The sequence below is a fragment of the Lynx canadensis genome, chromosome F2, assembly GCF_007474595.2.
Source record: "Lynx canadensis isolate LIC74 chromosome F2, mLynCan4.pri.v2, whole genome shotgun sequence".
In the NCBI taxonomy this organism is placed as follows: domain Eukaryota; kingdom Metazoa; phylum Chordata; class Mammalia; order Carnivora; family Felidae; genus Lynx; species Lynx canadensis.
The window spans coordinates 16480749-16552837 of NC_044320.2; the positions used below are offsets into that span (position 1 = coordinate 16480749).

At 44.6% G+C, this 72089-nt stretch overlaps 1 protein-coding gene across 1 annotated transcript; it reads left to right on the forward strand.

Annotated features, from left to right (window-relative positions):
- Positions 1–15677: 15677 nt before the first annotated feature.
- Positions 15678–49759, forward strand: FBXO32 (F-box protein 32). The gene is made up of 9 exons (XM_030303795.2): positions 15678–15861; positions 21754–21866; positions 22729–22778; positions 23978–24070; positions 36365–36458; positions 37322–37506; positions 43504–43686; positions 45147–45290; positions 45733–49759. Exons 1-9 carry the CDS (start codon positions 15746–15748, stop codon positions 45820–45822), a joined length of 1068 nt encoding a protein of 355 aa, XP_030159655.1. The 5' UTR covers positions 15678–15745; the 3' UTR covers positions 45823–49759.
- The last annotated feature ends 22330 nt before the right edge of the window (positions 49760–72089 follow it).

Here is a 72089-nt window from a genome sequence, read left to right on the forward strand (position 1 = left end):
TCTCACAACTGAGAATGAAGATAACTATACTTGCCTCTCATGGTCATCATGGGATAACATATGGAGCCTAACACCTTGCCTGATACACGGCAGGCACTCAGTCTAAAGACAACTATCTCCTTCACTAGTCTGTGAACTCCCAGGCCAGGGATGTAATTTTACTCATCTTTGAGTCAACAGCAGCCAGTATGTGCTCAATAAATGTTATTTTATGGATTGTCAATCTATTGTTTGGCCCTTGTTCCTTCCCTTTGGTTCTGGAAGATAGATAAGAAAAATATGGTAGCACTTGGCATTAAACTTCAACCAAACCCAGAAGCTTATAGTGCTGTTCTTTATGTTGTATCTTGTATTTTTTTATAGGTCACAAAAAGAAACTGATTTTATCATACATCATCTACGTGCTTTCTTTAGAAGAGTCCTGCTAAGGAGGGGTGCCATTTAAACATGTGACCCCAGGGGCGCCTGAGTGGCTCAGTGGGTTGAACGTCAGACTTCAGCTCAGGTCATGATCTCACGGTTTGTGAGTTCAAGGCCCACATGAGGCTAGCTGCTGTCAGTGCAGAGACCACTTTGGATCCTCTGTCCCCCTTTCTCTGCCTCTCCCCTCCTTGCACTCTCTCCAAACTAAATAAACATTTTAAAGAATAAATAAAAAACAAACACGTGATCCTGAATTCCTGGTTAGCTCAGCCAGTTGAGTGTCTGACTCTTGATTTCAGCTCAGGTCATGATCCCAGGGTCATGGGATCGAGCGCCACATCAGGCTCCACACTTAGTGGATTCCCTCTCTCTCCCTCTGCCCCTCTCCCCCCACTCCCTAACGTCAAAAAAATCAATCAATCAATCAATAAACAAAGAAACATGTGATCTTGCACCAATATTTGGACACTCAACTCTGTAACAGCACTCTGGACCCACTGGTCTCCCCAGGTTTAGGGGCTCCTAATGCTGCTTCAGCCTTTAAAACCTTTAAAACTCTTATGGTTTGGCTTCCTCCCTCTCTAACTTTTTTTTTCCTTCCCCTCCCCCATGGTCTTCTGTTAAGTTTCTCGGGACCCACATAATAGTGAAAACATAAGAGACTCTTAAAAACTGAGAACAATCTGAGGGTTGATGGGGGGTGGGAAGGAGGGGAGGGTTGGTGATGGGTACTGATGAGGGCATCTGCTGGGATGAGCACTGGGTGTTGTATGGAAACAAATGTGACAATAAATTTCATATTAAAAAAATAAATAAGGGGCGCCTGGGTGGCGCAGTCGGTTAAGCGTCCGACTTCAGCCAGGTCACGATCTCGCGATCCGTGAGTTCGAGCCCCGCGTCAGGCTCTGGGCTGATGGCTCAGAGCCTGGAGCCTGTTTCCGATTCTGTGTCTCCCTCTCTCTCTGCCCCTCCCCCGTTCATACTCTGTCTCTCTCTGTCCCAAAAATAAATAAACGTTGAAAAAAAAAATTTAAAAAAAAATAAAAAATAAAAAAAATAAATAAATAAAATAAATAAAAATAAAAAATCAAAATAAATAAAACCTTTAAAACTGTTGAAAGCACAAGAACATGGAGAGCTCCACCCACCAGGACAGGCACGCTGGCTCAAACATGTCTCCAGTGCTATAGGATCAAACACCATGGAAGATGCTCACCTCACCTCCCAAAGGCTCTCTGCCCTCCATATGGCAGAGGAGGGTCTTCAAATTCAGGCTCTAACTTGCCTTCCAGATTCATTTCCTGTCTCGTTTCATGCAACCTCTGCTCCAGCAACACTGAGTCAGCACCGTTTCCCAAACACCCTGGGCTCTCTTATTCCCACATGGCTTTGCCCTCTGCCTGAATGTCTTCCTCCTTGTCCTTTCTCCAGTGAAGTGAGGCTTGTCCTTCAGCTGTACCTCTCCTGTGGAACCTTCCATGACCTCCCCATAACAGAATAAGTGCCTATCTCCCCTATGCACCAGATATACTACACGTTACATTTTAGTGCAATGAGTCTGTCTCCCCAGTAGATGCTCATAATCTCTAGCATTCATTAAGCATCTATTATGTGCCTGTGGCTCCATGAACATCTCATTTAATTCTCACACCAGCTCTTCATTAGGTCCTAAACTGTAAATGCCATGATTACAGAGACTACCTGAGTATGTGTTTTGGGTGCTGGTTTTGGGGAATGGTTTTGTTTGTTTGTTGGGTTTTTTCTTTTTTTTTTTTAGTTTATTTATTTATTTTTGGAGAGAGAGCAAGAGCAAAGGAAGTACAAAGAGAGGGGGGGAGAGAGAGAGAATCCCAAGTAGGCTCCACACTCTCAGCACAGAGCCTAACACAGGGCTCAAACCCATGAACTGTAAGATCATGACCTGAGCCGAAATCAAGAGTCAGATGCTTAACCGACTGAGCCACACAGGCACCCCTGTTGTTTTTTTTTCCCCTTTTTTGCTTTGTTTTTGTCCTTATTTTTCTTTTGCTTTGTGTATTTGGACAGTTTATTTTATGCATTTTTCCTTTCAGTCTTATACTTCTGATACATAGCACTGTCACATTTCAAGTGTTCAACAAATACTTACTGAATGAATGAAAGTTGGCTTTTTTTAAATTTTTTTAACTTATGGAGGCACTCAAAAGCAGAGACTGGAATGAGTTTACCCATGGCTCTCTCACTGTGCTCAGCCTGTGTCTGGTGGGCGAGGGCCACACCCCATTCATCTTTATTTTACCAATGGCAAGACTTTATGTGGCATCCAGTAAGTACAAAATAAAAGCTTAGAGAAGGAATAAATGAATGTTTGGGGAATGCATATCCCAAAGGATTATAACCTGATGACAGGCAACTGAAAAAAAGGTAGAGTCACAGCTAAATTCTACCACATGTCTGTAGAAATCAACTTTCTCATTTAAAGTATAAAAATGATGTTACTTGCCATAAGTAATGCTAGGAGGAAAGTCTATTTGCCCAACTTTCTAAGGTAAATGAAACTTTTAAAATAGCCCTGCTCTTATTTTGCATTACTTCTGGCATGCCTTCTTCCTGGAAGTCTCCATGTAAATCAAACATTTGTAGATCGAATTGATTTAAATATTGTAGGAACCCTTGATTTTTCAAGAAACACTACTGCATAGCCTTTGGGAAAATCAAGACTGCTCCAGTAAAATGATAATTTTATGCTTCAATAAAATGAAGTCATCCCCCAATTTGTATCACACAGGGGCCCAGCAGGTTATAAAACTGTTCAAATGGTTTAACTTAAGAGGTTTTAATAAAGGGATCTGTTACAGAGGTGTGGATAGAGTTAAGGGAGCCCTCAAGAGGTGAGGGCAGCAGGAAGCTGTTACTACCTCTGGGTCTTAGGGGCAAGAGGAAGAATGTGATTTTGCAGAGCCCAATGAGAGTTGAAATCAGGGCAGAGCAGCTGCCTGGCAGGAACTAAAATTGTGGAAGGGCTAAGCATATGATGCTAAAGCAAAAAGGGAGAGAGGAAGAAATCAATCTCTCTCTCTCTCTCTCTCTCTCTCTCTCTCTCTCTCTCTCATCCTTTGCCAGTAACTTTCATTGACCAAACCCAACCAGAAACCAGAGCACGAGGAAGCCCAGGTGAGATGGTCTGGATGGACTGGAGGGAAGAGAAGGGGAGGGATGCCGGGGAAAACCTGAATGGTTCCCCCCTTTTGCATTTACTCAGCATCCATCTTGTACCTCATCCAGATGAAGAAACTCATCCCCAACATCCCAGAGGACCAAAGTCCCATAAGCTGCTGTCATGGTAAGGAGAGATCAATACAGTCACACTTTCACTTGGAACCTATATTGTAACATGCCCTTCACATGAGGCAGAAAGTCAAGCCCATAAAGAAGACCATAATCAATTAGAGAAGACATGCCTACCAACAACAATCCCAACGTCATCTTCTGGTCATGGGACAAAAATCAGCAATCCCTCCACCACCACTATTCTACATTCTCCCTCAGCACTTCAGCTAGTTGAAGTTTGTTAGCCGATAGGATGAGCCAACTCTTCATTTCCTGAGGATCAGAGCCCTCAGTGGCCCTGTACTGACCATATTATCACGGTTTTTCATTAACCATTATTATTGTGGTGCTAAGAAGTGACCTGGTGAGCCTTCTGGGCTCTGGATATGGTCTCTCTTGCCTTCACTGGGTAGCAATAACCTATTTCCATTAATAATTAGGATCAGTCACTCCAATCAGTACAGTTACCTCCTGCCTACTTGTTGATTCAGTGGCAGGAGGAGCTTCAAAGGGCTAAGGACAGTTTTAGCTTCAACTTCAATGGAACCATGTCTGTGCTTTCTGGTGGAAGCCAGAACATCTAAACCCATCAACCCAAGATTTCAGGGATGGGAAGCCAAAGCTCTCTAGGTGGCTTGTTAGGTATAATAGCCTAAAAATGAGATGGGGGCTACGTTCACCTCCCCACTTCTGGACATGGTGGAAACACTGTATTTACTGCATTCTGTAAGACAGGAGCCCCAAGCTTTTAGAACATTATTCCCCAGCAGTCTTTAGAAGGTCATTCTACAGTTCTGTGAAGCTTCTGAGTGATGGGTCACATAGTCAAATCAGCTGACTTTGCCAGCAAGCACCCAGTGCTATACTTCTTTTATCATAAAATGAGTCCCTTGGTTATTGACAGGTAGAATACCAATCCAATCGCGGTCTTTCCAGACTACACACTGGCCGCTATGACACAAACCGTTAGCCATGTCTGTGGTCCTGAGTCTCACACGCATGAAGGAAGAATTTTCTTCCCAAGGTCTAGAAGTGTGCTTTCTCTGCCCTCATGCTCCCTATTGCCCTCACATAACCTTCAGGAGGCAGAATTGTTTCATAGAAAGAGCACAAGCTTTGGAGTTAAAAGTCCTGGATTGAAATCCCTGCTCTGCCATGCATAAGCTGTGTGAGCCTAACTATGAGTCTGACTATTTATTCTTTGTGAATAAATAGGGATATGAAACCTTACACTGTTTGCGGGGGGGGAGGGGTTAAATAAACCAATGTAGATAAAAGTCAGACAACAACAGGTATTCAATAAATATCACTTCCTTCCTCCTGCCTTCAAGCTAAATTCCACATCTGAAGCATCAATTTAGGAAATGGTTTGTAACAAAAAGTGTACCTTAGGGAAATTTATAAGATATTCTCTGGGTTCAGCCATGCTGCCCTGATGAGGTTCATGCCATGGATTTATAAGAAAAATCTACAGCTCTGAGCTTTTGAATTCCTCTTGTTTCACTTTCACACATGGGCAGTTCAGCAGTCTTCCCGGGCTCCATATTTCTAAACCCGCCAGCTTTGTGCAAGCCAAAATCCCCTGTCTGGGCTTGAGTCCAGTTTTCTCAGCGGATGATTTCTTTAGGTAAGTCCTAATACTTACAAATCATCCTCTCTGGTCTAATTCAACTGTTGGCCCAAGTGCACACATAAGCACATGAGATCACAGGTGCTTGGAGGGGTGATGGGCAGAGGAGACAGTGTGTTCGTATGTGACCCAGGCCCCAAATGCCTCCTACATGGAGCTTCCATACTGTCGCAGTCACTGTTTGCAAGGAACAGAAATCGACCCCAACTCTTCTAAGCACAAAGATTTTACTGGAAGACTATCGGTTCATAAAGGCTGAAGAAACAGGCATGGAAAACTGAGGCAAGAACTGAGAGGGCCCCCAGAGGACCAGATAGCAAGGATCATAGCAAAGCTGCTACAGCAGGGGCCAGCCAGGGTCAGCATCCCTCCAATGAGGAAATGCCAACCTCCTTCCAGCACTTCTCCAGGAGAGTGTATGTGATTGGTGCAGCCCAAGTCACATCCTGCCCCTGACTGAACCACAGCAGGGAGAGAAGTCCCTCTGGATCCCGGATTTAGAAGTCGGCACAACCTCCCACCATACTTGAGGCATCCCCTGTCCCCCACATCAGGGCACTCACAGGCGGTACAAATTGGATGGTAAAAATATTTACATAAAACAAATTTTCAGCACCCACCCATTCACTTGTTGGTTTTAGGCAATTTCATTCTTATTTGTAGTGAGAATGGCACTATATATTCATAACATTTTTAAAGACAGGTGAAAAAGGAACATTTCATTTCATGGGACAGGACTGTGTACTATCACCACTGGTAGAAAAAACAATCTTATTCAAGATGGATCAGATAATGGAGGACAAAAAAGAAGATCCCTTTTGAATGTTGTTCCAAATGGAGCTCCTTCCTCTTCCCTGGGCAGGCCTTGGCAGTTAGAAATAAGTCCCTTCCGGGGCGCCTGGGTGGCGCAGTCAGTTAAGCGTCCGACTTCAGCCAGGTCACGATCTCGCGGTCCGGGAGTTCGAGCCCCGCGTCAGGCTCTGGGCTGATAGCTCAGAGCCTGGAGCCTGTTTCCGATTCTGTGTCTCCCTCTCTCTCTGCCCCTCCCCCGTTCATGCTCTGTCTCTCTCTGTCGCAAAAATAAATAAACGTTGAAAAAAAAATTAAAAAAAAAATAATAGAAATAAGTCCCTTCCACAACACAGGCAACGTCCCCAGGGAAGAGGAAATGCAGAGTTTGTCCTGTTCATGGCCCTAAAATGAGTGAAAGTGAGGACTCACTCAGAACAGTGAGACAGTCCTCAGACCCTCACCCAACCGTTGGTGTATTCTTTCACCTAATGTAGAATCTGTCTTGATATTGAAGTTGTGAGTTCAAACCCCATGTTGAGCATAATAGAGCTTACTTAAAAAGAAGGAAGGGGGGTTCCTGGGTGGCTCAGTCAGTTGAGCATCTGACTTCAACTCAGGTCATGATCTCACAGTTCATGGGTTCAAGGTCGCATCAGGCTCTGTGCTGACAGCTAGAAGCCTGGAGCCTGCTTCAGATTCTGTGTCTCCCTCTCTCTGCCCTCCCCCGCTTGCATTCCGTCTCTCTCAAAGAAAAAAGAAAAAAAATTTTTTAAAATTTAAAAAGAAGGAAAGAAGGGAGGGAGAAAGAGAGAGAGAAAGAAAAGAAAGAGAAGGAAGGGAGGGAGGGAGGGAAGAAGGAAGGAAGGAAGGAAGGAAGGAAGGAAGGAAGGAAGGAAGGAAGGAAGGAAGGAAGGAAGGAAGGAAGGAAGGAGAATCTGGAAAGCCTTCCTTCTTCCTTGGTGCTGTCCTTTCTTCATCCCTAATCAATCACCAAGTCCTGGGTGTTTGCCTCCTACAGGAGTCTCAAGTTCATCTCCTCCTCACCGCCCCAGCTACTACCCTCCTGGCTCTGATGCTCATCAGCTGCTGCCTGCAAACAGTGACATCCTCCTGACTCCTGTCCGTTCTGTGTGCTTCTTCCGTCCTTCCCTCTGCCCTCCCCCACCAAGAGATATCTATTACAGCACAGCCTACCTGCGTCATTCCCTGTTTACAGCTCTCTGAGGCTCCTACTGCTTCAGATAAAGCCCAAGCTTTCTACCAGACCTCACAGAACCCTCTGCAATCTGCCTCCACCCCCTCCATCCCAGCCTTTCTCACTATTTGCTCACACTCTGTCCTTCGAGGCACCCCAGGCTCTTCCGCCCCTTTTGTCACTGTTCCTGCCGTCTCCTCTACCTGGATGCTTTATCTCCATTCGCTTCATCAGTTCCTACTCATCCTTTAAGATCCAACTCCTGGCAGCCTTGCCTGACCAGGCCAGGTTCAGTCACATGATTTACCCTTGTGGGTGTCCCAACAAACCCTGTGCAAATCCCAATCACTATACATGGCACATAGTTTTAGGAACACATATTTGTATATGTCTCTCTCCCTACGGCCTATACACCCCCTGAGAGTAAATGCTCATTTTTGTGTTCCTAAAGTTGCTTCAGAAGAGCACCAGAACATAGCAGAGGCATGATATACCCCTGTTGAGACAGTGAATGAATGATATTCGACAACAGATTTTACAGCCTGTAAAATGATCAAAATCAGAACTGAAGATAACCACTCCTTTTGCTTAGTTGACAGAGGAGAGAAAAATCTAACTTATGCCCCATCTCTTCAACAGATACACAATTTGAAGACATTTAGCAAAAGCTTTTATGCAATACCATTTTTAGCAAAGCAGATGTTTAAAAGACTAAATTATTTCTTAAATTACTATCAACAGTAAACCCTGGTTGAAAATATTATGTCCCTTAAGGGACTGGATTTCTCAGGCTGTAGTCAGAATGGGAAAGAAGATGAACATTCTGTACTTATTTTTAAATTACATTCTTCTTCCTGAAATGAATGTACTGCTGTTTAAAAAAAAAAATCACAGGCTCATTTTATTTTTATTTTTATTGAATCATCTGAGACAAACAGTAAAATGGTTTTCAGTTCATGGACCACAATTTCTAGGTGACGACTTAGAAATTCAGTCCCACCTACACTGAGACCTCCTTGGCACTTTGATCTTTGATATGCACCAGGCATCAGGCATACAATAGTGAGCAGAACACTTCTAGAGACTTTTGCTTTCTTTTTTTTTTTTAATTTTTTTTTATTGTTTACTCCTTTTTTGACAGAGAGAGAGAGAGAGAAAGAGAGAGAGAGAGAGCATGAGCAGGGGAGGGGCAGAGAGAGAAGGAGACAGAATCAGAAGCAGGCTCCAGGCTCTGAGCTGCCCGCACAGAGTCTGACGCGGGGCTCAAACTCACAAACTGTGAGATCATGACCTGAGCCAAAGTCGGACGCTCAACTGACTGAGCCACCCAGGGGCCCCTAGACTTTTCCTTTCTAATGGAGGTGACAGGCAGCCACCCAACAAGAAAGACAGGAGAGAGTTGTATTTTTCTATTTCCCAAAGAAAATCTGTAATCATGTTAATGATCACCCTTCAATCAAGGATGCCATAGAATCATACAACCATCTTTATAACGTGTGTACATAAATGTGAAAACTGAACACCAAACAGGTTAAGTGACTTCTCCAGGATTTGACAAGTCAGTAGTTAACTCACATGAGGAAACACACTGCATGACTCACCAACCATTCTAATCCCCAGGGCTGACCAGTCAAAACCTGCAGTGATTACCACAATCTGTCAAAAGGTAACAAGCAGTAAATCCACATTCAATCTGGTGGCCAGGTAAATGCTGATTTTTCAATTCTGTCGTTTCTCTAGGATCCTGGTTGACTTTGAAGAGTAGCATCTCTAGGGGATCAAATTGTTTTTGTTGTACCTTCTGGAACAAACTCACTGATGAGAAGCCCTAATAAGATCTGATCACTGGATCAAATCACAGAGGATTTGAATTTTACTTCAAAGTGTACATTTCTCAGGGACATTGATCAGCAAGATTAATGGAACATTCAAACACTGTGGGTTTGGTCTCATGGTGCCCAAAGAAGAGAGCTTCTCTTCTTTGAGACTTAGCTTTTTCAAGGGTAAAAGGAGGGAATTGGATTAGGTAAACTCTCTAAAAGTTTGTTCTGATTTTTAAGCAGACCTTTGAGTAAATGTTTAACATATCTAAGCCTTAGTCCCTTCATCTATTAAATGGGGATAAAAATACTTACCTTGCAAAATTATATGAACATTAGTGATAATAACAAGTAACCATGAGATACAATGTCTAGATGAATTTCAGTCCAAGCTATTTTTGTATATGAGAAATCTCAGAACTAAAATTTGTTACTCAACTATTCAAGATACCATCTGAAAGGTTATAGATAGGATGATTTTAACCAATTTCAGGCACTAATAGTGTATTTAAAACTTGACATCCGTAACAAATTTAAGATCCTCATTTTAAAATGTGTTTTTAGGGGCACCTGGGTGGCTCAGTCAGTTAAGCATCTGACTCTTCATTTCGGCTCAGGCCAAGATCTCTCAGTTCACAGGTTCAAGCCCTGTGTGGGGCTCTGTGCTGACAGTGCAGAACCTACCTGGGATTCTGTCTCCCTCTCTCTATCTCTCTGACCCTCCCCCACTCATTCTCTGTCTCTCTCTCTCTCTCTCTCTCTTTCTCTCTCAAAAGTGAATAAACATTTGGGGCACCTGGGTGGCTCAGTTGGTTGAGAGTCCGGCTTCAGCTCAGGTCATGATCTCACAGTCTGTGAGTTCGAGCCCCGCATCGGAGTCTGTGCTGACAGCTTAGAGCCTGGAGTCTGCTTCGGATTCTGTGTCTCCCTCTCTCTCTGCCCCTCCCCTGCTCATGCTCTGTCTCTCTCAGTCTCAAAAATAAACAAGAACATTAAAAATATAAATAAACATTTAAAAATAATAATGATAAATAAAAATAAAATGTGTTTTTATAAAAAGACACTAGAAGTCTGGACTATTCGTAAGTGTGGTTTCATTCATTTCTCTATATTGTACAAAAGTTAGCAGCCTTGCCTCCAAATCCTATTTACTACTTATTAAAAGGAAAAAAAAAAGAATTTTCATTAAAATTGAACAACTGGGCTATGAAAGAAGGAGGATTATAGCAAAATGCCCTTGACCCTCTCTCAAAAACAGAACCAGGCCCACATTTGAGGAATGCCAAATGATTCTCATTAAAGTAATGAGAATATTTTCAGTGACATGTGTCTGACCGACTTTAATTTAGTTGGCAGGACTCATGGCATCCAGAGACCCAAAAATACCACACAGCCAGCAGTTCCTGCTCAAACACACCTAACAGACGTATTTCACACTGTTTCAAGGATGCCCCACCCTAGACAGACAGGGTGTAGGGTCATATGCAGATTGTTGTGGCATTAAACACACGGTCCTGCGACAGCACTGACAGGTTGAATTTAATATCCTGAGTTTCTCTAGCTCCCCCTTTACAAAATGCACTCTAACTTGGACAGAGCGAGCCAACAGATTTGGTTGCTCCCAGCCCCCGCCCCACCCAACAAGCTATTTTTAACTTACAACTACTGCTGATAAGTATTAAAAAAACAAAAAAAACCCAAAAACAAAAAACACAACCTTTCAGAAAGAGAAACTATGAAAAAACAAAACAGCATTGCATTTTAGTGAGAAGTAGTCAGTCCCTCAGCCAAAACCATAAACAAATGTCATTTGGGGCTGGAAACAACAGAGCACTTCGTATTTATCAATCCTTTCCACAAACAATTTCTATAAACAGCCTTATGAGGCAGTGGGCAGGCTAAAATTATGCTGGGTTTGCCTTTGGAAATGTAGTCTTCTGAGCAGAATAAGACCCATTTCCATAGTTTAAGTGCAAGAAATTGCAGCTAGTAATAGGCAAGCTATCATTTCATTGTACAACTTGCTCCAGTATAGACGGTTTTTCCCACATCTGGAAATTAGCTGGATGAGGTATGCTCCATGCCCTGGAAAGTTAAAATTTGGTGGGTAGACATGGACTTAAGCAAATAAAAGCTGGAGGTGCAAATTTTGCATAAAGATAATAATACTCCTTACCATTGGTGCTGGCACCTTTATGGATATTGTATGCACATTAACTCAATAAATCCTCACTACACCCTTTGAGGTGGGTACTATCATGATTCCCATTTTGCAAATGAGGAAACTGAGAGGATAAGTAACTTGTCCAAGGCCACACAGCTATTTAAGTGGGGAACTGTGATTCGAACCCAATCTGGCTCTTCGGGGTTGGAGACAGACCCGGGGACGAGCTTGGGTTTCACCCTACTGGCTGGCTGATCTTCAAGACAGGCTACCTAACTTTTCAGAGCCTCGGCTTCCTCATCTGTAAAACAGGGAACGATCACACCCATTTCACAGGCTTTTGTGAGGAGTATTAAACCGGATCACGTTTGCAAAGTGCTTGACACAGTGTCTTCAGCATGGCTAGCCTCTGCCGTGGGGGAACAAGTGTTTAAACACTTAAAATGTTTTTTTCTAAGATGTCACCTTTTGACCTCCTTCCCTATTTGCCTCACCAGCTGGTAAGGTCCGACTCGTGGAGGATTCAGCTATGCGGGCTAGGATTCGGGGCTGCCCACCCTCCCTCCTCTCTACCCTGCTGTGTCCTTCAGAGGAATTAGGGGTCAACAGGAGAAGACAGGGGAATAATAGCATCCTGAGTAGTTCAACACTTATTGAGTCATTTACTGATTGCGAGAGTCACATACTAAACACCATGACAAGCACTGTGGTGACTAAAACACGAAGACACGGCCCTACCAACAAGGAGTTCACAGCCCCATAGAGGAGAAGCACACATTTTTTAAAAAAAATCAAATACCCAGGGGTGCCTGGGTGGCTCAGTTGGTTAAGCATTCGACTTCCACTCAGGTCATGATCTCACGGTTTGTGAGTTCGAGCCCCGTGTCAGGCTCACTGCTGTCAGTGCAGATCCTGCTTCAGATCCTCTGTTCCCTTCTCTCTCTGCCTCTCCCCTACTCCCACACGCCCTCTCTCTCTCAAAAATAAATATTTTTTTTAAAAAATCAAATACCCAGCATGTCACATGGGCAATCTGTGGTAGGAAGCTGGTCAGGAGAGGCAGTGGCCCAGTGTCCATGCAAACGTACTCGCATTGTGTGCCCTGCTCAAACCAGGCCATGCGGGTCCTCCCCGGCCTGTGCCTTGTGAAATTCTCGGAGCATCTGTCTGCCTCTGCATCTTCAGTCGGAAGCTAAGACACCTTAGCTGATACCTTGTCTTTGTGGTTCTCAAATGCTCAGTCGCGATATGGCCTCCAATCGCAAGACTTTGCAAAGTCCAGCCAGTATCTGATATGAAGCTAACTGTTCTAAAGATAGTCTAGCACTTTCTTTATCCTGAGGGGCTCAGCATTGAAAGGCTTCCTAGCAGAAACCATATGTTTGAAGAAGTGTCGAGTTAGATGTTTAATGGTGTGGGAAATCTAAAGCAGTCACTGACACTTCAGAAGAAGGCTGGGTTAGATAGGATAACCACAACTTTTTTTTCTTTTCTTTTCTTTATTTTTTCTTTCTTTCTTTTTTTTTTTTAGAAGGAAGATAGAGCTGAAGTACAAGAAACAAACACTGAGGCTCTCTGAGATTAATTCTTAGCAAAAAAAAAAAAAGTGATTTCCTACATATGCTTGAATTTTAGAAGTGAAAAAAACTTTGACAAACTTTCAGCCACTCAATCCTTTGTCGCTACTGGCTGTGTAACAAAGACCACAATAATGTCAGTGGCATTCAAGAATAAACGTTTATTTCTTGCTGATGTATCTGTAGGGTAACTGAGGTGTCTGCTCCCTGTGTACCATGCTGGGACCAAGGCTCTAGCCGTGGCCACCCAGGGTATACCCTTGCCACGGAAACACAAGAACACACAATCAACCAGACAAGCACGCACCCCATATCTCCTCATGTCATATCCGCCGGCATCTCACCGACCAAAGCAAGTCACCTAGCCAAGCCCAACATCAAGAATCAGAGAAGTACACATCACTAAGAGGCCATGGGCCCCGTGGATGTGTAACGTCACCAAAGAGGATGGAAGAACTAGTACGAATAATCCCATTTACAATGATTTCAATCCAGAGAGGGAGGCATTAGAGGCTCTATTTTTTTCTTGATTGTTCAAAAAACTGAGCCTCCAGAATTTAAGTCATTCATCCACATCAGACAGCAGTGTGTTGCCCTAGCAGAATTACAATTCAAATCTTCTGCCTTCTTCGGTTTCTGTAGTGATGTAGCTTAGGGACATGTAACTAGCAGGCATCTTTAATAATCACATCCCTCAATTACGCTCCCTTGCAGATATCAGTTCTGTCCAGCAAAGGCCAGACTCAACATTGTCTCATCTGTTAGCATGATCACTGTGTTTATCATTTGTTTAGGATCTTCTGCGCTGTTTTTACAAGCTATTTTTACTATTACCACACTAATAAATTATTTATGGTGGGAAACCTGAATCAGAAAACTCTGGCTACTTGAAAACAGACTTTATTAAAAACATCTCCTTCCCCCTCCACCATGCACCCCTCCCAAGGCTCACACGATCACTTTGCCTGCTTTAAGCCTTAAAGATTGCACAGTCTGTGGAACAGAAAACACTTGTAGATGGCTGCAGAGGAAGGAATATTGAGGGGTCAAGTTTGAAACTAATTCTTGAGTGTGGAATTTTTACTTGCTACAACTGCTATGTGCCTTCTCATTGCCAAACAGATCAGACTGTGAAGCATCATAACTAGAAGTCACGAAGGGTTTCCTGAGCTACCCCGAGCCAGCAGCCTCCCACATCCGATCGCCTATTCCTACAACAAATAGTTATTGAAAGTCTACTCTTGGCCTGGCAAGGTGCTGGGATATCCCTCCAACAAGACCTAGGAGCTCTCAAGGAGTTTATGTTCGGCAGAGAGGGATGGAGAGGAATGGATTATTACAAACACACTAAAACTAAAACTGAACAGGGTGATTTCAGATGGTACTAAGGCTTGTGAAGAAGTTAGCCTTGGCATCCTGGGTAAGTCACCGGCTTAACTTTCCTCTGGGGCCCTTAGTGCCCTCATCTGGAAAACCCGTGTCGCTCCCACACTGGCTGCTTGCCCGAGGTTATGAAGACCGGGTTAACAAGCTAGTCCCTGAGGGTCTCGGCACCTGCACTGGGGCACCGCCAGCTCACCGCACTTCCTTTAACCCCCATCGGTCGGGTGGATGGGCTTCTGCGTCCCTCGCCCTCAACGCACACCAAAACTAAAACATAACTCCTGGCCTAGTATTTCCCGCAGAGAAATTAACAGCCCTGAGGATGTTGAACAGCGGGAAGGAGAGGCGGGCACAGCCCCGGAGCTGGAGCGAGGCTCGGACACCTTTAACGTGCGGCCTGGTGCCCCAGAGGTCGGCGCTGCTCGCTTAGCGTGCTGAGAGAGAGAGTAGGGTGGGGGACTGTCCCTGCTCTCCGCTCCCACCCCGCAGGCACCAGAAGCGCCCGGCCTCCCTGTCCTTGTCCTCTCTTTGGCACCCTCGGAGACAGGCCTGGCAGAGGACACGTTGACGGCGGCTCGGGGGCAGGGTGGGGTGGGGGCTGCCCCTCCTCCCCACCGCCGCCCCGCAGGGGTTGCCCTCTTCCGTCCAAGAGCCGGGGCTGGGGCTGCGAGAGAGGCTCGGAGGCTGTGGTCTCCTCCCCCGCTCTGCTCCTGGCCGCGCTGCGCTCCCCCAGTTCCGGAAGAGCTGCTCTGATCGCGGGGCGCAGTGACAGCTCGGGGATGGGAGGGGAGCTCTCCCTCCTCCCCACCCCCGCCCAGCAGTGACCCAGACGCCGCTCGGGCCTCCTTTCTGCGCCGCGCCAGCCCGGGAGCCGCGGGAGGACGGGGCGCGGCTTCCCGAGCGCCGGGCCCCGCTCTCCCGGCGGCGGCGGCAGCTGCGCCCTGAGGGGCGGGGAGCGGGCGCCGGGGGGCCAGGGGCGGAGGGGCGGCGGGAGCCCCGGCCTGGCAGCGCGGCTTCAAGTTTCCACCGGCGCGCGGTTGTGCAACAGCCTCGGGAGCGGGAGCCGCGGGCGCCTCGGAAAACAAGCCGAGCCCATAAACAAAGCCACGTGGGCTCCGGCGGGGGGGCCGGGCTAAGAGCAGGCGGCTCTTCCGGCAACAAAGGGCCGGGGCCGGCGGCCCGCGATAAATACTGCGGCCGGGACGGCGGCGCGGCACACTGGCCAGCCCCGCGCGCCCTGCGGCCCTCCCCGGCGCCGCGCCCTCTCCGAGCCCAGGCGCTCGGCTCCGCGGCCCCCGAACCCCCCAGCCCTCCACGCCGCCTCCCTGCAGCCGCCCCCGCGTCGGCCCCAGCACCCCTGAGCGTCCGCCCAGGGCAGCGCGTCCCCGAGGCCGCCCGGCCGGTCCTGTCCGTCAGTCCGCCGAGTCCGACCGTCGCGTCGCCCCCGGAGCCATGCCATTCCTCGGGCAGGACTGGCGGTCCCCCGGGCAGAGCTGGGTGAAGACGGCCGATGGCTGGAAGCGCTTCCTGGATGAGAAGAGCGGCAGCTTCGTGAGCGACCTCAGCAGGTGAGTGGATCCGCCACCAACGTGCAGCCCCGCGAAACAGACCTGGGCTGGTTTCGGGGGCGCAGGGGCGGGAGAGTGGGGGGCACGCAGGGCTGGAACAGGGTGAGGAGGAAGCCCCTGGACGAGGGCGGGGGGGGGGGGGGGCCGGCGGAGTGCAGGGGAGGAGAGAGAAGTTGACGGGGTTTCTGCAGAGGTCGCTAGAGCACGGGATTCGGGGAATTTGGTTTCTCTTATTGTTCAGGGTCTGCGTCTCCAAGTGGGCACAACTCTTTACAGAGCCCCGGGTCCCTCTGGGAATCTGACGACAGACGCAGACCTTGTCCGCAAACGTTCAAACTCAAGCATACAACTTCAGGGGACCCCCGCCTTAAGGACACTGGAGTCGCGCCGTCCCTCTGGGCGGGGGCGCGGGCGAGTGGGCTTCGCACCTTTCAACCGCTGGGGGTGGCGGGGCTCGGAGCACCCTAGCGCCGTGGGCACAAGTCGGGTGACGCGATCGGACATGGGTGCAGCACCTCCAGGCTCTTCCCACGCACGGGCGACCGCAGAGTGGGCAGGGAGGATGAGTAACCAGGAAGGGGCGGCCAGATGGTCCCTGGGGCACCGGCGCTTGCGGGGCGGACTGGCGGAACCAGGGTGAAGACTCTTCGCGACTGCGAAGCTGCGGAGGAGGGAAGGGAGGCGGGAAGGCCACCCACAAGCCTTCTGCTTTTGAAAGGACGAAGCGCTTGCACCTGTTTCTTCAGTGGCCCTTTCGGTCAGTTTTCTGAGCGAAATAATGTCAAGTGATGCCCGTCAATTGCAGAAAGTACCCCACCCCCCATCCCCGAGCCCCGTCAGTCTGGTTGAAAACCCGAGGTCCGCTCCGTTTGGTTATAACACAGAAGCGCTGTCTAGTAAGTGAAGTGGTCTGGAATCTGTCAGTCCCAGATCGCAACAGTTGACTTCCAGATCGCTGACGTTTGGAACAGGTGGGAAGGGCAATGAAAGCGGGTCCAGAGGCGATCAGTGCAGCCCAGTCACCCTTGGATGCCTGTTCGTGCAGCCTTTGGTTGAAACCACTGGCACCAGAACCCTTAAATTGATTCCAGTGATGAGTTCTGTAACCGGACCAGGTTCCCACTTACTGAGATTTACCTGTGGTTTTTTTGGCTGAGCCCCCTGGCACTCAATTTTAAGAAAACTGTCAAGAAAGTGTGGTTATTTTGACAGCTTGACCTCCAGAGCCCCCCCCCCCCCCCCCCATCTGATTGTTATTTGTAAAACATCAAACTCCTTTAGTCTTCCAATGGAAAAAGAAAAAAAAAGCATTTAATCCTGGGGGTCTGTCAGGAGAGACAAAAGCATATATAACCCTTATGTTAAAGATATTCTGAGGCAAACTGTAGAGTTTGGAGAGCAAATAAGAAGTCTTATTGCAAATCAGATAATTTACTTAATAGAAAAATAGACCAACTGCTGTCACTAGACTCTTAACCTTTTAGGGAGGCGAGTTACCAATTATGCCTAAATTATTCTCCCTTGACTAGAAGCTTGCTTCTAGTAGAATAGAAGCTTCCTTCCTGCCTCCTCATTCCTAAGGAATGATGATCTTGATAGTTTGTTACTTTTATTTCTGTACAACAGTCCAGATTCTTTCTGGGGAAATACAGCAAGGATCTGCTGAATGATGTCCCAGCGGCTCACCCAAATATGATTATAGGTTGCTCGTCAGTAGGATGCAGTCGTTCAGCAGAAGAGGATTCAAGATACTGAGCCTCTGGTTCACGTAAATATTCACACTGTATCTGCTCCAAGAGATAAGCTGGTATCACTCCCCTTTAGAAGCAGGTAGTGGTGCCTCTCGCCACAGAGTGGGAGACCTTGAAGATGGCTTTAACTTACCACAAAAGTTTAACCTAGGCTGGGATCAGGTAGCTTCACACCCCTCAGACCCCTTCATGAGCCTCCTTCTTTCTTCCCATTTCGTGCCTTCTGAGCCAGTGCTGTAGCACCGCCATAGTTACAACAAGTGGTGATCAATATAGTGGCCACCTGTGGCTCTTGGAGGAGTCAGAGTTTAGCAATCGTTTGGTAGCTCCTGGCAAAGCAGCTGGCTGTTTGTTTGCGGAGTATTTTTTTCCTCCACCAATTGTAAACAATCCCTTCCCTACTTAGCATGAGAAGTCTGCCAACTTCTTAAAAGCAGTTGGCCTTCTTGGACCTAGGTCTGGAGTCTCAAATATCCCCACTGTTTTTAGTCTTGGTCATGTTTCTCTGTGATGTAAGGTTTGGGCTGACCGCCTGCCTACACAGGTGAATGCCTCTCCTGTTAGGAGAAAACAAAAGGCCGACGGCCCTTTCCAAAGGGGGAGGGGAGGTAATAAAACAGAGGACAACAGAGGCCTGCTACACTTCTCTAATTCCACATCCAATTCTGTGAGCTGCCTGAACAAGAGTCGGGAATGAAGGGTACATTTGGTGTGTTCCGACCTGGGGAGAGTGTTTACAGTTGACCACAGCCCATCTGGACAGCACGCGTTCTCTGGACTCTGCTGGCCATTCTGTGTTCTGGGCCCTGTCCCCTTCCAACAGCAGAACCTTACAAAGCCCATCCCAGCCATGAACAGAGATCATGGCAGGCTTTAGGATAAGTTTAAAGCAGTACCCCTCATTTAAAAGGGGTACTTGCATAAGACAGCAGAGGAATGACCAGTTTAAATGTGGGTGGGCAGATGAAAAGTTCAGGGAAAGCGCTTGGCATGAATTGGGGGTGGTCCAAGAATGCTTCAAAGAAGTGGTAGTTGAGGTACCTCCAAGCCTCACCAACAACCCTCCAGCTTCCCCCACCCCCAGAATGAGTCATCTCAGCGATCTGAGCCTCAGGCCACTCTTCTCCAAGTCTACAGGCCTGCAGCTGAAAACTCCAATGTTGCTCTGCACATAGCTGAGGCTGAACCAGGAAGCAGGAAGCTTGGTGCCCTGGACGAGTAGTGCAGAAGACAAAAATAATAGGTCAAATTTTTATGAGTGCTTACTGTGTGCAAGGCACTGTTCTACAAGCTTCATATAGTAGGCTGTTTGTTTCACCAGAACAATCTGGGTAGGGAGTCTGACGATTTGCGTCTGTATTGGAGCAAATTAGCATAGAAATCTCACCAGCTTTAATCCACCACCAAACCCTTTAGGCCCTCCATAGCTTTCTTAAATGGCCTGTGATTGCGGAACAAAATGAGAAATAGGCCTTTCCCCCCACCGGTGCCCTTATCTCCTCTGCCCAAATGGTCTTATTTTGAAATCTTTCCATCATTTCTAAAGTTGTCTTTAAATATCTAGGTACGTGTATATTGATAGTATAAGGCTGGGAGAGGTCTTTTTTCTTATTCTGTGCCTGTGCCTATAAAAATCAAGATTAGTAAAAACTAACCACCAAATGGCAACTTCAGTGGCTATTCTTGAATTTAATGAGGTAATTAGCATCCTTAAATAGTTCTACATAAAAAAAAAAAAAAAGTTAAATGTCATGGTTCCTAAATGGTGGTGGCTTTTCTTGTTAAAAATTTCAGTTGTAATTTTCTCTTGGCTTTGCATTTCCTTGAAATGGATGGACATAATTGAACTCTCAGAATAACCTCTAACTGAGTATGTTATTGCTTGAAAGAAAAGCTACAAGCAGACAACACAAATAAACCTCCTAGCCCTTCCTTCCAGGCCCCACCTCTGAAGTCCAAAACCTAATAATCAAGAGAAAAATGCAGGGTTTGTCTTTGGTTGAAGCGTTTCTACATTCTACAGTGGAAGAACATCATCAATGATGTCAAATTCTTCTTCAACTAACTTTGGAAATGAGTCGCTTAAAGCAGATTATTGTCATTTCTATGAGGAAAGCAGGTGCTCAAATTCCTTTGAGTAATGTTCTCAATTAGAAGAGAGTAAGGTGAACTGTAAATATTTAAAATCTCTGGGGAATGGCCACAATCTAAGGTCCAGGCTCTGGAAACTTTCTGCCAAACCTCAAAAGTGTGACTGAGAATAAGACCGCTTCATTTTATGGTTCTCTACAGGTGGAATTTAAGCTCTAGGTTTTCGTTCATGGTGTAGGAGTGTGTTTTCTTTAAAAATAAGCCTTCGTGTGGTGTTTTTACATGAAAAACGTTCTTAACTTTGCTTTCTAAAGGCTGTTCTCAGCTTTGGTACACCATGGACCAGTCAAGTAACCTTCCATGTTTTCCCCTTCTCAACTTTGATTGAAATTCTTAAGTTGGCTTTAAGGACTCAGAGTCCAGCGCTCCCTTATTCTCTCTTTTCTTGCTGACCTTGGAGCAGATCACTGACCAGTCAGTGGTTTTGTACACTACTGTCATGCAAGTAGACAAACACACACTCATGCGTGACACAGAGCCTGGCCCCAAACATTCACCCTTGGCTCGTTTAAGAAACTGTCTCTAAGAGAAGACATTTCTGCAGTAATCTCTATGAAACCTAAAAATATCCAGTTTCCCCAAATGAAAAGAAGGCTAGAGATGTTAGAAATCTCAATAAGTGGTATTAAACATGGCCTTACAAGGGCAGATTAACAAATGATAGATTATCCATCAAGCTTATTCCTCTGGGTCCAGAAACACTGAGCACGTTGTTGGTGATATCATGTGTAAGCATTTATGTAGCAAGATACTTATTGTACTTATCGAAGTGCTACTTGAGACGATTGTAGCAACAGGATACTGGAAATTGTTTCAAACCCTCTTTTCTCTTGTACCATTTACATAATGTCTGTGGAATAGAGAAGTGCAGGTGTGCCTCATTTTATCCAACAGATGTATGTCCAAAGAAGATGTAAAGCAAACCACATTTTAAATTCAGCAAAGGAACTCAGAAAATTAAAGAGCTCTGATATATCAGTGATACAAGAAAAAGCCCCTGATTTATGTTTTACTAGTGGGAATTCTAAATCCTGCCTTGTACATACATCCCCATGGGGCTTGGGGGATCTACTCACTGTACTTCAATATTTCTCCAGCATCCTTTCAATGAAAACTCTTCAGAGATTTACTGTGAAGTTATGTGGTATCACAGAATAGAACTCAGCTCCCCAAAATAACAGCTCAGCCTACTGGCAGAAATACGCACCTGACCCAAGTTGAATCTGTGTGTCCTTCAGGGACCTGTGAATTGGGCAGTTCTGTTTTTTCAGCCCTTATAAATTTATGAATTGTGAAATCAGCTGGTTTCATTTAGGACCCAAGGTCTTCACCTCACAGCATGATGCTGAGTGTTAGTCACGGAATTCCATGAAATCTAAACAATTAGCACTGTATGCTCAACGTCTCCTAGAAATGGAGTGTGTAAGTCAGATTTTTGTTAATGTGATCATGTTTCAAAGGCATGATGGAAGCATGCTAGTTAAAAGAAGCTTGGGTACACTTTAAATGGGTGGATTGTATGGTATGTGAATTATATCTCCATAAAGACGTTTTTTGTTTTTGTTTTTTTTTTTCTTAGAAAGCAGCTTAGGGTGGATACTTTTGCAAAATGAAGGCATTGTGTACCACAGTGATAGCAGTAATCATCCCTCTCCCTCCCCCCTGAAGTCGTCATTTTTGCTTAAAGTAATATTGTAGTGCCCGGCATTGCCTTTAGTTAAAGGGTAAAGGGCTGTGTGTCAAACACAATGGCAGGCACTGTTGGGAATTCAAAAGCAGTAGAAGCCCCCATCCCTGCCTTCCACAGAGATGTGACAATATTTCATCCCCAAAGAGGGAGGTCTGTGCCTGAACAGACTTCTTTTGAGGGGGTTATTGTTTTGTTTGAGAAGATGTATGTTTGTGTTTTATAACCCGGTAAGTTATTTATAGAAACAGCTCTTATTAAAGTATAGCTGCTACAGCTCATCCCCTCTCCTGTTATTCCTAGTTATTGCAACAAGGAAGTATACGATAAGGAGAATCTTTTCAACAGCCTGAACTATGATGTTGCAGCCAAGAAGAGAAAGAAGGACATGCTGAATAGCAAAACCAAAACCCAGTGTAAGCCATTTGTTTTGAACTTAAAAGAAAGCTGTTTGAAGATCGCCAGGATTGGTTCTTTGCGGGGGGAGGGGAGAAAATCAGACCTCGAGTGTTAGACATCTGCTTTAATGTTTACTGTGTCATTGACAGAGGTCATTGGGAACTTTGCACTCAGAAACCCGGACGTGCATTTTACAAGCAAGATCAATGTGTTCTTTATAGTCTTGTTTATAAGTCAGTTGCTACTCACAGTGGGGTTTTTTCTCCCCACTTGTCACTAATATTTGACGTAGTTAATTTAGTTATTATACAGTGATATGGTCAGCTGAATCAGTTCCAGCATGTGCTTTTATTTGGCACTGTGTTGTGAGGCTTTGAAAATAGATTTGTTTCTCCCTCTTTCCTTCTCTAAATACTACTACATTTCTAGATGCTGGGTGTAAGAGTATAAAGTTCTAGAAATAAGCCAGAATCACAGATCTTTCGTTTAATCCACCCATACTACATGATCTCTTCATGTTATCTGCTTTATTTCTACTTTTTATGGCCTTGTATAAGTTGTAGGTTTGACATTTAAAACAAACTTGTACTTGGGTATTTGATTTTTTTCAATTTGGAGCTTTGGTATACTAAATCTGATGATCAAAGATTTGGAGAGCTTCAGACCCAGTAAGCATAACTCCGATATGTATACACTGCAGAAATTAGGCATTTGCATTTCTTAGATTGTCAGTAGAGTCTCTGTCTTTTTTTGTTAAAACTTTTTTAACACTTTGGAGTATATGAAAAAGAAACAAGTTTAAAATTGGGGGCATGCTGCAAATTTTAAAGCTGTGGGGTTTTTTGTTTTTGATTTTTTTTTTTTTTTTTGCCTCTGTAGATTTCCACCAAGAAAAATGGATTTATGTTCACAAAGGAAGTACTAAAGAGGTGAGCATCCATCTGTTCCTTAAAGCGTATGCTTAGCTTTATGCCTCTCCCAACAGGAAAGGGAGGGAAAGTGGGCAAGAATATGACTTCAAATCATGGCTGGGTGTGGGGGGTAGTGGCTAGCAGCTCACCACCTACCCAACCATCAGAGAGAGTGAGAAGCCAAAGTCACTAGGTGGACTCCCCAGTCATTCAGTGAGATCACGTATGTAGAAGTGCTTTATAAAGATTAGTATACCCATCTCAAATGTGTTGTTATAAAGCCTTGGCCTTGCCCCGAGAACAGTGCCTCTTTCTTGTTCTGAGATCTCTTCAGACTCCAACTTTGTTAAGTTTTAGCCCTGGAGGGGCTAATCACTAAACACAGCAGAAGTTTTCATGTCTGCTCAGTATGAGACACTGAGCTAGACCTAGAAGGGGACAAGGCACTGTAACAACTACATTTGCGTGGCACTTTATAAAACCCTTTTATGTACATCTTCTCCCTGCACAGGCATCTGCTCAGATATCTAGGTTATCAGGCAGTGTGGTAGAACGATGGAATTTCTACCACTGTCAGGGACCTTGGTGAATACATAAGTCCCTCTGCGGTTTGGGGCCCCACGGAGGTCAAGGGCACACCCACCATTATCCAGATACTCAGAGCAGAGCTGAGACTGTGAGTCAGGGCTCTCTGCTCCCAGTGCTTGTGCGTTCATAGGTAAAAAATCAAAAGTTCTTTTTGCCTCCTCATGAAGCCTTAATAAAAAAAAAAAAATGTTTCTGGTGATCCCAATGAGAAGAGCAGTAAAGATGCGAGGCAAGGTAGCAGGCAGGGTTGACACAAGGAAGTCTAATTCTCCTCCCAGGAGATGCTACAGTGACCAGCTATCTTCATCTCCCATCCTATGTCCAACTCCTGACCTTTCCCAGATAAGCAACTACTTAGGATTTTCCCATTCAAGTTCATGCAGAAAACAAGGGTCCAAATGGTGCAAGTCATGAAGAGGGGTGTTTAACATGTGAGTCACAGACTAAAGCAGCTGCTAGCTGCACTGTCCGTCTTTGTGGCTCGCAGGGGGCTCCCAGAAAGAGCTTATCATGGCCCAGGAAAACAGCATATGGCCACAGGTTACCTAAGACAGGCATCCAGCTTGCCAGTAGAGTCCAGGTGGACCGTTCTGGAGAATGACCTCTGTGCCCCCCGTTTTCACATTCAGCGCCATGGATATTGCACTCTGGGGGAAGCTTTCAACAGGCTGGACTTCTCAACTGCCATTCTGGACTCCAGAAGATTTAACTACGTCGTACGGGTAAGTCTCTATAGGTTCCCAGGGTCTCAGTTGAATTATCTTTTTCAGGTTCTCTTGAGATAGTTCCCCCCCCCCCCAAAGAATAACTCTGTAGGACACTGGGAATTTTGAGGAAAGCAGAAAACAGACTTCTCAACTCCCTTCTGTCCAGATGTACTTCGAGTCCTTACGTGGATCCCGTGAGGATGTCCCTGAGATTGGCCGTGACAGACAGGAAGGGCCATAGTCCTCATGAGAGCCACTTCCCGCCCCCCACCATAAATGGGAACACACTGCAGGCAGCAAGGGCTCTGGCAGCCACATTAGCAAGAGAGAATTCAGTAGTAAGAAAGCCAAAAAACACCATGGCTTATTTTAAAACCCTCTGTACCTCTGATTGTTCTCACTGTCCTCCTCCTTGTCCTGTTTTAGCAGACTCTAGGTGACCCCACGGCATTCTTGGTTTAGGCTACAACACCAGACAAGTTCAAAGCCCCTCAGTGCATCTTTCCCGTGACTCCCTCCCACCCCACGTTCAGTCTCTTGTTCACCTAAAGCGTGAAACTAACTACCTGTTCAGGTCCGTTGCTTTCCATTTGAAACCCCATGTCGGGGAAAAAAAAAATTTAAGGAGCTTTGGCAAGATATTAATGATGAAGGTAGTAAAGCAAATAAGTCTAAACATGCCCTCCAAATCAGTGATTCTTTTTAATTGGTTTATTGTTGTTGTTTCCCCCCCACCCTTAGCTCTGTTGTGCATTTCTGTCAGTGGTTCAACCTGAGAGGTAGCAGCTGTTTGGGTTTTAGTCTCAGAAGTAGGAGGGACTAGGGGCTCCTGGGTGGTTCAGTCAGTTAAGCGGCTGACTTCAGCTCAGGTCATGATCTTACATTCACGGGTTCAGGCCCTGCATCAGGCTCCGTGCAGACAGCTCAGAGCCTGGAGCCTGCTTCAGATTCTGTGTCTCCCCCTCTCTCTGCCCCTCCCCTGCTTGCACTCTGTCTCTCTTTGTCTCTCAAAAACCAAAATAAAACATTAAAAACAAATTTTTAAAAAACATAGGAGGGGGGCACCTGGGTGGCTCAGTCGGTTAAGCGGCCAACTTCGGCTCAGGTCATGATCTCGCGGTCCGTGAGTTCGAGCCCCGCGTCGGGCTCTGGGCTGATGGCTCAGAGCCTGGAGCCTGTTTCAGATTCTGTGTCTCCCTCTCTCTGACCCTCCCCCGTTCATGCTCTGTCTCAAAAATAAATAAACATTAAAAAAAAAAAAATTAAAAAAAAAAAAATGTAGGAGGGAATTTACCCCTTGTGGGTGTTGGGTGGCTGGGTTTTTATCTTCTTTTTCCTGGGTTGTTGTGCTTCTCAGTGCCCCGTCACTGAGTCACATGATTGCCACGGCTCAGCCAGAGCAATGACATTCAAGGCCCCTTGAGGCCTGGATCATTCACCTGTCATCAGGGCAGATGCTGGCCTGGCCGTCCCAGCTGACCTGATAAAAACCCAAGCCTCCTTGTAGGTTAGAAGCTCTGAGCTGAGCCTGTGACCACATGAGTAAATCTGTCAGCTTTCAGCTGAGCCCTTATTCCAATCCAAAAGGGATGAAAATAAGAGACCTTCTTGATGAAATGTTCACGTCATTCAGTGTGACTCTGCCATTTCAGGGAGGTCACTGTGGCCTGCAACCCAGCCCAGGCTGGTTGGAGACAGGCCCAGCAAGAGCTGGAAACTCTGTTGCTAAGAATATGAATACTTTCCATCTTCTAGGTGTCAGAGGAGGACACCCAGTTCTGATGTCTTAATTACAAACTGATCAGCAAAACAGTCAGTTTGTAGATGGGTCTTCCTACTTGTTTTCCCTTTCACAAGAAATACAGCAAAGGAACAAGGTCGTAATAGCAAAACTCTATCTTCGTGCAGTTATGTGCCTTCACCTTTATTCGTCCATTAACCCTATGAAGTGTGGGTACTTTTATCATCTGTTTCAATAAACGGAAATACAGCAAAGTAAAATGGCTTGTCCAAGGTCACAAAGCTACATAAGCGACAAAATCGGGATCTGAAACCTGGTCAGTCTTAGAGTCCACACTCTTCACTGCTACAGTAAGTTCTCTGCAAGCAGAGGACTGAAGGTACAATGGTCTGAGGTCAGGCCCTAGCCCCGCAACTTTCATACATTACAGCCTAAGGCTCAGCCGCCCCTTCCGTAAGAAAGATTTAGAACAACCTCAACTTCACAGGGTAGCTGTGAACTCAGTAATGTTAAATATGAAGATACCCTGCAAATCGGAATCAATTATTCAGAGTCAGCTACTAGTATTTATTATTGCCTACTCACCTAAATTATCATTGATTCTCCCTAATATGCCTTTTCAATTCAGTTGATAAATGTTTTTCTACTTCCAAAAAAAAAAGATTAATGGGAAATCTGCCACTTGATTAAGACTCAGCATAGAGGACTTGTATCTGATAGTATCTAATTATAAAATGTGAGCCCTTTCCCTCAAATAATCTTGAAGTTAGAGAAACTGCTGAATGCTCTCAGAGCTGTCAGGTTCAGCAATAGTGGAAAAGTGTTTCTATTTTGGAAAGAACAATCTTTTTTTTTTTTTTTCCCTTTCACTGTTAAGAGTCCTCTATAATTTGAGAAATAATGTTATTTTTATAAAGAGCTTAAAACATTTTAATGATAGGCACTGCGCTTTGAGGGTTTTCTTCTAAGGAAGTCAATGCACATCTCATATATTCTTACCCTTAAGCCAACTTTGCAAAGTAGCTTGCCAATATGTCCTCCCCATCTTACCACTTGGACATAATGGTCTAATATAGTACCATAGTGATTCCTTAGTTCCAGTGAACAACTGAACCAACTTTGAAGGCCTTTAAAAAATGTTTTTTAATCTCTTTAAAGCCAAGTACATTAAAAAAAATTTTTTTTATGTTTATTTTTGAGAGAGAGAGACAAAGTGCAAGTGCGGAGGGGCAGAGAGAGAGAGGGAGACACAGAATCTGAAGCAGGCTCCAGGGTCTGCTCTGAGACATCAGCACAGAGCCCAATGTAGGGCTCGAATTCACGAACCACAAGATCATGACTTGGGCTAAAGTTGGACGCTTAACCGACTGAGCCACCCAGGCACCCCTAAAGCCAAGTACATTTTTTACAAAATGTGTTCATGCTGGCTTCCCTCTTCAGAAACAGACAACGCAGAGGGAATAAAAGAGGTGGCCAACACCGCTATCTCAAAATTTTCTAATTTTTATCTGTAAGTACAAAAGTTCTGTGGAATTTATGGAGTCAAAAGTTTTTAATATAAGCTGGGAAGGAAAGGTTTTCATATAGTATCTGTACCTTATTTTAATAGGCTTCAGATTATACTCGCTGCCTTCATCCCCTTCTCTACACACACACACCCAATGGCTTAAATACAATTTTAACTGTGGTTTTTAAGGATGATCTAAAACCTTTAGAGGCAACAACTTACCCATTTATGAAAGGTCATTTTAAAAATTGGTTTACACCATGCCTGAAGACCAACACATTTTGGAAACTCCCTTGGGAAGTCGGTGAGCATTCCAGGGGCTGGGCTGGTGGTAGGGCTGGAATTTGGTCCCCATGAGGAGGTGAGTGCTGACTAACTCAGCTAGGGCAAAGAAAGGCCAATGGAGAAAGTGGGTCTCCAGTAAGCTGGGAGAGGGTTTTGGAGACCACACATCAACTCACAGCTGTCTGAACTAAGCCTGCTGTGGCCCACTGGTTCTCATTTGAACTGGCTGCACATTAGAATCACCTGCAAAGCTGGTTTCTCTACAGAAGGCCACCTCTCGGGCATATGATTTAATTAACTGAAGGTGGTGTCCATGCATTGCAACTTAAATCTGCCCTTTGGTGACCCCTGTGTTTTTAAGTTTGGGAACCAGCTCAAAAAACTATTGGAAGCCCAAATGCTGGATTTTGCACATTGCGTTTTTAAACAAGACACAGTAAGGCACACATGCAGGAAAGGGTTTTCATGCTTTAATGCCAGGATGCCCTTTGACCGGGTCTTCCAGCTCTCTTTGTGGGATGTAGATGCCACCTCTAGACCAGAAAGGTTCTGGAGAACCTTGAGGACCACCTCCTGACTGGAGAGAACTGGCCCATCTGTGCTAGCAGATCAGAAAGGACAAGCAAAAGCTTGCAACCCCACTCTCTATCCCTCTGCAGCCCAAAAGAAAATCACAACCTAAACCAATGCACGTTATTTTTTTCTGCGTTACCACCCTAAGCCCATTTGAATGTTTCCAGCAAGTTACTGCATTCCTACAACCCCTAAAAGTCTTTTCCAAAAACATGTTTTAGTTTAAGTTGACTGGCGGCTTGGCAAACAAAAGACTGAAATATGGCACTATGACTCAAATTCAAACCCAATGCCTTCAATTAAGGGCATGCTGTTGGTGGGTCGTGATGTGCAGGAGAAGCCTGGCTCCTTTGCTAGGTTCCTCTGCCACAGTGACGTTGGATTAATTTAGCACTGCACATACTTGGCGCCTTCCTCTGATGGAGGGTGGCCCCTGCCACCTGGGTCTTAAAACCCGTGGTATCTTTTTCTGTTGGGAGAGAGAGGCTGGGTTGGAGGGAGGAAGGCCTGCCACCCCAATGGACACAGAGTCAAAAGAACAGAGCCGTGAGCCTATTTGAAAATGACTCACAGAAATGGTTGGAATTGTGAGAATCTACTGTGGGGCATTAACATTTGAGGGCACAGGGTGGGTCCTTCAGTGAGTGCTGATTAGGCTGCCAGGGATCTTACAGGAGAAAGTCTGTGCCGCTTAGAATTCCTGGTTTTCAGTCCTAACAAGCATTGAGGCAAGCAGATACTGTAATGTCTGAGTACCCGCAGAAGAGGGAACACTCACAAACAGAAGTAGGGGAGCACACACAGAGGTGGGGACCTACCTGAAGAAATAGGGGTGCCTACATAACCCACAGAAGTAATGGGATACATTCAAAAGTAGAAAGGTACCCATCGAAGGGGGGGGCACCTGAAAAAATGAGGAATGGCCAAGAGACCAAAACAGTGGTGTTTTTGACCATGGACTCCTAAACAAATAACATAAGCACGTACTTTCAATTTACGTATATTCATAAATTCATCTGTGAATCACATCCCTATAAAAGGTGCTAATAATGGTATCTGTCCCATCATGTTGCTCAGGGAATTAAAACTAAATTTAAGTGCTTTCCAACAGGACCTGGTATGTGGTAAGCACTCGATGAGAATCAGTTGTTGCCATTAATATCCTCATCTTTAGGGTCCTAATTACAGGCATTAGAAAACACACAAATAGATTATAGAAATAGACAATAGAGATTAAAGATGAAATAAAATGGAGAGATTGATGTTTTATACTTTTTCTGCCAGATTTCCTTTCCTATCCCACTTTGAAGGCCTCAAGATCAAATTTGTTTTGAGAACTCCGAATCTAAGCCTATCCCACCATGGGCCAGAAATATACAAAAATATACAAAAATTCTGTCTAGTTTCTACATTATCAGGTGCTTATTATGCAGAGGGATATGCTAAAATGGACAGGTGAGCTGAGTTTTAAATGCCAGTTCAGCAGACTTTTCTCCCATGCAAGGAGGTAAGCTCCTGAGAGCATTGGACACTGTACTCCCAAGTGCTCTGGTTGAGGGTAAGGTTTGTTTTCAGGAACTGTGAGCTAGGATCCGAAGGCCCCTCCAGTCCACAGACAGAGGAGCTCCAAAGGCAAGGAGGTGACAGCATCCCCCTGCTAGGTCCCCATAGATCAAAGACTGCTTCCGGTGAATGCTTTCAAATTCCTAAATAGGTATTTCTGAATGAAATCCATAACATTTACCTAGTGTTGCCATAACCACTCGAGAATCAACGAAGACCTGGTCCCTGCTTATCAGGATCTTCTGGGCTACTTGGGGGACAAGGTGCAACTACTGAAGTGGCAGACGGGGTTTTGGTCTTGTCTAGGAGACTGGAGGAGGGGTGGGCACCAGAGACAACCTATTGGAAGAGGTAGAATCTCTGAAGAAGGACTGAAGAACCAGTCCTTCCAGGAGCTGGCTAGGTGCTGAGGCAGGAAGAAGGCTTTTCAGGGACAAATGCTGTGAGCAGAAACCGGGAGATGGGGAAGAATGGGAGGGGAGTGCTGGTCAACCAGAGGCCCAGGCAATGTGACATCCAGCCTCATGAAATCAGAGGGTAGAGGTTAGGAGTGCTAGGGTAGATGAGAAGCCCAATCTAAAAGCAGGATGATTGAAGCAAACAGAGCTGCTCAAATTGATGCAAACAGGGAGCGGGGCACCATTACAAGTTCAAAAATATCTGGGATGGATAGAAGACAGGCAAGTTTCTCTCAGATGAGAATACAATTAATTTGTGTAAACTTGGCCCTCCTTCTTAGGATTTTAACACTCCGTTAGAGAGAGATGTTTCACTTGCAAATAATATTTACCCAATCTTGACACGCCTGAAGATTATTAATGTAGCTGCAATGTTCTCTCTTCCAACCTGTCAGTGTTCAAGCTCAAAGTCAGGACAAAACTTTCCAGGTTTTTAATCTGTGTTATCCACTGAATAAATAAGGGTCTTGAAAGTACATGGCACTCGGTACAAGCAGAGGCACTGCCTGATGTAACCAAAGGTTTCTTGCAAAGACATAATGTTCCTATAGGTACCCAGCTTGGGTATTGAACACGTGAGAAATGGCAGGGGCTTCTTGAAGCTTCTTTCCTGCCTTTGATAACCCTGAGGCATGTTTTCAATCGCACCTATAATTCAAACTTCAGAGCCCATAGTCACAGGAGATGGAAGAATTTAGAGATCAGTTATGTTCTTAACAATATCCTATGCAAGACAGAGTATGCTCCAGCAGCAGCCTTATTGTTAACCCCTGTGTGGTTTGGTCTGAAACAAACACACGGGGAAGCTACTGCTTTCTGTTGATGCTTCCGAAGCCCAATTTATTTACCGTTCCTCTAGATGTCAGCTGCTTGCCTTCCTGGAAAGGGTGATCTGTTTGCACTATAAGTAATTTACTCCTGAAGCATTCGTCTGGGACCAGACCCCATATGAGTTCCAGCCTAACAGTCGAGATGATCTAGCACTGACCGTGATTGTGTCATTTGACCATCATGAGCCTCCTGATCTAAAGAGGAGGAATTTGGGCATACTCTTTCCCAGGTCCCTTGCAGCTACAATGCTCATTGATTCTAAAAGACAAATGTGTTAGAAAATAAATATTGGTTGACTGCCTACAACGTGCCAGGCTGGGGGTAGAGCGATTGGTAAACAAAACAACCCCTGCAGTCTTGAGGTTCATATCCCAATTAGACAGTCAACAAATAAGGAAACAAGATCATTTCAGAGATGTGTAAATGGAACAATGAAACCACAGTAAGATAAAAATGGCGACTGGGAGGTTTCCATAGAGGATGGTCACAGAAGGCCTCCCTGAGCAGGTGATATTTGAATGAGACCTGAGGGGTGGGTCAGAGCCAGCATGTGAAGCCGTGACAAAGGCAAAGGCTGGGAGGTGGGACTGAGCTGAGCCTGTTCAGGAAACCAAAGACGGCCCTTGTGGCTAGAACAGAATGAAGTTGGAGGAGGGGCACAGGCCACATCAGGGAGGACCTTGCCAGTCACGGAAAGGAGGTTAGATCCTCTTCTAAGGGAAGCTGTTTGAGGGTTTCAAGCAGAGAAGTGACATAAGCTGATTTTTTTGAGTATGAATGCTATGACGAACCGAAGGTGAGAGAAGATAAGAAACCTGTCCTTTCTTCGGTTAAGTGAGATAGGAGGGGAATAGCTCTTCTGCCCAGTCATGTTGCACACGCCACTTCAAACTGCGGTTGTAACCGCTCCAAGATTTGCTATACGATATTGCTTGCAACTAGATTTTTCCCCTACTTGACGTCTCCAAAATGAGCACGAGCCAAAGTTGAAGGGCAGGATGTGGTTTCGGCATGCGGTGACCACCATCCCTTCCTCTGGTAGCCCAGACCCATTCCTGTCACTGCACAACCAGTCACTGCAAATCACTCCGGATACCCAGACTGCCCACGCGGCAATGATACCATGGAGTTCAGGAGGGACCTGAGAGCTGTCTTGCTCCTCCTTTTCCTCCTCCTCCTTACCCTCCTGCCTCTCCTTAAACACAGCACAGATTACTGGCACCTGGGCTAAAATTTGCCCGGCCGAAAAGAAAGAGCCATTTCCAAACAGAACATTTTCCTTTGCTCTCTTGTGGCTGGGGGCAAAGAATCCAGCCAGCTAAGTCATCTTGGTAGAGAAATTGCTAGATGTAGTCCTGCTCCCCTCGGCACACAGCTCTCTTAACACAGAAGTAAAATTAATCAATTTAAGTCCTCTTTACCACTAGCTCCACACCATACTACCTACTGGTTTGGGGCCTGCAGTGTTATGCTGTTGTGGAAAGTAGACCTAAGTAGTTTACCCAAAGCAATGGCCCCATCCCAGTCATGTCGTTAACACTTTCTGCGGATTATTTCTCCCTTAGTAGTAAAAGCTGATTACCTGTCACAGTGTAATATTGATATGGCATTTCCAGACCCTGTCTCCCAGAATATAGCAATACGTGATATTGCTACTAGTTTTAAAGTTTGGCCGTAGATGCAAATTTGATCGACCCTGAAAAGCTGAAGTCCTTAACATGTTTTCTGTTAAGACACATCTGGTTAGAGTCCACCACTTAACTACTGCTGGTGTGACTTTAGGTATTTGACTTAACTTCTCTGAGCCAGTGTCCTCTTTTTCAAAGGGAGAGGCTAACTCCTCAGGTTACCATTGAGGACTAAGCGAGATCATACATGTGAGGTGCTTAGTGCAGTCACTGATGTGTAGTAAACCCCCATTTATCGTTAGCAAAATAAGACCTCACGGTAGATGCAACTATGTAAGTCGTAAAACGTATCAACGTTAACATTCACCAACAGATAGGGAGCTATTAAAATGTATCACAAACATGATAAAAATGACAGAAAGTGATATTAAAATTTGAAACCATTTAAGCATTTGGTTGACAATACATAAAATTGAAATACAAGGATTCTAAAGATCTTTAAACCATCTGTACTTTACTAATTCACTATGCCCACCCTGGCATTAATTTTACCTAGTGATATTCTCTGCATTATGATAAAAACTAATAACAATTTGAGTATATTCTTTGTATCAGACACTATTCTGAATGCTTTATGAACACAATCTTCATTGCAACTCCGAAGTCGGTACTATTATTATGCATGGTTTACAGATGGGGAAACTGAGGCACGAAGTAAAGTTGGTAAACGATGGCCCAAGGACCAAATTCGGTCCCCCACCTGTTTTGGTAAATAAAGTTTTATTGGAACAGAGCCACATCTATTCATTTACATGTTGCCTAAGGCTGCTTTTGCACTATAACTGCTAAACGGAGTAGTTGTGACAAAGAGCCTATAGCCCACAAAGCCCAAAATATTTACTCTCTGGCCCCTTACAGAAAGTTTGCTAAACCCTGATATCAGCTGTAAACTTCACTAAAAGATTGGGGTTTGGAATAGGAAGAAATAATATTTTATAATAGTAATAATGCCTTGAATTTGGTACTTAGAATGGGTTTTTACACATTTATCTCTTTAACTCTTATAACAACCCTGTAAAGTAGGTAGTCTTTTCATTGCCATTTTAGAAATGAAGAAAATGGGGCTCTGAGAGGTTAAATGACCTATGCCACAGGCTAGACAGTAAACTCCATGCGTCTAGCTCTCATGTGACCCTACTGTCATATCCACGTCACCTGCCACAATGCTAGGACAGAGTGGGCACTCAGAAAATACTTGCTAACGAAAGACAGTTGTAGAGGTCACCCAGCTAGAGAAGCTGGGTGTGTTCCTATTGCAGGGTTTTTTCTCCTGAGCCCACAACTGCCTGGCAGTGAAAAGAGGGACTTTTTCTTGAGATCAGGTTAAACATAGCACAGCTGACATGTCATCCTGATGTCGATGGAGAAATTTTCGCTGCCGTATTACTCTTCTTCCTTAGTCAAACATCATCTCAATCCGACCAAAGGGCTTTTTGTTTTCCCTCAGATGCATAGTCATAGCCTTGCGAGTTGCCTTCTCCATGTGATTGGTGTGTTTTTAGACAAGATTAAAACCGACACCCTCAGGAGATGGTAGTCACGTGGAATCTGGGTTTTGGATGGATTTCAGGCAGAGCTCCGCCCGCCCTCCCCCATTCCACCACACGATGAGTCACAGTGCACAGCCAACTGCCGTTCCGAGAGCCACTCAAGGCTTTTGTTTTCTTTCATCTTGCTTTATGCTGGTCATGTGAGGCACAGTGTATTAATAGACCATCGGGCTGGCCTTCTCAGTCTGGTTGTTGTTGGTCAGGGAGATAAATGCAAGGTCTGGCCGGCCCCTTGGTGCCATTCGTCGCTCCTCTCTTGACTATCACGTGCTGGTTGGTGGCAGAGCTGAACCAGACAAGCAGAGGTCATCGGGTGTGGTCACCGCCCAGGGATGTGGCCTCTCTCAGTGGGCACTGGATCAGCTCCTACTTCCATCTTTGGATCAGCAGCACTAATCTGAACAAACCAGCCTCCGCCTTGCCTCACCTCCTTCTCCCTGCATGTGTGAGAGATACAGAAGCCGGGCAGGAAAAGGTTTTGGGGTGGTTTTTTTGTTTTGCTTTGTTTTACTTAAAAGTAAAATTATGTTCAGGAAATTAGAAGTCTGTATGTGGTTTGACAGGCTCCAAAAGGGCTCCGGGAGGACAGAAGTTTTAAACAAATGCCTTGGAAGCAGAGGTTCTTTCAGTTGCCTAGGGCTTAGATCCAGAAGTCTCGGTTCTCCTCTGCAGCCTACTTCTTAGAATGTCACTTTGCTAGTTCCCTCAGCCTTGATTCCAACGCTTCCAACAGTGTCACACTCGATGTTTATTGACCCAAAGTGAAGTTGGGCTGGGGCCTAGCCAGGAGATGAAACGCTCTTGAAAAGTTTCCTAGGAGCAGAAATTCAAGCTTTAATGTCAAAGAGGGGTCTTGGTTCTAAGTCTAAGGTGAGTGCGTTGGGGGCCTGCTGGGCCCTGGGGAGATTATTTTCATTTTACATCAACTTCTTTTGTTCGATAACTCCGTGAAAGCATCAAGCGTGTTGAGGTCTCTGCTGAGTCCTCTCCTTGCTCTCAGTAAATTGATAGTCTCTTGAGCCTCATTTTGTTCATCTGTTAAGTTGGCTGAACTACATGATCTCTAAGATTCCCTTCCAGTCTTGAGTTTCGCTTTTTAACAATAGAATTTTTAATAGATTTTTTAAAAATATTGCCACATCTGTAAAGAATTTTGCTACCAAAGAAAGACCAGACTAGGGACGCACCAACTTAAATTATTACCTTCATTTCTTTGTGTTTGGCAATAATGGGGGTCGTGGGATTGGGACACAGTCTTTCAATAAACACCAACCTCTATTTTCCACCTAATTTGTGCCAGGCACTGTGCTTTATGGGCATTCCCTCATTCAAAGCTCTCAACAATCTTGATGACTCTGAGTATTATTAGTACAGATGATGAAACCAGGGCACCAAGAAATTTAGTAACTTGCCCATAGCCACAGGGCTAATAGGTGGTCAAATCAAAAATTGAACCCAAGGTTAGGAGCTATAAGGATCCTAGCCTCTAAGCAGAAATATGTAGATATACGATACAACCCTGAATTCCTCTCTTTTCCTGTGATTGGCCTCTTTCCACAGGAATTTAAGTGCAATGGAAGATTCTAATTAACAGACATTTTTACTGAATGCTGCAGGAGCAGGAGACTTCTGGATAAGAATTTCCCCTTCCTTGGAAAGTGTGCATCTTACTGACCATGAGGTTTAATGTGCCTTGAGAGTAGTTGGTGCCGGTGGGGAAGAAGTTCAAGTAGGGGTAGAAAAATTCTTGCTGGGAGTGATTGTGTACAACTACAACATTTGCAGGTCATTGGAAGTTTTGTTCCCTTTAGAGTTCCTCAGCTTCGCTTGCTGAAGTAGGACAGGCAGAATGAATTCACCCTGGCTGAAGCAAGACTCTTTATATTGAAAAGAAAACAAAAGCAATTAAATATTCAGCCTGATTCCTGGGTTTTGAATTACCCCCCATTTGTCTTTCACTTTGAGCATCTGCTTTTTATTGCACTGTGGGCCCGCCTGCCATCTATCTCTCCCTGTCGATCTGTCTCTACGTGTCATGTGACCCGAAAGCAGAGATTAGAGGAGAAAAATGTCTCTGTGTTCTAAGCCTGGCAACTTCTATTTTTATCCACAGCTGTTGGAACTGATAGCAAAGTCACAGCTCACATCCTTGAGTGGCATCGCCCAAAAGAACTTCATGAACATTTTGGAAAAAGTGGTACTGAAAGGTGAGCGTGCTCTCTCTCTCTCTCTCTCTCACCCTCACCCTCACCCCTTTTTATAGAGATGGGGATGGGCAGATGGGTTTTCTGATAGAGTGGACCTGTCATTAGATTTAAGGAAGAGTGAGTGGATGGAAGTGAATGACTCCAGATGTACTTCTGCCAAATTCCAGTTCAGAAAGGAGGGTCACTTGTGAAAAGGGGAGACACCATCACCCTCCCATCCTTTTATTAGGAGTATCCATTTGCCCTGCTATAAGCCTCTCAAACTTCTCAATGTGGGCACACATCCCAACCTTGGCTAACCAAGCTCTCTGGATTCTAAATTCCTAGAAAATTGAGCTATATACGAAGCAGAATAGACTCATAGACTATTTGATCTAAAAGAAACTTTAGATCTTTGGCTCATCTGAGTCGTTGTACACAGAGGGAAACTGAGGCCCATAAGAAAGAGTAATTTATCCATAATCACACAAAGACTCAGCCAGACAGGATCGGAACTCACATTCCTGACGAGTGACCACTTGCTGGGCAGGATGTCACTGCTGGGCAAAAGAAACTGCCTTCAAATCAGGTGAGCCATTGGTGCTGGCAAAACTGTGAAGGGAGAAAGAGTCTTTGTCGAAAACTAGGGAGAAGAGAACAAAGAGGGACCTAGATAATGGAAACTCTACCCAGTAACCTCAAGTGTAGAAGCTTGGCCAAGTGTAGAATAAATAACAGTGAGAAGGAAAACCACATCCCCGGAGGCAGTACCCACGTAACATGAGCAGAATCGAGAAGAAAGGCCCACTTATAAAATATACAGTGTTTCCAGTATCACGACTGTTAATAGTTTTTTCTCCCCCCCCCCCCCGCCCCCACTCCAGTCCTCGAAGACCAGCAAAACATCAGGCTAATAAGGGAACTACTCCAGACCCTCTACACGTCCTTATGTACGCTGGTCCAGAGAGTCGGCAAGTCTGTGCTGGTCGGGAACATCAACATGTGGGTGTACCGGATGGAGACCATTCTCCACTGGCAGCAGCAGCTGAACAATATCCAAATCACCAGGGTAAGCAGCAGCGCCCCGGCTTCCTTCTGGCAGTAAAGACGTTAGTCGGGTCCTCCACGGCGAGGCAGGACTTTAAATCCACGGTGGTGTTGGAAGAGTCTCAACTATTCTGATCTGATGCTTTCTACTTGGGTGCTGGGAGCGGGCTAGAACTTCCCAGGAGAGGGAAGCAGAAGAACTCGGCAAAACAGGATCAAAGTGTGGGAACTGAAACATGGTAGGAAAACTGGAGACTTCGATCTGGGGTGGGGGACGGGAGGAATCTCTCCTCTTTGCCCATTTCCTCCTAAAGAACCTGTCCCTTATAGCTCTAGGAATGCTGCCTTGGATATGATAGAGCTACAATGGCAGTGGCTTGGAAAACTGGTGCCAACTTTTGAAAATTCTAGTTCCAATGAATAATTATGACAAGGAAGCCTTTGGTTAAAGACTGTGAACATACATGTAGGAAAGAGAAGAGTAATTCTCACTCAAAAAAAAAAAAAAAAAAAAAAAAAAGCCCTATATTACAACGAAACTACTATAAGTAGTGTCTTTTGACTTTTACAACATAATTTGGCCCCCAGCTCTTGTCTTCTTAATAGTGAGCAGCAGGACTAAGGCACACAAAAATGTGAGAAAGACACTGCTGTAATCTCTAAGGCTCGCTAATGGACAGGCATACTTAGACCGCTCACATAGCGCTCGACTCCCATATCTAATCACCCACCGCACTGTTCTAAGTGGTTCCGGGACCCAAGCTGATAAAGTTTGGGTCCGCCCCATCTCTCGAGGCAGTAGCATGAAAAAACCTGTTTGACCTCTTTTAAATAATTCCTTTACTAACAAAGTTTTCAGAATGTAGCATCCTTGACTTTGCTGTTAACACCCTCTCTAAGACTTAGTTTCTCAAACCCTGAAACAAGGGGAATAATTAGAAGCCTCAGAATTATGTGACTTCCTTAGTCACGTAGGCTACAACTCCCACACTTACACACACACACACACACACACACACACACACACAGCAGAGCTCAAGCCCAGATAATCTTTCAAAAGCTATCTCAATTATTTGACTATTTTAAGAGAGTACATTCTGAACCTTTACCTAGTTTATTCCAATAATTTACCCCAATCCCTTCTCTCAGGTATGGGCATAGTTTGACAATGTGAACTTGTGACCCAGATTCCCAGCTTATCTCTTCCAGAAAATTCACTTACACCTTCTACCTGATTTCTGGTATTCTGTGTAGCCTAGAGTTAATACTTTTTTTTTTTTTTTTTTTTTTTTTTGGTCTAAGCCCAGGAGAGAATTACCCAGCCAGTGATCTAAATGAGCAAGTCCCATTTGTCTCAAGGGCATCTTCTCCCAGGGGAATTTGGGACACTGTTTAGATGATCACACTTGCCTAGAGCTTGCCTCTGTTCCCTCTGTCCACACCACAGGAGCCCCAGGGGCTTACTTACCTAGAACCACCCCCTTAATTGACCCATGGACACCGGAAGATAGCCAATGTAGTTACTCTAACCCTTCATGGAGTGAGAGGGGAGTGGGGACCAGAGAAGCCCAGTGACTTAGGCCAAAACCGGGACTCTATTCCTCACACGGCAAAGCTTTCTTAATGTCAGAGATTTCCAAACTTCTTTTCAATCCAGCTTTCTTCCAACTATTTATTCCATGATCCAGCTTTTCGCAACCTTTTAAATCCAGCGCAATCCTGTGCAGGACAGATCAGACACGGAAGTTCATCTCACTCGCCCCTCTGCTCCTGGCACTACAGCCCGGCCAAGCTATTCCCTGCCCCTTCCAAGCTTGGTCCCGCCTCCCCAGACCATCCGATCCACGGAAACCACTCTCCCCTCACCTTCTTCAGAGTGGTTATTGCTATGTGAAATTATCTCCTGCCTGGTTCCACCTCCCTGCCTCCATCCACTGGCTTCTGAGCACCACAGGGAAAGACCCCACCATCTTGCTCCCTCTCTGTTCCCTCTTCCTTGCTCAGAGCAGAAGGCAGTTAGTAAATCTGAGATGAATGGATAAACCATTGAAGAGAAGTCCCCCACCACCTGCCTGAAATAACTCGTGCAGTGTTTGGGGGAATATAGATGGAAAATACTGCCCTGGGTTAGGGATGATGATAAACATTTACCAATTGCAGAATTTGGGGTGAGTTAGTCAGCATCTCCAGGCCCCGTTTGGAAAATAAAGGCAGTAATACTGATCTCCTACCCTAGTGTAGGATTTAATAACCTATAGAAAGTACTTGGAACAGTGCCTGACATGTAGTAAGTCTTTAAATGTGTCAGCTCTTATTATTACTAACGGCTCACTCTGCGGCCGGCTTTCTTCCAAGTCTTTCATATTGTATTAATTAATAATTGTAAGTAGGGGTCTTTACGATAGCTCATTTTCACTGGGCACTGGGCTAAGTACTTCTGTGCATTATCTCTTCCACCCTGCCCGGCAACACTATAAGATATGCTTTTCCTCATTTTATAAATGAGAAAAATTAGACTGTGTGGTTAAGAATAGCTGGCTGGTGCCTTGATACAGATCAGATGTAGCAGTATGGGGACTGAACCTCAGGCCTGGCTACAGAGACCGCGCCTCTACCCATACTCTCTGCTCCCCTCTGCCCTCCTTCCCAGCCCTCCTTGCTCTGAGCCAGTGATTTTGAGAGCAGTGATGGGAACCCATGGAGCCCTAAAGAGCTTGTCACACAAATGCCCAACTCTCTGGAGGAAAGAAATAGAGAAGGGACTTCGTTACTTCAGTGTGAACTGTATTTTAAATTTTTTTTTTTTCAACGTTTATTTATTTTTGGGACAGAGAGAGACAGAGCATGAACGGGGGAGGGGCAGAGAGAGAGGGAGACACAGAATCGGAAACGGGCTCCAGGCTCTGAGCCATCAGCCCAGAGCCCGACGCGGGGCTCGAACTCACGGACCGCGAGATCGTGACCTGGCTGAAGTCGGACGCTTAACCGACTGCGCCACCCAGGCGCCCCGTGAACTGTATTTTAAAGCCAACTTTTTAACAGTTTGGACCAAAGAGAAGTATGTTATCACACAAAAATGTTAAGGTGACATTCACACTAATTGCTTTCTATTTGCCAAAGTCCTAGCACTATCTTCCCGGCATATAATCTCATTTCCCTTCAAAATTTCATCTCTAATTACATGGAGCCAATGTTGTTTGGCAAAAATAATTAATAGGATAAAGGATGAAGGGGAAAAAAAAAAAAGAGAACTGGTTTGGAGGGGAGAAAAATCAAATAGAGCCACAGAGTGCTGTGGGCAAGGCAGGGTTTGGGAGCATGTAGAGGATATAGAGAATCCATAAAAGGATTTTTTTTTTCCCAATGTTTGTTTATTTTTCAGAGAGAGAGAGAGAGAGAGAGAGGGTGTGCATGAGCAAGCATGGGTGGGGGAGGGGCAGAGAGAGAGGGAGACAGAATCTGAAGCAGGCTCCAGGCTCTGAGCTGTCAGCACAGAACCCTATGTGGGGCTCAAACCCACCAACCGCGAGATCATGACCTGAGCCGAAGTCAAATGCTTAACTGACTGAACCACTCAGGCACCCCTAAAAGGATTTTAGCCAAATGCTTGACTGGAAGAGCAAGAGTGACTTATTTTTCTTATATATTTACATTCAAAAAGAAGAAGGCATATAAGCAGTTAACCATTTATCAGGAGTAAGGGCTCAGCATGGGGTCTGGGCAAATATTTTGGAAAAGTTCAGGTTTGAAAATTTGAGAGTGAACTCTGCCAAGTGGACTTTAATAGGAGTTCATGTAATAATTGGCCTGGGAGTTTTAACCAAAAAAGTAGATGCTTTGAAGTGCTGGAAACAAAAAGAAAATTTCATGGCAGTTTTATTAGCTCACATGATCACCAGCAGATGATAAACGACAAATAGGTCTAGAGCCTTCAGCAGCCCGGCAAAGTCCTGAATTTTGCAAACAATTGAAAGTTCAGCCCAGCAGCCTGAACAATTTAAATTGTCAAGTCATAGACATTTCTGATGAGTTAAGAGGCCGAAGCCGATCCACATCCGAGATTGTCGGAGCTAGAAGGGATCTTCAGAGTCTTCTAAGCTCATTCATTTTGGACATGGGGAAACTGAGACCCAGAGTTCCCAAGGACACCTGGGATCCACATCTGCTTGTCCATTCGGTGTATCTCCCATGTCACCTGCCATTCTTCTCCACAGTCCAACTTCCCAAGGCCCCCTGCCACTTCCCACCTTCCCTCTACACACCTCTCCTGCTTGGCAAGGGACACAGGTGGGAGTCAATAAGACTGCATACCCCCTGGAATCCTGGGCGGCTGGGGGGCTTTGATGTCCCTCGAACAGAGTAGTTCCCTAAAAATTTGAGGAGGGGACTCAATACCCTTTGACAAGATAGTTTTCCCTGAGCTAAGGAAGGGCTTCTTCATCCTCTATTTTTTTCCCTTGAATCCCCCCCCCCCCCCACCGCCAGATGTGACAGAGCACTGAGCTAAAAATGTCCATAGTCCAAAATCAAGAGCACACCCAGGTCTAGCGTGAGAAGGACAAAGAACCACAATTTTGGATGATTTGTGCTGACTTTATATCCAAATGGCAGCATCCAGATGCTGTTCAAGACATATCAGCAAATACTACTGAGGACCTCCTCCATACAGACTGTTGCCAGAGCACTCTGTGCTTACTTCCCGGTCAGCACTTAACATACTGCTCTATAATTATTTGCTTATGTTTCTGAGTATCTTGCCAGCCTAAGGAACCCATTCCAACTCCAGTACCAGGCCACAGCAGGCTCTCAAAAGAGGTGGTTTGTGCTGGGCTAGGCTGCAAGGGATATGAAATTAGACCCCGCCCCCCCCCCTTCAAGGTTCAAAGTGTAGATGGGATAACATAAGCCCATCAAAATTTAAACAATAAATGTAAAATTAAACAGTAAATACAAAATTAAAGTTCAGGCTTATAGTAGAGGTTTCTGATTAATAGCCTGTGTATTATTATCCACAAAGAGTTTTTTAAATGTCCCATGGAGCCCTAGGTTTGAAGAGAGATGCTCTAATGGATGGAATGGATGGTGTCACTTAGGTCAGAAGGTTCTGGACGAGTTAGTCCCAAAGCGCACATGCATGTGCACATACACCCAGGCACAGGGTCTTTTTGTTGCTGTTTTTTTTTTTTACCTCCTTAATTATTAAGGTTTTGTTCATCCCTCAGGTACTTATTGGGTGCCACTCTATGCTAGACACAAAGGAGACAGCAATGACAAAAGACAAAAAGTCCAGCCCCCGTGGAGCTTACCTTCAGCAGGAACGTTCCATTAAGCTTTCTTTGGGAAAATGCCTTACATAACAAAAAGGCACTGGTTCCAAAAGTACCCGAGAGAGATCATGGGAGTTCCAGGAAGATGCAGTGAAAGAGGGCTGGGGTAGTCACAAACGCAGAAAAGGCCTTTCGGAGGAAACAAGTAGATGCTGGATCTGAGGGAAAGTAATTGGGATGGGCAGAGAGGCCTGGGGAGAGCAGGGGCCCACGGGCAGCATGTTTGGGCACAGGTGAGAAAGCCCGCTTAGAGATGGGTTGTCAGGAGGGGCAGTGACAGAGCCAACTCAGGCGGCAGGGGCGGGTGGCGCCCTGTCCCAGGCACCCCGCCCTTTAAGAAGGTAGCGAATCTCATCGCAGAGTGAATTGAGTGGAGCACCAGAATCGAACATGTGCTGTGCTGTTCAGAGGATCGTTAAAAGTATAAAGCTTTGTCAATCTCAGGAAAATCCCTCTGGCACCATTCAGCTTGAGCTGTTCAGGGCTGTTCCTGTGGGTCTCGGCCACGGGTCCTGCATTTAGGGCATTTCTGCATTTAAAGCGGGGAGAATTGCTGCTTCTAATCTCTGATCAAAAAACCAACTTGAGGGTAGAGGACGAGGGGACAGCTGCATCCCTGGAGGGTGTCACCTGGTGATCCGCTGCCCTCCCGCCCTGCAACCCACAACTTAACATCATCCTTCTCCCCACAGCCTGCCTTCAAGGGCCTCACCTTCACCGACCTGCCTTTATGCTTACAACTGAACATCATGCAGAGGCTGAGTGACGGGCGGGACCTGGTCAGCCTGGGCCAGGTGGCTCCTGACCTGCACGTGCTCAGTGAGGACCGTCTGCTGTGGAAAAAGCTCTGCCAATACCACTTCTCTGAGCGGCAGGTCAGGGGGCCCAGCGGGCAGTCCTTCCTTCTCTCCCTTCTCTGTCCCCCACCCTCAGACGTCCTTGGCATTCTTCTCACACTTTAGGCATGGGTGCCCACCCTCCAGGGCTTCCTGGCCAACTGGAAAGCAACAGTACAGGGAGTTTCTAAATAACATATGTGAGGGTTTCCCTTAAGGTGATTTTGATGAGAAAAAAAAAAAACTTACATTTTTTTTTTTAATGTTTATTTTTGAGATGGAGACAACATGCGAGCAGAGGAGGGGCAGAGAGAGAGAGAGAGAGACAGAATCTGAAGCAGGCTCTAGGCTCTGAGCTGTCAGCACAGAGCCCAATGCAGGGCTCGAACCCATGAACTGCGAGATCATGACCTGAACCGAAGTCGGATGCTGAACCGACTGAGCCACTCAGGCTCCCCCACCAACTTACATTTTTAACCTATATGCACACTTTGCAATTTGCTTTAAAAAGTTCATAAAGGGGGCGCCTGGGTGGCTCAGTCAGTTAAGCATCTGACTCTTGATTTGGGCTCATGTCCTGATGTCACAGTTCGTGGGATAGAGCCCGGCTTCAGGCTCTGCACTGCTTAGGATTCTCTCTCTCCCTCTCTCTCTCTGCCCCTCCCCTGCATTCATTCTCTCTCTCTCTCTCTCTCTCTCTCTCTCTCTCTCTCTCAAAAGAAACATTTTTTAAAAGTTCCTAAGTGGCATCAATCCTCCTTTTCTATAACAAGGTAACTTACAAAAGTCACTTATTTTCATGATATTTTACAGCTGATGTACTTTTACAGATATTATTTCATTTTATTCTAATGACCCAGGGTGGAGTAGGTATCATTATGCTCACTTTAAACAGATGAGGGGGCTCAGACCACAGGTGGCTAAGTGACTGTCCAAACTAGGGGAATGGCTCTCGAGGTGAAGAAACCGGCCTTGAATCTGAATTTGAACTGGGGCCTTCTGACACCCAAGGAGTCCTGTTTCCCCTCCTCGTGCTGCCTCAGATTTTTTTTCCCCCAACTTCTTTATATAGACATGTGAGTTCAACAAGTTCTGTTCATGAAGCCACTAATATTTAGATCTAGATTAGAGGCACTATGCCAAGGAGTCACCACATTTCCCAGGAAATAATCACTCAAGTCTACAGCTAAGAAAAGATTGAAGGTGTTTATGGAGATTACCTAAACTTTAAAGGACCATCCAAATATAATTTAGTAGAGGTCACTAGTAAGATGTCACCATCCACCTGTTTCTTTTAAAGACTGGTAAAAGCTACCGTTTAACTGGGTAGAGCTTAGAAGTTCCCTCTTTATATCTTGGCTATTTTTTCCCTGGAAATTGCAGGACACAGATGAAAAAGGGGGAAGGAGGGTGGGAACAGAACTTTTCAGAACCAGAAAACCACAAGCCATGTTCTTGATGAACTCTTCTGCAACTACCTGTATTTGTTTGCAATTTAGATCCGCAAGCGATTAATTTTGTCAGACAAAGGACAGCTGGATTGGAAGAAGATGTATTTTAAACTTGTGCGATGTTACCCACGGAAAGAGCAGTATGGAGACACCCTTCAGCTTTGCAGACACTGTCACATTCTCTCCTGGAAGGTATGTGTCTCCAGTGGCTGCCACAGACCCCCAGCCCAGCCCCTAGGAGCCAGCAGCACTGCCAAAGCCTTTCCTACTCCTTTCCTGCTCTTCCCCTCTGCAGCCCCCAGCTGAAGGTGTAGGGAAACTGAGTCAGTGCCTGGGGAAAAAAACTTTCAAAGACATTCATTTCCTCCACCCCCTTACATATATATTTTTTTTATATTTATGTATGTATATTTTATGTGTGTATATATATATTTTTTATGCATCCCACCCACCTGCAAATTCTCCCATCTCTTTGGGCATAGGCGTACACACACACACAGCTCTCTAGTTTTGCATAACTCACGGCATTCTTGACAGAGGAATGTTGCTGTGAGGTTGGGAAATGACTCACGGTGCTAACAAGCCAGCAGGATGCTTCTGAGAACCTAAACCTACCCATGATGTTCCTTTCCAGGGCACTGACCACCCGTGCACAGCCAATAACCCAGAGAGCTGCTCCGTTTCCCTTTCACCCCAGGACTTTATCAACTTGTTCAAGTTCTGAATCCCAGCACATGACGACACTTCAGACGGGTTCCCCGGCTGATTGGATTCTTGGGAATACAGAGTTTGGACACTTCATTTGTAAATAGTGTACATTTGAAATGCTGGCTCAAAACTTCTGAGATAAGTCACTGAGAGGATGTTGGAAGGGGAGAGATGCAGTTGCTGGCTGGGAATTTAAGACTATGGACTTCTCATTAGAATTGGTATGGAAAATCAGAAATACTGTAAATAAATTTTTTCCCTAACTATTTGCCGGCAAGACTATAAGGGCAGGAATTCAGTTTCATCGGTGAAAATGGAATTTCCTTGACGTTCACTGAAACGCCTTTGTAGTTCCCTAGGGATGTGGAAGAAAAGGGCAGAACTCGAATACAAGATAGAACACTCTCTGTTTACAATGTGAAAATTTGCTTAAAGAAAGGAAGAGAAGAAGAAAACTTCATTATATATGAGAAGTCCCCGCGCTTTGGTTTCGATTTTGGGGGGTTTGTTTTAAAAAGGCAAAGGAAGCACCACCCATCTTAACCCGTGTGGGCACAAGGCCTTATCTTGCAAATATATCACACAATAGTCTACCTCGGAAAGTATGCAATGCCCTCTCTGACAAAGCGCATTGTCCAGTAGGCAGTGTCTGTTTTTCTTGGTTTTTCATCACCTGAAAGTGGTTTAAATAGGAAAGGGATACTGGAGGCAATCCTCATCATGCTTGAGACTTCCTTTTTAGGCGAATAAGCACTTCTTCAGAGTTGCCTCTTTTCTAGAACAGCCCCACAGCGCGTATGCCTCTTTCCCTTTCGTGCTGTAGCTCATTCAGGGCAACATAAGGCCAATTAAAAACAGTCCCAGAGGAAGTCCTACCGCAGAAAAGATAGAATTAGTCACCCAATAGCTGTGAAGACTTTCTATTCCTGTTTAACTTCTTGGTTTGTCTGGGCTTCCTGGAATATCTTCACGGATAAGCATATCTGTGGACTGGTCGGAGCCGGAGTGCTGATAAAAGCTTGTAAAACAGGTTTTACATATCAGTTAAACGTGTTTCCAGCTGCTGTTCCTCATGACAGGGGATGAGTTGAGGGGCTTTGTTTTCTTTTTGCCCAACATCAAAATTCAGTCAACCTAAGCTAGCACTTCTTGCAAGGATGACAAGAGAAAGCCTGGAGTTCCAATCACAGGGAACAGAAGTACTGTGAGTTCATCCTACACTTGCTACATACCCCTGGGGATCTTGCGAGGCAAATATCAGCAGGTAGCTGTGTAGAGGAAAGGGAATCTCAGGACTTAATGAGTTCATTGTCAAATATTCCTGGGATGGGGTAGGGGATGTTTGGTCTTTTTTACTTTTTATAGAACTTTGCTTTTCTACAACAATGTACATATCTTGGCAGTTGTATTTGCTTCATGCTTTTTTTTTTTTTTTCTCTCACGCAAATAAAGTTGTCACTCTGCATGGCCTTGGCACATAGGTGAAGCAGAGATAGGAAACTTGCTCACATTCACATTGAAGAACAGGGTATCCTTAGCGGTTGAACCTTGGAGTGACCAGATGAGGGGAGAGATGGTTAAGCATGTACAGAAACGAGGCAAGGGACCGGCCGGTGATGCGAAGTCCCTTCATGCCCATCCATCAGTGCACAGTCCACGACTCAGCATCCCAAAGAGAAGTCAACCATTAGTCCCCTCACTTTGCAATGCCTGTGTCTACACCCCAGGGTGTCTCCACATTTCTTTTCCTCATCACCCCTGACAGAAGAAAAAATTAAATTGAATTTAAATTCTCCCCACTGTGACAAATATTAAAGAATAAGATTTTGTTGGGTAAGGTTGAGCTTTAGGAACCCCTGTATTACCTGATGGGATTTTTGCTTCCCCTTCCCCCCTGAGTCAGAGTCACATTGAGGATGCAGGGCCTAAGTGGGGAATAAAAAGCTGGCACTTCTATAATTCAGAGACGTGCCCTCAAATGTCTCAGCTTCCTTAAAGATGTGGGGCAGAGCTGGGTTAATTGTTGCTCTAGATGCTGGAACCTTTAGCTCTGACATTTTTAGGTTTAGGCATCCATGGCCTTCCACATCTGCCCATCAACTCATGACCTCTGCCCCTTCGTGCTGATCAGGGAGGTGGAAACTCCTGGGTACCCTCAGGTTTACAGTCCCGGAAATGTTGCCTGCTTTCGACTGTCAGCACAAAACTGCCAAACCAGTCTCATCTGGACTTTGTGCAATGCCCACGATTGCACATCATCTGCCAGGCAGCAAGGCACATCTGTGCAGGATGACTCCTACCGCCAAGCGGTGGGGTTATGGTTTTCTGAGATGTTTACCTTGATGGTGCCTCTGGGCTCTCCCCATCTCTGTTGGCATTTTTGGAGGTGGTGTGAAACAGAGTCAAGGAAAAATTTTAAGGAAGAAAAGAGAAGAAACCAACGCTCTTGGTTCTCTTTCATTGGGAGAGGAGAATAAGAAAGGAAATGGCAGGTGGAGAGGGACGGGGGAAGGAATAGAAATGGCCTATCTTTGATGCTGTGGTTTGTATGAAGGCATTGGAGAAGAACATAGTGGGTTCAGGGCATCTGTGTTGGCACCACATGGCAGCTGTTAAGCATGGTCAGAGCCTCCCATGTAAGTAAAGTGAGTGAAAAAGAAAATACTTGTTCCCTGGGTACCAATCATCTAGAGAATTTCTATTGGCAAACCCTCTCGGGACAACCTAACCTCAAAACAAAACAAAACACACAAAGAATCCCTGTCTTCCAAACTACTGGTCTAAAAGCCAGAGGGACAGGATGATGGAAATTGCTGGAAGAAATAGAAAGCTCTCCTCTCTTTGCTGTACCTACCTACTACCCCCGACCCCAACCCTGTGATGTAGAATTTGAAATTGATGTCGACTATGAAGTAATGCGGACTTCCAGAGAAAGAAGGAGTGTGTCCAGGGCAGTGTGAGGAAGTCCACAGGGATGTTCTGTATGATGAGCTGGTCCAACATAAAGGTGTATGAGCAGTGAGCCTAGAGTCTCTTAAGAGTAAGGCACAACGTTTGGGGAAAGAATATGTGAGTGCTCACTTCATAGCAAGATCCGGAAGAAGGTCCAATGACATCTTAAGCCAGGTTGCATTATTAATGCTATTACTCTGAGGAGACAGATCAGTGGCGTGGGAGGGTAAGTGGCATAAAATACAAAGTGAAAAACATCCCCAGGGCATCGGGTATGAGATGACATTTGTTCAGTAATGATCAATTTTATATTGAAGTGGCTGGGAGGAGATACTTGAGATGCGCTGGGTTGACATTGCAGAACACTCAGCAACAGTGGGCCTTCCTTGGGGACATGACTTGGTAAGTTGTGTACTGTGTTACCACCATGATTCTCCGTGGATTCAAAAACTTTGCTCATAAGGAGCCTACGATTAACAGAGGCTCTGTTTTTCTGTTGTTTTCTATGTGGGAGAAGGGAGGGGGCTTAGAGTATCATTTGTCTAAGCAAGTGGAGTGATTCACAAGGTCAATCATTTCAAGACATGTTCAACAATGTATCACTTGTAGCACTCAATACAATGTTTATCATAAAATATGCACCTGAGTTTATATTTTTCTGCCAGGCTATAGGGCAATAATGTTTTGCTATGCACTCTATTTTGTGTGAATTTTTTTAAACTGTAATTTTATGTGTGAATTTTTTTTAACTAAACTATATCAAACATATTCTATGTGGACATCTGGGTTGTTTTTTTTTGTTTTGTTTTTTGTTTTTATCTGTTTCCAACTATCTGAGTCTGTGAACCATCCTTCTGACTGGATGCTGGCCTAAAATCCTATTAGTGTTTAAACAGACCTCAGAAACACCCTGAACCTCTAGACAAACGCAAAGCCGTGGCTCTTTGATATATCTTGGGCTCTTGATGTCTTCAGTAAACAAGATCGTTAACTCCTTTAAACTCCACGTTTTCTCTAGAGGTTTTCTTTTCTTTCTTTTTTTTATTTATTTTTTTATTTTTAAGAAGAGTAAACCCTCTGTGGTTTTCCAAAGGAAGGAAACTCCTATCCCAGACTTTAATGCTAGAAGGGAAATGAAAGATGGTGGAGTCTGGCATTCCTTTTGCCTTTCAGCATGAGGTAGTGGGTGCACAACATTCAGGGGACAAGTCTGAGCCCATCTGGTACTCAGTGGTAGACCTGAGTATAAACCTGGGACTTTCTGAGGTCTTTACTTTGTGCCCCCTACCCAGCATCTTTTGCTATGTCTGGAGACACGTGATACCTGACCTGAATCTTCTCAACACCTTCGCCGTGGAAGGCAAGCATGAGAGTCCGGTGTTAGGCATGTGGCCATTATCTTTTCCAAATATTTTAAGCCCCTGGTTCTCTATGGAGAAATTCACATTTCTCCCTGGAGCCACTTAACATTTTTACAAACCTCTGACTCTATTGTGAGGACAGCACTCTAGTGAGTACAACCTGCTCGCCATAAAGTAAGCAGCATGTTTTGACAAATTTACTTTTCCCTGGGTACTTGCATTTTAATTCCAAAAGTGGCCCTTAAGACAGAAAATGGCTGAGCGGCCAGCTTGCTTTCTAGAAACTGAGGTTCTGAAACCAAGCTTGGGAACCAAGCAGATATTTCCTCTCTTAGACTAAGAGGTACATTTAATCCATACCCTCATCTCCCCATCTTCCGGCACCTGGCATGAGATCCAGTGAGCTTCTGTCCCAGTGCAGACCCTCCCACTCTCTGCTAAACCTCATCTTCACTAAGCAAAGAGGGATTATTCCAAGAGGCAGCAAAGAGCGAGGGACCACAGATACTTCTGACTTTGTCTGCTGGACATTTTTCCAAGTGTCTCTGAACTCAGCAAACAAAGCCTCCTGAGAAATCTCTCAAAACTCAGGTCCTGCTCCATTTGTCCAAAAATGGATAGCTGCTCCAAATCTCTGAACTTCTTAAAACTCCATCTGCTACAACATTACTTCTGGAGTCTGAACATGACTTTTTCTGTCTTTGAGTATAGCAATGTTTGTTTAATTAACGATGTACAAGTCTGTTAAACAGAAGGCTCCAAGTACTAGTCTATGCTTGCGAACTCTTGGCACTATCTTTATTCTACCAAGTGCCAATAACCCTGGCTAAAGGGGGTGTATATTCAAGTCCACGTCCTAAGTCGAGAAGCTTTACTCCTTTCAATAAAAAAATGCTATAAGGGGTTGAACATTGTAACTAAAAGTATGAGGTTAGACTAATTACATATAAAAAATGTTTATTTAATATTGTGTGAGCTAAGCCCTCCTGTATAAATTATTTGCACACTTTTCTTGCATGATGAATTGATTTTTTTATAGTTGTTTGTACCAGACGGTGGCATATTTTTGTAAAGATTTTTTTGACACTGAATTGCAATAAATGTTTTTCCAACAACACGCTGGTGCATTTTGGTGCGTGCCAATTCAAGTTGGCTTTCTGAGCACATGGACTACATTTATCTTTTGCCTCGTAAGGCTTATATGCCTTGTCCCAGAAACTTGTTACCGTTGTTGTAAAATTTCTAGGGATATGTAGAAAAATGACCTCGCTGCTGAGTACCAGCCTCAGTCAATAAGACAGAACTGTGCTTAAATGGGATATCTCCACTTACTTGTGTATAATAGAACGATTGGGGACTAGTGAGATGTGAAATCAGTATCAGTTTTTTCATCAACATTTATTGAACAGCTACAATATGCTGGACCCTGTGCGAGGCACTGGGAATAGCATGGTGAACAAGACAGATACAGTCCCTGCCTTCATGGAATTTAGATTCTAGCAGGAAAAACAAAGACAGACACACACAAAGCAAGTGGGAAAATATTTAATTCATAAGAAGTGCTATAAAGAGAATAAACAAGGGGCTGAGATGCAGAATGTCAAGGGGACCTGCTTTGGACAGGGCAGGGGGCAGGGGGAGGGGGGTCTCTCCAACAAGAGATACTGAAGCTGAGGCCCAGAATGTGAGAAAGAGCCTCCTCCAGAAGAGTGAGGTCATGAGCACTTCAGAAAGAGGGAATGGCTTGTGCAGGGTTCAGATCATGGTCCTGCCACTTACCTGCAGTGTGACCTTGGCCCCCTTGACTCCTCTAGGTCCCAATGTCCTAGACTCCAAAATGGTGAAAATAAATCTATGACTGGGGTTGGGAGGGTTATGTGAACTACCACAAGTAAAATGTGTGGAGCCACACACACATTCAATAAATGCTCATTAAATGTTAACAGTTAACAGTCCCTGAGCGACAAGGGTCTGAGAATTAGGTTGGGAATTGCTCTGCATCTCTCTCCAGTTAGGTGTGATATGCTCGGGTGACCGACATAGTGACTGACTTAATAACACATTTACTCTGGAACACACACTGATCCTGCCTGCCACTAACTCTCCATCGGAAAATGACGTAAAAGGCGCATGAGAGTAATCAGAGATTTTTTTTTAATGTTTATTTGTTTTTGAGAGAGAGCGAGTAGGGGAGGGGCAGAGACACAGGGAGACAGAGGATCCAAAGTGGGCTCCACGCTGACAGCAGAGAGCCGGATGTGGGGCTCAAACTCATGAACCAACTGGGAGATCGTGACCTGAGCCCAAGTCGGAGGCTCAACAGACTGAGCCACCCAGGCGCGCCCCAAGAGATTTTTTTTTTTCCTAATTTCCACCAGGATCACAAAAGCTCACCATTCGCAAAATATCCCATGCACTCTTTGCTCAGACTACTCCATCCACCTAGAATACTCTTCCCCTGCCTCTGACAGATAAGCATCTATTACCCCTTAGGGCCACCTCCTCCCTAAAGCCTCCCCAACTGAGTAAATCTCACCTCCCATAACCCTTCCCTGCATCTAGACTTTGCTACACTGTAGTCTAACGTGGGGGCTATATCATAGTCCCCAGCACAGTGCAGGGGCTGAATGAATTAACACACACATACACTCACAAAATGCTTTTGGAAATCTCACTGACCACATACTTACCCTCCACTCGAATAAGAATCAGTGTGAGTTGATGGACATAGAACTATTTACAGCTTCTCAGTTACAAATAATGGTAGTTGAAAAAATAACAAATGTTGAGACCTAGTTTTCATGAAGGTTTTTTTTTTTAAGTTCAACTAAATCTTTACAAGTCTAGTAAATTTTCATACAAAAGAAGAGGGGCTTTTATTACTGTTTGATAAACTCAAGTTGAATAGACCAAAGTCCTTTTACAAAACAAGTCCCAGGGTGCCTGGGTGGCTCAGTTGGCTGAGTGGCTGACTTCAGCTCAGGTCATGATTTCGCGGTTCATGAGTTCGAGCCCCGCATCGGGCCCTGTGCTGAGCGCTCAGAGCCTGGAGCCTGCTTCCGATTCTGTGTCTCCCTCTCTCTCTGCCCCTCCCCAACTCATGCTCTGTCTCTCTCTGTCTCTCAAAAAATAAACATTAAAAAATAAATTAAAAAAAAAACAAGTTCCTTTCATACACTTAATGAAAATTCCTTTAAACATGTTAAAGCTACAATTATAAATCTAGCACATGTGATGTGCGTGTATATATATATATATATATATATATATACACATCACATTTTTGCTCAGGTAGGCATCAGCCCTAATAAGTAAAACACTCCCAAGTAAATTAATAAGTTATTACATTTAATAAATTAAGCATAAATATATCTCAAAAACCCTAGCATTGTTAAAACTAGTGAAATCATTATACCTTTCCATTTAAAATCATATCTTATACTAATTACTTATTTTAAATGGAAATCATAGGACTACTAAGGTAGGCAGAATAATGGATCCCCAAAGATGTCCACATCCTAATCCCCAGAACCTGTGACTATGTTACATGGCAAGGGAGAATTTGCAGGTGTAATTAAGGTAAGTGCTTGGAGATGGAGATTCTCCAGGACTACCTGGGTGGGCCCAGTCACAAGGGTCCTTAAAAGTGGAAAAAAAGAGAAGAGCACTAGAGGACAGAGTGATGTGATGTACAAAGGGCCCTCCCACCATTGCTGGCTTTGAAGATGGAGAATGGGGGCCATGAGCCAAGGAATGAGAGCACTGTATATCATCAAGGAAAGGCAAGGAAATTATTCTCCCCCAGAGCTTGCAGAAAGGAACACAGCCCTACCAACACCTTGAACCTAGCCCAGTGAGATCTGTGTCACACTTCTAAAATTCTGATGGATCTGCATTGTTTAAACCACTCAGTTTGTGGTGATTTGTGACAGCACTAAGAGGAACTAACATAGTTAATCTGACAGATTTGCCAGCACGTCCAGCAGCCCGCCCTACAAAGCTATCAGTTACAGGGCGCCTGGGAGGCTCAGTCGGTTAAGCGTCCAACTTCGGCTCAGGTCATGATTTCATGGTTTGTGGGTTTGAGCCACCCCCCCCCCCCCCGCCCGCCCCGGTCGGGCTTTGCATTGACAGCGTGGACCTTGCTTCTGATTCTCTGTCTCCCTCTCTCTGCCCATCCTCTGTGCTCTCTCTCTCTCTCTCTCTCTCAAAAATAAACATTAAAAAAATTTTTTTAACTCTATAAAATAAAAAAAGCTATCCGTTCTGACCCTTCTGTGGCATGTCCCCCACCCCAAGCTGAGTGAAGGTCTTTCTGCAAATGAAAGGCACAGCTGCCTCTATAGCCTAATTCAGCAGCAAGAGTTATGTTGACTGCCCAGGTATATGACCTTCAGAGCCAAACAGGAGAGTTCTGCCTGTCAGTGTAGTAGGCATAAAGTTGTCTCCTGCCCTTCTCACACAGGCTTAATTGAGGTTAACACCAATCACATTCCTGCCCAAGAAACAACACAGACGATCAGCCTTTCAAAGTCTCTCCAATAAGCAATGTTTATGAAGCAGCAGTGTCCCGGCACTAGAGCAGTCATTCAGAAGTATGAGCCCCACCCTTGCCTTCAAGAACTTTTACAGATCTGGTCGGGGGCCTAGGTGGGGCAAGAGAATGTACATCGACTACAACGCAAGATCCAAAGTTGCAGGTGCCCCGAGTGAGGTACAAAGCACCAGAGGAATTCAGAGGGGAGGAAGGGAGTTCATGCTTCTGAAAAGGAACAATGTGGGAGAAGACAAAAGCCCAGAACATACTCCTCCTGAATCTGGAAGCCAGGGGCTGTGGCTTGAAAGCCAGAGACCAAGACTTACCACCCCAGTCCGTTTGGTGGTGCCAATCGGTTTTTTGAAGAAAACACTGACGGGGGGGGGGGGGGGGGGCAGACTTCCCTTTTGAGGGGAACTGAAGAAGCTCTTGGTGTTCCCCGGGGTCCCAGCGCCTGAGCCTTGTTGTTCTCAGAAATTAACAAAAGCAGTGAACTCCAGGTTGCTTCAAAGAACTCAGTGATGATCAATGCTGAGTCCACTTGACTAACCCATGGCACTCACTTGTTAGGTCAAACACCAAGGTAGACGTTGCTGTGAAGGGAGTTTCTAGGTACGATTAACATTTCAATCAGCAGACCTTGAATAAAACAGATTAACCTCCTTGATGTAGGTGGGCCTTAGCCAGTTGAAGGTAGGAAGAGAAAAAGGCTCATGTCCCCCATCCCCGAAAGAAGGAATTCTCTCTCCAGACTGCCTTCAGGCACAAGACTGCAACGTAGGCTCTTCTCTTCTCTGAAAGTCTGTCGGCTTTCCTCACCAATTACAACCTTGTCCGCTCCACAATTGTGTGAGCCAATTCCTTTAAGTAAAGATAGCTAGCTAGCTAGCTAGCTAAATGATAGATAGATAGATAGATAGATAGATAGATAGATAGATAGATAGAAGATAGATTTTAAAGAATAAAACATATAGAATAAAAGAATAAAATATATGTATATCTATATAGAGCTAGAGAGAGAGAGACAGAGAGAGACAGAGATGCATCCTATTGGTTCTGTTTCTCTGGAGAGCCCTGACTAATACAAGCTCCTAGAAAGAGAACAAGGGTGAGGAAAGTCTACAGGAAGGCTTCAGAGGGCAGGAGGGAAAGGGAGAAAAACCAGAGATTGGAATCTAGTGGCTGAAGGGGCTGTCAGCCAATTACCACATCCTGAGAAATCCTATCTGGCAGATGCCAAAGAGGGCAGCAAAATAGTCCCTCTTACCCTACAGAAAAGTGACGGCTCCCCTTTCTTTGTACTTTTTAAACGTTCAATTGTTTTAATTATATTTTCTTTTTTTTTTTTATGAAAGAAATGTGACCCTTTCCATATCAGCTAGCACCCAGTTGACCTGTCAGCTAACTTTATTTTTTTTCAAGCTTTTATTTAAATTCCAGTTGGTTAATATATAGCGTAAGACTAATTTCAGATGTACAATATAGTGATTCAACACTTCCATACATCACCCGGTGCTCATCACAAGTGCACTCCTTAATCCCCATCACCTATGTAATACCCCCACCCACCCCTCTCTGGTAACCATCAGTTTGTTCTCTATCGTTAAGAGTGTGTTTCTTGGTTTGCCTCCCCTATTTCTTTTTTTTCCCTTTGCTTGTTTGTTTTTGTTTCTTAAATTCCACATGAGCGAAGTCATATGGTATTTGTCTTTCTCTGACTTTTTTCACTTAGCATAAAATGCTCTCTACGTCGTGGCAAATGGCAAGGTTTCATCTTTTTCATGGATGGGTAATATTCCAACCATGCACACATGCGCGTGCACGCACACACACATCTTCTTTATCCGTTCATCAATTGATGGAGACACCTGGGCTGTTTCCATAATTTGGCTATTGTAGATAATGCTACTATAAACATTGGGGTGCATATATCCCTCTGAATTAGTGTTTTTCTGTTCTTTAGGTAAATACTTAATAGTACAGTTGCTAGGTCATAGGGTAGTTCTATTTTTAACATTTTGAGAAAGCTTCATACTGTTTTCCACAGTAGCTGCACCAACTACATTCCCACCAACAGTGCATAAGGGTTCCCCTTTCTCCACACCCTCACCAACACCTATTGTTTCTTGTGTTGTTGATTTTTGCCATTCCTGTGACAGGTGTGAGGTGACAGGGTTTTTTTTAAATTAAGTAATTAATTAATTTTGAGAGAGAGAGAGAAAGAGAGTGCATGAGAGTGCAAGCAGGGGAGAGGCAGAGAGAGAGGGGGAGAGAAGATCCTAAGTAGGCTCCATGCTTTCTGCACAGAGCCCAACACAGGGCTCAATCTCACGAACCATAAGATCATGACTCAAGCGAAAGTGGGACGCTCCGACGTTACTGACTGAGCCACTCAAGCGGCTCCCATCAGTAAGCATTTTTAAAACAAACCCAATATATGTGTACTTATTAAGTACAGGCAGGCATTGTTATCATTAACATTTCAAGCATAATGAACTCTTAGGGGGACAGTCATCATTAGTAATGATGGATATAAATCCACATTTCAAATAGTTGTGACCACTTCGAACGTTCTAGTCAATTTTTGGTCAGATTTCGTTCGATTATCATTGTTTATACCTGATACTGCAGCCAGTGAAGAGGCCCTCCTAGGAAGGGCCATGTTAATGCTGACATTTTCTTGTTCCTTTATGTATGCAATCACAGTATCTTCACTCTGCTGTTTCTTTGCAAGAACCACCTTAAAGCATGTGTCCATTTTGTGAGGTTTGATTTAAAACTAGATACTATAATCCACGAATCCAGTTAGCCAGGCAGTCAAAAGTTGTAGTATGTCACAATACACCAAAAACAAAGGACTGACTGGCCTCCACTTTGCACTGGGGCCAAGGCATCTTGGGTACGGACATGACACCTGATGTCTGATCAGTGGGCAGAGAGAATCAGTATCAATCTGGATATTAAATATTTGTAAAGCTTTTGTGCTGGTTGCTCTGTGTGTCCCCAGAGATCCATGCCCAGCTCTGTGCCCCGGGGGGCTGAACGAAAAGGGTTGCATCCGCGCGCCTGGGTGGCTCAGTCGGTTGAGCGTCCGACTTCGACTCAGGTCATGATCTCGCGGTCTGTGAGTTCGAGCCCCGCGTTGGGCTCTGTGCTGACAGCTCAGAGCCTGGAGCCTGTTTTGGATTCTGTGTCTCCCTCTCTCTCTCTCTCTGCCCCTCCCCCCGCTCATTTCTCTCTCTCTCTCTCTCTCTCTCTCTCTCTCTCTCTCTCTCTCAAATAAACATTAAAAAATTTTTTTTAAACAAAAGGGCTGCATCCCCCAGATTCTACTGCCTGGTTGGATTGGTGTGTGTTTGGGTTTGCCCAATGAGAGCTGCTGACAGAGGCCAGAGAACAGAGAGAGGGAGAGTTTGGGGTCTTTCTTACCACCTCCCTCCTGGCTGGCCCACTAGTCTCTCACAAGGGCGATATCCTTCCTCCACATAAAGCCTCCCCATGGCTCTGGCTCTCAAGGGCCTCCTCTCCAAGCCTGGGAGAAGTAATTCTTGTTGCTCACCTCTGGGGGCCTCAGCACCTTTGTGCTCCCTTAACCCTGCCCACACCTCTCCAAGCAGTCCCTTCGCTAATGTCCCTTCATTGGAACTACATAAGGAGATCATTTCCCATCCAAAACCACTGATCACTGCTTTATTTCTTCCTCTTTAATAAAGAAATCAACAGAACTTTTCATTTTTTCCTTCCAGCACCTCACTTCAGAGACCACCAGTTTAAACAGCTATTCTGAAGATTAAGCCAAATAATTTTCCTGACCAGTGTGAGTATAAACCTTAGATTTCCCATTTCTCCCATTGCTCTTTGGGGAAAAGTTCTTGCTCGAGCCACTGAAGGCCTGCCAAATAAGGGCTGGGCTCACAGACTGACCCCTGGATCGATAGCCACCCTGCAGACCTTGCTGGCTTCTACTCAGGGTGCTGTCCTACCAGGCTGAAACTGCGGGAAGCCATTCCAGCTCTCTGACTCAGTTTCCTCATCTGTAACATGAAGGTATGTTGGATCAGCCACTCTCTAGGTCCTTTTTAGCTCAAATGTCCTTTTGTGATTTTAGAAAGTCATATAGAAGTTCAGATGAAACTATGTTATTTGGTATTTTTGTTTTCTTTTTTGTTTTTCTTCTTCAACACCATCCCCACAGCACACATACACCCTCCTTTGGTTAAAGTGTTTCTTGGGTGAAAATCCTTTAAATTTTATAAACTCCTAAGTGACAAGAAATAAGAAAGCCCAGACGTATTATCAATAATAAATTAAATCCAGGGTGCCTGGGTGGCTCAGTCAGTCAAGCATCTCACTTCAGCTCAGGTCACGATCTCACAGTTTGTGAGTTCGAGCCCTACCTTGGGCTCTATGCTGACAGCGCAGAGCCTAGAGCCTGCTTCGGATTCTGTGTCTCCCTCTCACTCTGTCCCTTCCCCATTCGCACACTGTCTGTCTCTCTCAAAAATAAGTAAACATGAAAAAAAAATTTTTTAGGTGGCTCGTCGGTTAAGTGTCGGACCTTGGCTCAGGTCATGATCTCACAGTTCATGGATTCAAGCCCTGCATCGGACTCTGTGCTGACAGCTTGGAGCCTGGAACCTGGAGCCGGCTTCGGATTCTGTGTCTCCCTCTCTCTCTGCCCCTCCCCTGCTCACACTCTGTCTCTTACTCTCAAAGATAGATAAAACATTAAAAATTTTATTTTAATTTTTCTAATAATAATAAATTGAATCCTATGTTTTCAAATACATTATTCTTTTTTAATTGTCATGGCACCCCTGTAAGGTATATGCTAGTATCATCCCACTTCATAAATGTGGAAACTGAGGAGGCTCGGACAAATTAAATGATCTGTCCAAGATCACACGGTGCCGTGTGCTAGAGCTGGCTCATGAGAGCTGAGCTGCATGTGTTTGTCTCTTTCCAACTCCACATTCATTGGCATGTTAGTAACTTAAAATCGGCCTAGTGACACCACAGAAATCAGAAAGAGCTACGAATCAGAGCTGCTGCTGCTGCTTCCTCTCCCCTCCTCCTCCTCAACCTCCCCCTCCTCCTTCTACAGAGCTGATTCTTAAACATTTACCATCATACTATGGTACTGTGTGACCATAGTATGATGGTAAATGCTTAAGAAACCACAGAGCTACAGTTTAAACTCAAATCTGTCTCATCCTAAACCCAGGGTGCTTTTTACGACACTACAGCTGTCTTCCCTGAGCAGCACCTAATACAGTGACTTGGGAAAAGTCATTAAGAAACAGATGTTTCCTGTACCAGATTACCCAGAGGCCTCCAGAATAAATTTTCATTAGCCTTGCCACTCAAATGGGCTTTCTATTAGATGAAGACTTGCCGACAAATAACTCTGAAAGAATTTTTGGCTTGTGCTAATAGCCCTGACTCCGGTAGATGGGAGTAGATTATACACAGAGCACGGCTTTGTTTCCATTCCCTCATATGTGTGAGCACAATACTCTCTTCTCTCCTAGTTAGGACGGTCCCCCTTTCTAGGTTGGGCTTCACAACCAGGAAATGCATTGACATGACTGAGATTTTAACTTGATTCAAAACAAAGGACAGAGAGGAGAAACCTTGAATTCAGGCAAGCTAAAGCCATGAACTTCACAGATTTAAAGACATTAACCCTGACAGAGACCTCAAGAGGTGATCTGATCCAGCTTCTATCAATTTTCCTATAAGCACTCCCCATTTCACTGAGACAACTGAGACCTAGGAATGTTCAGTATCTGCCCCCAGAACAACAATTTGTAATTTGATAATTACTATAACAGGATATTGAGTGGGGTTTCCCTTGCCCCAGAATGTTGCTTTTGTTTTTTCCCATTATGTGTTGATTTTAACTAGTTCCACTAACATAGATCACCTCATTTCCTAGTTCTGGGGACATCTGTGTCTTTGAAATACTTTTAACGTGCCACATTCCTAAGCTCAAAAATTGACTGTGTATATAATTTGGAAGAACTTCCAATTACTCTTTCATTTCTGAAGACATATAATTCACAAAGTCATAGCTTCAGGCATGAAGAGAAAAGAGAATGACATACATTGACTTTATGGTCTGTTTCATAGAACCACTTACGAAATAAAGTGTTACGTCTCTTAAGTTATCTCTGGAAGATTTTTTAAGTTTGGAAATGCCCCTAGTTTTGTTTTCGGTTTTGTTCCAGCTTTATTGAGATGCAATGGGACATATAATGTGTAAGTTTAAGGTATACAACTTGATGACTGGATATACACATATACTGTAAAATGATTACCACAATGTTAAGGCTACTTAACATTTCTACCAACTCACATAATTACTGTGTATGTGTGTGTGTGTTGAGAATATTTAGGATCTCTAAGATTCTAAGATACTCTTTAGGATTCTCTTAGCAATTTTCAAATATATAATATACTATTGTCAACTACAGTCAGCATGCTATACATACATACGTCTCATACATACGTATTCATCTTATAACTGGACATTTGTACCCTTTGACTAATAGCTCCCCATTTCCCTTGCCCCACGGCTCTGGCAACCAGCATTCTAGCCTCTGTTTATATGAGTTCAGCTTTTTCAGATTCCACATCTAGGTGAAATCATACAGTATTTGCCTTTCTCTGCCTGACGTATTTCATTCGGCATAATGCCCTCAAGTTTCAACCATGTTGTCACCAATGACAGGACCTCCTTTTTCATGTCTGAATAACATTCCATCACATGTATATATACACCACATTATATATATGTACACACACACACACACACACACACACACATCTACTGTATCCATCCAGCAGTGCATGTTCAGTTTGCTTCCACGTCTTGACTACTGTGAACAATGCTGCAATGACGTCCCAGAACTTTGGATAAAACCCAATGCAGAGGAGAAGTGGCACTGAGTATCCTGACATTCTAAGTCCAACAGTGGGAGCCAGCTACCTCCCTGCAGGGCTTATGGAAAGGCCAGAATCTACCCTCCATTCCCTGAATCAATATAAAACAAGGAGTAAGAGGGAGGAGTTCAGGCAGGAAGGGAGGACTGTTCATGGAAAGAGCCTGTCTCCTCCTGGGAGTCACAGCAGGGACTCTAAGAGAATCACTCATAAAGCCCAGGAGTTCCAGCCATGTGGAATACTGGCATTTCATTCCCTATGGATGGCTGCTTGGGCAACAGGCTTGCAAATGTTGCCTGGGGCTAAGGAAAGGGGCCCAGGAGAGGACACTGGTCTGTGAGACAGAGGGGCATCAAGGCAGCTTGCACTATACCCAGGGGCATGCCAGGGTGTGCAAGTTTTCCTTGGGTGGACTGCACACTAAGAAGTAACTAGGCTCGAGCCACTTTTCCTGCATCTCATTAAGAGCGTGCCCCTCAGGTGAGTGGCCCCAGTAGCCACCGAAGGGGGTGAGGACCAAAGCAAAGTCGGGGGAAGAGGTTTTGCTGCAGCCAGGTCTCCACGCAGGGAAGTGTGTGGGGAGAGTCTCCAAGGGGGCCTTGGAAAGACTTGCTCCCACAGCCCACAGGAGAGCTGGCTTGAGAACCTGTCCCCGAGGGAACTGACCACAAACTGGTTAGCTAGAAAAGCAGCAACCCATGGGGAGAGGGTGGATACCTCTTCTTGGACTCTGTAAGGAAGAGCCTCTGCCCCCTCCCCATTCCCACCCTCCCACGCCCACCTCCCCCCCACCACACCTAAGCTCCAGGAAGAGGGACAGCCACGAGGAAACCAGCGGCCACGGCAGCCACCACCTCCTTCTGCCCTAGCGGGGCAGACAAGAGAACTCACATCTGGGAGAGACACTATACAGTTAACCAGACTGAGGCTCACACACTGGCATGAGACTGCTAATAACCAGCAGGAGCTGGAAAGCTGCAGGACTTGGCTTGAAGGTCACCAAGGGAGACATTCCCATGAAGCCTCAGGAAGAGGTTGGGAGCCAATATTGGAAAAAAAAAAAAAAATCTTTTCATGGTGATACCCTCAAATGAGACCTCCGTGAGGCCAGTTCCAATTTACTCAATATTATTTACCTACTGTGTGCCTGGTCCTAGGTCTATCAAGTCAGAAAAGACAGCTGGAGTCATCCTGTTTCAGGAGCCCACATGTTTATGGGCGAGACTGAGATGTATGAACCAATAATTTTAGTATTCTACGATCAGGTATACATGGGGTTCAGCAGACACACGATAATACTTATATCAAATAGACTTTTCTATGTCTCAATGTCCTCATCCATAAAATGGGAATAACAATAGCACCTACCTCATAGGATGGTTGGTTGGATTGTGGATTAAATGAGCTATTGTAGGTAGAACAGCAGCTGGCACAGTAAACCGAACACATGTTAGTGTCCAATGTAGTAGTTATTACTGTTATTTTATGTTGAAAGGCGAGGCACGGTTCCAAGGCCCCTAAATGCTTGATAATCCCAATAATTCTTATGAAATAGGTACTATTTATTATTACCATTTTACAGAAGACAGAACTGAGGTACAGGAAGGATAAGCAGGTTGCCTGAGGACACACAGTAGAGCTGGGATTCAAACTTAGGCTGTCCACATCCAGGGCCTGCACTCACCATGTAGCTCAGGGGTTTAGGGTGGCCAGTTTTGTTGGGTACTTCCGGGAACAGAAAGGCTAAAGTAGTTTTTCCAAAACAGTGACCGATAAAACACAGTCCTAAAATAACTTGCAACAAAGAAGTCTGTGGCTCTGCCTGAACTTAAAAAAAAACAAAACAAAACACCATTTGCATGGATTCTTCAATCCTGTTTCAAGTTACAAAAGGCAATAATTCATTCTGGGGTCCCAGGCATGCAGGTACAAGCTCCCCAGCCAGTATGACTGGGCCCACCCTGGCATGTTGATCCTTCAACCCTGCAGAAAGCTACATCCTGCCCCTCTGCCGGGTGCCCTGATTGATGTGGATACCAGGCCCTCCAAAGGGGAATTTCAGGCCCTCGAAGTATAGCCTGGGCAAGCAATGCCTGCTCTTTGTGTTTATCTAACCATCCCAGCTCCAAAACAAGGGATGCTGATACTCTAGAATTACAGGCGGGTAGCCTGTCGCTGGGGAGAGAAAAACAGGGATAATAGCTCCATCTGCCTGTGGAATCTAAATTCTCTCTAGAAGCCCAAGAAAGCTCCTGGAAAAGGACACAGGAGGCCAGATCCCCTAGCACCGCCGTTCAAAACATCCATTTTTATTAAATAAACAGAAGCTGGCTGCTTCTACACTGAGCGTGACTGTGGCCTTGCAAATGACATCATCACATCTGGGTAGTATTTTGTTAAATTGAAAGCTCCTTTAAGCTCCCAATCCCATAAGTTCCCCCTAAACATGTTCCTTAATCGAGAACAGCAAGAGTTCAACTTGAGAAGCATAAGACATGCTCATTAATCCATACCATGTATCAAGATTCCAGATATCAAAATCTTGCTTCTCTTTTACACACTAATAAATTGTGAGCTGGTGTTCGGTGTTCCCGTGCGGAGTTGGTGGTCTCAGCTTTTAATTCTACGGCATTTCATCAATTCTAAGATGAACGCCCTTTACATTCTTAGTATCTTTGAATTCAAGCTACATCATATAACCCATGGCATCTTAGAGTCAATGAAGCACAGACTCATGATTGGACCTCAACGTACCCCATCAATTCTACTCTTCAATCTCTCCCTGATGGCCCCCTTCCTTCTCCACTGCCTTCCCTAACTAGAGCTGTCAGCATCGCTTGCCTGGAAGTCTGTAAGAGGTACTTAACCTGTCTCCCCATCTCCAGCCTGAACCCCTTCAACACATTTATCTTGCTGCTTCTAGAACGCATATCTAATCCCACTTAATTGTTGGATCTGGGTGATAGATAAATGAAGACCCTTTCCACTATTTCTTCTATTTTGGGCAGGTGTCTTGGCCTCGGGCTGCCATAACACGATACCCTAGACTGAGACCTTAAACAATAGAAATTCGTTTTTCCACAGGTCTGGCGGCTGGAAAGTCCAAGATCAAGGTCTGGCAGTGTCTGGTTTCTGGTGAGAGCTCTCTTCCGGACTTGCAGACAGCGGTCTTCTCACCACAGCCTCACGTGGCAGACACCTGACCTCATGTAATCTGAATTTCCTCCTGTCTCCAAATACGGTTGCACTGGAGGGGTTAAGGCTTCGACATACGAAATGCAGGGGACACAATTCAGTCCACAGCAGTAGGTTTGAAAATATACATAATAAAACTTGTAACACGACAGTGAGGATGCCCCAGGCTATTAACAAAAGCAAACTCTGTGTTGGGGGCGTGGGGAGGCTGATTTGGATGGACATAGAAGAGAGCCATGAAAGGGGACTTTCATCCATTTTGTTTGTCTGGTTTTGGTTTCTTTCATTCATTAGTTAAAATTTTATTTTTGAAAATAAATTCTATTTTTTATTTTTATTTATTTATTTTTATTTTATTTTATTTTTTTTTAATTTTATTTAAATCCAAATCAGTTAACATAGTGTAATAATGGTTTCAGGACTAGAATTTAGTGATTCATCCCTTACATGTAACACCCAGTGCTCATCCCAACAAGTGCCCTCCTTAATGCCCATCCCCCATTTAGCCCATCCCCCCCCCCACCTCCCCTCCAGCAACCCTCAGTTTGTTCTCTGTATTTAAGAGTCTCTTATGGTTTGCCTCTCTCTCTGCTTTGATCTTATTTTTCTTTCCTTTCCCTTATGTTCATCTGTTTTGTTTCTTAAATTCCACATATGAGTGAAATCATAGGATAGTTGTCTTTCTCTGGGGACTTTCACCCTTCAACTGTAAAATAATCTGGGTTGTTTGTAAGTTTGGCAAGAGTTACTTTTGTCATTTTTATAACAATTTTTCAAATCACTTCAAGGCATCTCTTTTTGTTTTAAGTTTATTTATTTTGAGAGAGAGAGAGAGAGAGAGAGAGAGAGAGAGAGAGAGAGAATGAGCAGGGAAGGGGCAGAGACAGACGGAGATAAAGAGAATCCCAAGGAGGCTCCATGCTGTCAGTGAGAGCGTGACAACTCATGAATTGTGAGATCATGACGTGAGCCAAAACGAAGAGTCGGATGCTTAACTGATGGAGCCACGCAGGTGCCCCAAGGCATCTCTTTAATACTGGCCTAACACTCAAGCTCACTGTCATGGCCAGCACAAAGCCTCCCCAAAGCCTCATCAAAAGCCTTAGGCAAACATCCTTTGCTCTAGTTCCTCCAAACCCCATGCGGTTCCTGGAACTAGCCACCAGCCTCATGCCTCTGTTGCATGCACTGTTCCTGCTCTCTAGAATGCCATTCCCTGCCTTGTAAACTCCTACTCTCCCTACAAAGCCCAGCTCAAATGCTACCTCTTCTGTAAAGATTTCTTTGAGCATCACCACCCCCCCATACACACAATTCCTGAGACACTATGCTCATGATTCCATCGTAACACTGATCTTGCTGTATTATAATTATTTGTCCGCAGAGCTATCCCCCCAAACAGATTAAAGCCTTGAAAATCCATATTATAGTTCATTTGTTTTTGTATCCATAGTGTCTAATTCAGTGGCTGCCACATCTTGGTGGTTCATTTTATATACATACAGTGTGACTAATATTAATGAAACAGACTTCCTGTTCACAAAACTGCTTGGTGAATTTAATTCCAGTCACAATCCAGATGACTGGAAGTAGAACTGAGCAAGCTTTGAAGAAGGTAATTTGAAACTAAAAAAAGTTTAGAAGAGACTCATAAATATGGAGAACAAACTGAGGGTCACGGGAAGGATCGTGGGAGGGGGGATGGGCTAAATGGGTAAGGGGCACTAAGGAATCTACTCCTGAATTCATTGTTGCACTATATGCTAACTAATTTGGATGTAAATTTTTAAAAATTAAAAATGAGGGGCGCCTGGGTGGCGCAGTCGGTTAAGCGTCCGACTTCAGCCAGGTCACGATCTCGCGGTCCGTGAGTTCGAGCCCCGCGTCGGGCTCTGGGCTGATGGCTCAGAGCCTGGAGCCTGTTTCCGATTCTGTGTCTCCCTCTCTCTCTGCCCCTCCCCCGTTCATGCTCTGTCTCTCTCTGTCCCAAAAATAAATAAACGTTGAAAAAAAAATTTTTTTTTTAAAATTAAAAATGAAACAAGTTAAACTAAAAAAAGTTTGCTTTTACACAATTTATAACTAAGTCTGTAGTCTTCTTGCCCTAAAAAATAATCTAACTCGAAGGTACCTTGTGCTCCTGATAATCTCTGGGAGCACATTTTAAAAAGAAAACAGATGGGGCACCTGGGTGGCTCAGCTAGTTAAGCGGCCAACTTCGGATCAGGTCATGATCTTGTGGTTTGTGAGTTCAACCCCACGTCAGGCTCTGTGCTGACAGCTCAGAGCCTGGAGTCTGCTTCAGATTCTGTGTCTCCCCCTCTCTCTGTCACTCCCATGCTCATGCTCTGTCTCTGTCTCTCAATAATAAATAAACGTTAAAAAAAATTTTCTAAAGAAAACAGATCAGTGTTCTCACCCAGGCATACTAAATGAGAATTTCCAAGGATAGAATCCCCAAATCCGTAAAATCTTAAAACATCCCTGGGAATGCTGATGTAATCAGTCCCAGGAGAGAAGTTGGGGACCTCTATTTTAGGGAAAAATACAAAAAAGTTTAGGTCAATTCATTCATGATACTGTGATATCAGTACTGTGTTTTGGTCTTGTATTTACAGTAAATGATGGACTAACTTTAATGTATAATTTACTTTGAGAACTTGCTGCATCACACTGAGGGGTGAATTAGATTATTAGAAACAGGTGCACTGACATCATTTATCTGCACTATAAAAATATGAGGAAAACCCATAGAAGTTAGAAGGCTATGTTAGAGAGAACTCGTGAAAGCGGAGGCCCAGGTAAGCGAGGGAACCACTCCAAACTTCCCACTTTGTTATAAGCTCCAGATAAGGGGCAAACCACTCAAACCACACCAGTCTGGGTATTTTCCATTTGCTGCTCCAGATCTACCCTTCTCCATCCTCTTTGTCACCTGAGGATGGTGACATCTGTGGGTCCCCTGCCTGCAGCTCTGGTTAGATAAGCCCAGTGAAAGAAAGACAGAAAGATCTGGGGGGTGGGGCAGGGTGAAAGCAGAGTACTTATTCTCTCTGGCCCCTCCCCGCCAGGCCATGGGCTAGCTGCCTACCCCTCCTGAAGGCCACAGGGCTGTCAGGTGACCCTCTCCAGTAGCTTTCTCCCTGCATCTGGTCACGCCTCCCCCCCCACCCCTTATTCCTTTAGGCTTAGGAATAAAGTTTTCCTATTGCTGCTTTAACTAACTACCACCAACCTAGTGGCTTAAAGCAACAAATTTATTACAGTATAGTTTTGCAGGTCAGGAGTTAAAAATAGGTTGGCAGGGGTACATTCCTTCTGGAGGCCTTAGGTGGGAATCCATTTCTTTGCCTTTTCCAGTGTCTAGAGGTTGCCTGTGTTCCTTGGCTCTTGACCCCACACTGCTCTGACTTCTGCTTCCATCACCCTATCTCCTTTTGTCTCTGACCATCCGCCCTCCCTCTTAATAGGGCTGCTTGGTCTCAGCCGCCACGGACTTTGGTCCAACCCACCCCAGCAGAATTTTGATCCTGTCTAGTCCACAGCAGCAAATCCGATCACGTCACTCATCTATTTAGGACCTGTTGGTGGGTTTCCATTATACTTCAAATAAAACCCAATTTCTTACTGAGAATGGATGAGGCCATCAGAGTCTGCTCCTGCCCATCCTTCTGGTCCCATCTCACCCCACTATACCCCATCCTCTTTGAGCCCCTTTACCTTTTCAAGCTCTTTCCTACCTCAAAGCCTTTGTCTGGATTTTTCCCCCTTCCTAGGCTCTTCGTATCATTGGGTCTTAAATGCCACCCACTCAAGGAAGCCTTTCTTTCCTACCCCATGCAAAGTCAGATCTGACCTCCCCTACCTTGCCCCAATTCCATTCTCCTCTGTCTCAATCCTTTGATTATTTTCTTGGTGGCACTTATTATTACAATTTGTAATGATTTCATTTGTTTCTTTGGGTTTTAATATATTCCCTACTAGATTACAAATTCCCTGAGCACAAGGATTATGTCTTGTCAAATATCGTATCCCTAGAGCTGTTGAGTCTCACAAAGCAGGCTCTTAATATCATATCTGTTGTATGTGGTACACGGTCATTTTTTAGACTCTCTAAGAGGCAATGGCTAATCAGGCCAAGATTGCAGACTTTGCTGCAGAGTTCTCTTTACTTGATTACAAACCCTCTCACTACAACACCACTCGCATTATATACATTGAGTAGAAATCCTTGCCACCACTATTCATTTCAATTCAATAGCTACCTAGAACACTAGGCATGGTGGGTCTTACATAGCAGAGATAAGTATATCACCTGCCTAATACAGCATCATGTTACTTATACATGTAAATACTATCAGGAATTCATTATGATGCTTATTTGGGGCCAGGAATTGTGATAAGTCTGTTACGCACATCATCTCATTAATCCTCACAACAGCCCCACAATGGTATAGCATACCAACAAAGAACATAGGTTCTAGAATCACATTGATGTGGGTTCAAATGACAGTTCTGCTACCTTGCAAATTTCCTTAACAACTCTGCTTCCATTTCTTCATGGGTGAAATGGGGATAATAGTAGTCACCACATCTTAGGGTTGTTGAGAGGATTAAATGAGATACAGTGTGTGTGATGTGCTTAGCTCAGTGCCTGGCACATTGAAAGCGTTCCATAAATGCCAGATGCTTCTTCTTAACTTGCTCTTCTGCAGGACATGTTACGGCTGGCAGCATCTAACTATGCAGCATGCACAGTGGGAGAATGAGTGATCCAGGCTGAGCTCCTGCCCTTCGGGAGCACACAGTCGGAGACAGCTGTGAGCACATACTTAGAATTCAAAAGCAGACAGTAAGCGTGTTCCTCTAAATGGCTGTATTCGTTTTACGGTGTGAGCACAGTAAACCCATGTTCTCATTTCCTTTTCCACCAAAATAGCTACCTCTGCTCCCTGAAGAGGCCCTGGATGATTATAGTCCCTTGAATGGCCTGAAATTCTCAGGAGAGAAGGAATGTTTTTTTTAAAGCAGGGACAGCTTGGAGCTAGAAGACAAAAGGTTAAATTCTCTTAAGCTACGACAATGTAACTCATTTCCTGTTTTTCTCAACTGTCTAGACACAGATCTCATAAGCATTAGCCATGAATCCCACCATCATGTTAAAAATAGAAGGTTTAAATATGAAATCCTGTGGTGGAGGAAAGATTGTAGGTTTTACCTTCATCCACAAAATGACTACTTTGGAACAGGACTCTGTCTTTGTTGTTAGCTTTTCCCTAAATTCTGTAAAGCTGCATTTCAATGGCAGGAGTACAGAACACCTTTTTTTCCCTAAAGAATATACTTGCCCCTCAATAAAGTGAATGCAATTTTTCCCTGTAGGTTTTAAAAGCCATTTGAAGGCTAACTTACGGCAGTTTCTCTTAATGAGGAATGTGGTCACACTTACTTAAAAGTTTTCAGGTTAGGGGCGCTGGGTGGCTCAGTTAAGTATCTGACTTCAGCTCAGGTCATGATTTCACGGTTTGTGAGTTTGAGCCCCACATCGGGCTCTATGCTGACAGCTCGGAGCCTGGAGCCTGCTTCAGATTCTGTGTCTCCCTCTCTCTCTGCCCCTCCCTTGCTTGCACTCAGTCTCTCTCTCTCTCTCTCAAAAATAAATAAACATTAAAAAAAATTCTTTTTTTCAGGTTATTGCACAGACCAACATTTACCCCCAAATAAATTCGTGCAATAGAAAATCCCCACGGATTTGACATGTTTACTTTTTCTTCTTATATCTTCCCCTTCCATAAAGTTGTCTGACAAATATTTTGTTTTGAACATATAATTTTTCTGGAAAACACATTTTTTTTAACTCCTGTAATGGGGTACCTGAGTGGCTCAGTCAGCTGACTGTCCGACTCTTGATTTCAGCTCAGGTCATGATCTCACAGTCATGAGTTCAAGCCCTGCATTGGGCTCCTTGCTGACAGTGCAGAGCCTGCTTGGGATTCTCTTCTCTCTCTCGCTCTTTTTTTCTCTCTCTCTCTCTCCCCTCCCCTGCTTGCTCGCTCTCTCAAGATTAATAAATAAACTAAAACAAAACAACAATAACAACAACAACAACAACAAAAACCTATACTCTGGGGGCACCTGGGTGGCTCAATCGGTTGAGCGTCTGTCTTCGACTCAGGTCATGATCTCACAATTCGTGAGTTCGAGCCCCGTGTCAGGCTCTGTGCTGACAGCTCGGAGCCTGGAGCCTGCTTCAGATTCTGTGTCTCCCTCTCTCTCTGACCCTCCCCCGTTCGTGATCTGTCTCTCTCTGTCTCAAAAATAAACATTAAAAAAAAATTTTTTTTAATAAAAAATAATAAATAAACATTAAAGAAAAAAATTTTTTTAAAAACCAATACTCTGATAAAAGTAACATACTTTTTGGAAAAAGTTTGATACCAGGGTTGGGACAAGGAAAATACAAGGTGAGCCTATAAAAAACAAAAAGGAAGTGCCAAAAAGTAATAAGGTACTAACAAATGATGGAGCATGTTGAAAGGATACAGGACCAAACTAATTAAGCTCCTAATGGCAAAGCTGGGACAACTTGAGCAACAAAATAAATAATAATAGTATGAGACTGTAACCTATAAAATAAAATAAATATGCATAAGCCTGTCCTAATATAAAATATAAATGAGTGAGGAGGAACAACTCTTCCTTACAGAGAAATTATAATTAATAAATGCAGAAGGCATTATGGATAGAGAAAATCCCCAATAAGCAAACCTCACAGTAATGTCTTCCCATCCCCCACGCCCAGCAGCTAACAATCCCAATCATTTTTTCCACTAAAATACCAGGGGTGCCTGGGTGGCTCAGTCAGTTGAGCATCCGACTCTTGATTTCGGGTCAGGTCACGATCTCACAGTTCGTGAGATCGAGTCCCACATCAGGCTCTGCGCTGAGTGTGGAGCCTGCTTAGGATTCTCTCTCTCCTTCTCTCCCCTCTCTCTCTGCCCCTCCCCAGCCACTTGCACACGAGTTGCACTCTCTCTCTCTCTCAAAAATAAAGAAATAAACTTAAAAAAAAAGATAAACCAATACCCAAAGTATCCCTGAATGAGCAAATAAGTAATGAAAACACAAATAAGTAATGAAAGTAACAGTGACAGCAAGGGGGCAGGCAGATGGGAAGGAAGACATTTGGCTAATTAATAATTAAGAATATGCACGTACCCTCAGCTCTGCACATTTCTAACTGAGCTGGGCGGCTTATTTTCTCTGACTTGTTCTCCTCAACTGAAAAAAATG

Excerpts from the sequence above, each read along its gene's own strand:
- FBXO32 (XM_030303795.2), top strand. The coding sequence starts at position 15,746 with ATGCCATTCCTCGGGCAGGACTGGCGGTCCCCCGGGCAGAGCTGGGTG. Across the intron at positions 15,862-21,753 it reads TTCGTGAGCGACCTCAGCAG|TTATTGCAACAAGGAAGTAT; the intron begins GTGAGTGGATCC and ends TGTTATTCCTAG. Across the intron at positions 37,507-43,503 it reads ACAATATCCAAATCACCAGG|CCTGCCTTCAAGGGCCTCAC; the intron begins GTAAGCAGCAGC and ends TTCTCCCCACAG.